The sequence below is a fragment of the Nelumbo lutea genome, chromosome 1 (genome assembly GCF_056320005.1).
Source record: "Nelumbo lutea isolate HS-2025 chromosome 1, American lotus-T2T, whole genome shotgun sequence".
Taxonomy (NCBI): domain Eukaryota; kingdom Viridiplantae; phylum Streptophyta; class Magnoliopsida; order Proteales; family Nelumbonaceae; genus Nelumbo; species Nelumbo lutea.
In genome coordinates this window covers 185,135,549-185,207,637 of record NC_142684.1, presented here as the reverse complement: position 1 = coordinate 185,207,637, position 72,089 = coordinate 185,135,549, and the positions used below count along the sequence as shown (strand labels likewise).

Genomic DNA, 72,089 nt, shown 5'->3' with positions numbered 1-72,089 from the left:
CCACCATGAGTCGGTCTGCTGAACTTTGCAATCGAATAAACTTTTCTCCTTCCAGTATTTCATCTTAAGATGGTAGGCCCATAGGGTGCCACCTGAGCTTATAAGTTTCCAATTTTGTTTGGAGAATAGAGCTCTATTGAATGGTTCTATGAGCTTTAAGCCAAGTCCCCCCTCTTTCTTGGGTTTGCAGATTTGGCTCCATTTAATGTTGTGACCTCCTTTCTTTTCTTTGCTTCCATGCCACTAGAAATTCCTTTGAATTCGGTTAAGCTTTTTGCAGACTGTTGAAGGAAGGAGAATGTGCAACATTGTGTACATGGGTATGCTCTGAAAGACTGCCTTGAGGAGGGTTAGCCAGCCTACTTGAGATAGGAGTTTGGCTTGCCAAGAATCCAATTTCTTGCTGACCTTGTCTATTACTTCACTGTTTGTTGCAATTTTATTTTGACCTTTTGACGACTTTGCTCCTAAGTATTTTGAGTGGAAAGACATTAGCTTCATGCTTACCATCCAACTGAAGAGCTTCTGATGGACTCTGTGGGTATTTTTTCTTAATAAGATTATGGACTTGCCCTTGTTGAAGTATTGGCCTAATAGTCTTTTGAAGGTGATTAGGGTGCCCTTTATATTTAGGAGGGATTCTAGAGTAGCTTTGCTAAGAATGGGGTAGTCATCGGCAAACAGGAGATGAGAGGTTGGGGCTGAATCTTTAACAAGTTGGATTCCTCTGATACTTCCATCTTGCTCACCTTTATAGAGTAGGGCTGATAAGACCTACATTCCTATAATGAACAAATAAGGTGAGGGTGGGTCTCCCTATTAGAGACCCCTTTTTGTTACAAAGTGTTCATAAGTGCTACAATTGAGTTTAATGGAATAAGAAGTTATGGGGATGCATTGCCATGTCATTTCACACCACTCCATTGGGAATCCCATTTTTCTCATTACTTGAACAAGGAATTGCCAACCCATTCTATCAAAGGCTTTAGCCATGTCAATTTTGAGCACTACCCATTTCTTCTTGGCTTTTTGGGTTTTTAGTTTGTGGATGACTTCCTTGGCCAGAACAATGTTGTTTACTATGCTTCGACCCTCAATAAAGACAACTTGATTATCATTAATTAAGGCTTTTAGTATAGGTTTGAGCCTATTTTCCATTACTTTCGCAATGATTTTGTACATTGTGGTACATAGACTCATGGGTCTATAATGTTCTGCTATCTCCGGGCTAGCTCTTTTGGGGATAAAGGCAAGGAGAGTATGGTTTAATAGTTTTAGGAGTTTTCTACTATGAAAGAAGTTTTGTACCATAGTAGTGATGTCACTCCCTACAATGCTCCAATAATGCTGAAAGAAATAGGTTGTGGATCCATCTAAGCTTGGGGCTTTGTGTGGGTTCCTTTGGAAAAGAGCTGCTTTGACCTCTTCAGGAGTGGGTGTAGTGGTGAGAGAGATTTTATATTCTTCGGAGATCTCTTTTAATGGGAGTCCCTCAAGCCAAACTTGGTTGAATTCTTCATCTACTCCGCTTACATCCAGGATTTAGTTCTTGAGTGTATCTACAATTTGGTTGGGGTCTGAGATCCATTCTCCTTGCTTGCTCCAAATCCATTCCATCTACGCTTGTGATTTGTTTTTTGGTGGAAGAACTTGGTGTTACGATCCCCTTCTTGTATCTATATCTCCCTTGACTTTAGCCTCCAAAGCTACTCCTCATATTTCAACCAACTATTATACTGGGCCTCCAGTTCTTTGAGTCTGATGCCCAAATGTTTGCTTTCCTCTAACATGTCAGCTTCTAGTTTTTTCAGGGTAGTGGTGATATCTCTAAAGATCATTTTGTATTTTGTTCCAATGTTGCAACTCTTTTTTGACTACTTTTAGCTTAGATGCTATTTTGTACGTCCTTGATCCATTTATTTTTTTTTCTCCATTGCTCCTGAATGATTTGACTACAATCCTCATGTTCTGCCTACATTGGAAGGAAGTGAAAGGGTTTTTCCCTTTATAGCATGGGAGGGGAGGTACTAAATATGAGAGGGTTGTGATCTGAATTTAATGCTGGAAAGGCATGGAGCTTTGTGTCCTAGAACCATTCTAGCCATTATATACTTGCATAGGCTCTGTCTAGCCTTTCACAGACTCTTCTTCTCCCTACTTGGTTATTTGTCGATGTGAAGAATGGGCCAGAACAGCCTAAATGAAGGATGTTCTATAAAGTTCTATGGGGTTTGTGATGTGTGAACTCTATTGCTTGTACCCTCATTGTTCGAGTGCAGGTGATGCCATTGAAGTCTCCAATCACAATCCACATAGTGCTTAGGAGGTAAGTTTTATATGTGATTAGGGAGTTCTAGTAGTCCTCCCTATTTCCTCTACTAGGTTGGCCATAGAGAAGCAAGATAGTCCAACTGTGGTTTTGAGGGTTTGACTCAACACTCAGTTCTATATGTTTTTGAGAGGAATCAATGATCCTGATAGAGAGACCTTCTTTCCAACCACAAAGCAGCCCACCACTAAGGCCCTTAGCTCCAATACTTCTTGAGTTGTAGGAGTGAAGCTTTCTACAAAGGGTCTCAAAGCCTTGCTCATTCATTTTAGTTTCAGAAAGAAAAAATATGTCCAGGTTCCAAGCGGAAATCCAGTTTCTTAGGGTTCTTTGGGTTTCTTTTCCTTCCCCCCCCCCCCCCTTATATTCCAGGCTAGGATTTTCATAATGTAACTTGAGAGAACAAAGTGCACACCATTCCAATATAATTAAAATGGATAGTAGCAATGCATAAAAGGTGTCAAGTACCTTGACTAGTATAGTTGTAATAGAGTAGCTTGCTGCTACTACTTGCTTTAGGCAGGGTCCCAATTCTCAATCCACGTGGCATCTTCCAACACATGTAACTGTGTTCAAGGCTTGGTGAAGACTACACTGCTCGAGAAACAGTTAGGGAGAGAAATTAAAGCCCTTCGATCAGATCAAGGTGGCGAGTATCTCTCTGACGAATTTAGGGACTACTTAAAGGACAATGGGATAGTATCACAGTTGACTCCTCCTACTACACTACAAATTAACGGTGTTTCAAGGAAGAGGAATATGACCTTATTGGATATGGTCTAGTCACTTCTCATACACTCAGAGTTACCCACATCCTTTTGGGGTTACGCATTAGAGACTACAACTTATTTGCTGAATCGGGTTCCAACCAAATCGGTTATGAACACTCCATATGAACTTTGGACCGGAAAGAAACTAAGTGTTAGACGCTTGAAGATTTGGGGTTGTCCCGCACACGTTAGAAGAACGAGTGCAAACAAGTGGAATCCAATACCAGTCGTTGCCTATTTGTAGGCTACCCGAAAGGCTCTGTGGGTTACCTATTCTATGACCCAGGTGAGCAGAAAGTCTTCTGCAGCCGGAATGCACAATTCTTGGAAATTGATTACATCCTGGACACCCATCATTAGGAAGTAGTTCTTGACGAAGAGAGCTTAGGAGCAGTGGGAAATGTCCCATAAGTTCTAGGTAGTGACCAACCTAGAAAATCCACTCGGGTATCTAGGCCACCAGTCCATTATGGTTATGACTAGGATAATTACCTGGTGGAAACCTTGACTAGTGAAGAGGATCCCGTGACTTACGCGGAAGTTATGTTGGACATAGATTCTCAGAAGTGGGTGAAGGCCATGAGAGCTGAGATGGACTCAATGGAGACCAATAGAGTCTGGACTCTAGCAGATCCACCCTCCGGAGTAAAAGCAATTGGTTGCAAATGGATCTATAAGAGGAAAAGGGCCCCGATGATAGGGTTAAGACCTATAAAGCTCGTCTGGTGGCGAAAAGGTACACTCAGAAAGAGGGCATCGATTATGAGGAAACCTTTTCGCTTGTGGCCATGCTCAAAATCCATTAGGATCCTACTAACTGTAACAGCATACCATGACTACGAGATTTGGCAAATGGATGTCAAAACTGCGTTCCTGAATGGAGATCTTACTGAACATATCTATGTGCAGCAGCCGCAAGGCTTCATTGCTGCTGGTCAGGAACACATGGTATGTAAACTTAACAAATCCATTTATGGACTTAAGCAAGCTTCTAGAAGTTGGAACATCCATTTTGACTCTGCTGTCAAATTGTTTGACTTCAAACAGAATTCAGATGAGCCTTGTGTTTACAAGAAATCCAGTAACGATAAAGTTACTTTCTTGGTTTTGTATGTAGATGACATTCTACTCATTGGGAACGATGTAGGAATGTTAACTACGGTGAAAGTATGGTTTTTACAGCAATTCTCCATGAAAGATCTTGGAGAAGCCTCCTATGTACTGAGTTTTCGACTCTATAGAGATAGATCGAAGCGGATAATAGGATTATCCCAATTTGATTACATTGACAAAATAGTCAAAAGATACAACATGGAGAACTCCAAGAAAAGAAATGTTCCTTTCAGGCACGGAGTCACTCTCTCTAAGAAATGTCTCCCAAGACTTCTAAGGAGATTGAGGGCATGAAAGACATTCCCTATGCCTCTACCGTAGGGAGCATCATGTATGTCATGCTGTGCACTCGCCCTGACATTGCTCAGGCAGTGAGTGTGGTAAGCAGATTTCAAACAACACAGGGCAGGAGCACTGGACCGCTGTGAAAAATATACTAAAATACCTACAAAGGACAAAAGAGTTTTGCCTGGTATTCGATGGTAGTTAACTACAGATCCAAGGGTATACTGATGTTGATTTCCAGTCGGATTCAGATGATAGAAAGTCTACACCTGGATATGTTTTCACGATAGGATCGTGTGTTGTTTTCTAGAAAAACAGCAAACAAGGGTCTACCGCAGACTCCACAACCGAAGCCGAATACATTGCCGCAAGTGAGGCTGCCAAAGAAGGAGTTTGGATGAAGAATTTTGTTCACAAGTTGGGAATAGTTCCATCCAACACATCACCCATCCCGTTGTTGTGTGACAACAATGGAGCAATTGCTCAGGCTAAGGAGCCACGAGCCCACTCAAAGTCCAAGCACATCAAGAGGAAGTACCACATACTACAGGAGATTGTTGGTAGATGGGATGTCTTGATTCAGAATGTAGCATCAACGAAAAATGTAATAGACCCATTGACGAAGCCACTATCACAGAAAGTGTTTGAGAAACATGTGGAAAGCATGAGACTCCGGCTTATACCAGATTAGACCTAAGTGCAAGTGGGAGCTGTTAGACAGTCTTTGTATGCCCTTACTTCAATCAGAATGATGTACTTTTGACGTTTATTGTAAATGAATAAAGTGCATATTTGATTCATGTTCTTGTGATTTGTTTCTGTGTTATACCCTTAAACTGGACACTTAATGAGACTTGTGTTAGTTTAGAATGTTCACAGCCGGTGGGTTGGTCTGGGGAGACCTATCTTGATAAGGCTAACACTGATGTGCCACCAAGTTGGTTGGGGTGGCCTGTCTTAGCCGCCAGGCTAAGATCCAAGGCACATGCAGTGTATGATTAATTGAATCTTTGAACCGGACTAAATTTTTAGTATTGCCCTGGACCTTGGAGATTAATGGGCAAAACTGGAAAGTTACACCTGACCCCTAGACTCGATTATGATACTGCACTAGGTGTCGGATTGGGCTGTCTTTGATGTACCAATCAGTGAAATCCTTAGCGGGGGTCAAAACCTGGGTATGTTGGGACAGTCTGAGAATTCATCTGAGTGGGTGATCATAGTGATAGGATTAGCCCATTTGTCGGACAAAGGTAATGATCGGGGTTACACTCTCTCTGATGGAAATCAAGACTGCCGGCAGCCGATTTCAATCGTTGAGATTTGTTTTGCAAAATATATTTTATAGTAGATATAAACATATATATATATATATGGTTTCTAAAATGTTTGCAAAATGTTTTAATTCCTGATATCCATATAAGCAGAGAGTGCAACACTGTTCCTTGCAGCCGAAGGAGAGGTCCTCTCTTGTTGGGCAGTATTTAATCATTGCGGGCTGAGAGGTTAAGTGTAAGGCCACTGAGGGTAATACCTGATGGGCTAATCGTGCATCTGCCCACAGTCCCTAGGTTTTTATAAGGTGGTTTGGCTCAGGGACCACTTAATGTAAGTGTTGGGCCCAATAGAAGCCCATGTGATGGGTTTTAGGGGGTGCACTGTCCACAACAGTGTATTCGGCCAGGCCTTGTAACAAAGGCTGAGCCGAACCCATGTGGCTGATGTGTAGATCATGCTTGGGTCCCACGCCATACAAAGAAGCACAACTGGGCAATAGTTTGAGCATATAGACTTATTAGGCCTAAAGCCCATTTCGAACTAGCCTGTTTTAATTAGTTAAATAGAGGGGGTGGATATGGGACTAAATCAGTTGATAGGATAGAGTTCTACCCTATCCACTCAGAGATACCAGATCTGAATTCAGATCTGGAAACCTCCTGATAAGATCAGGAGAATGTTGATCTAATCTGCAAATAAGATAAGGGTCTTATCATTATCTGAATTAGGAAACTCCTAATAGGATCAGGAGCTGATCTTTTTAAGCCTACAATAGGAGGGGGCGAACCATCAATATGATCCTAGAAATTCCAGAGATACTAGATCTCGAATTACAAAGAGAAGAATACACATTGTGACTGCGTCTTCTCCCTGTGATCCCTTCCTGCCACCGCCATACTGCCAGTTTGTTCTCCAACATTGTAGGAGTGGTCAAGATTGGATCTTGATATCAATCTTTGCTGAAAGGCTGATAGGAAGTTGTGTTCACTGCCTCCATTGGATTCTTGCTAAAGAATTTAGTTCGTGGGACGGACCCTACTGATTCTGCTCCTCCTTCCACTGTGTCATCTTCAGTGGGAGCAGTTTTTGGTGATCTTCTTTGGGCGTGAACACCTCCATTGAGAGGTATTATTTCTCTGTATCAGGTATATCCCTCTCCAATTGTTTCGTTTTAAATCTAGTTCGGTTTATGGTTCAAGATTGATCATTGAAAATATGATTTTTCTAAAATAGGGAATACGATACCCAGTTGAAGGGAGATAAAATTTTGAAATTCACCCACCCTATTCCGCAACTTTTGGGCATCTATGTGATAGATCTCACATCCCTTCAGATAGAGCCTGACAAAGTTGCATGCTGAGCTAGTTTTTCGCTTAGCTCAACAATTTGTATGTCCATTAATGCTGACGATGGTTCCATTATCAGTGTTTTTGTATGGCTTTGCGTCTTTGCCCTTAATGAAGCAGCAGGGTGCTCTAATGGGAGGGGAAAAACTTTGGCTGGAAAGAGGATGAAGGTGAATGGGATATTTTGGGTTAGGAAGGAAGAGAGTCAAATATGCCTTATTGAGCCTGTGGGATTGAGACTATGAACCTCTTCGCCGCAACAGTAGCTTGCTTGGATCAACAGCGGTGTGTGAGTTTCTATTATGAGCTAGATGTGTTAGAAACCAGTCAGTTATGTGCTCTTGAGAGAGAGTTAGGAGAGAAGTTTTCTCTGATTCTTTTCACAATTCTTCTTGATTGGTCTTGTCGAGCTTTTGTATTTGCCCACTTGGTTGGCAATCCCTACCAAACATCTTCGCTCACTCGGTCACCATTTTCTCCCAACATTCTCGTCATTATACATCACATGCTCTAAACAGAAAGTCAGAAATAACTACCTTACCCTATAGCAGTGGTGACAACGCACATTAGCAATGGGCATGGGAAAAATACAGAAAGAAAGAAAGAATAGAGACAAACATCCATAAAACCCGGTTAATAGCAAATGTTTTCTTTCCATGGGTCATTACCAGAACCACTTCCATTTATTCTCTGAAAAAAGGTAAGGGTCACTCATGTTTTAAGAAACCACAAAAGAAGAACCGATACCAGAGTAATATTTTGCTGGAATTACCCTTAAATTAGTCAAAGTTTTACTTTATTAAACAAAATATTCTAAATTGGTTGGAAATCTCACGTCAACCCTATCATTCTATCAGTCTATTCATCTATTCAGGAAAGAACAAATCATCCCTCGCCTTATCTGCCAAATTGCCATTTTCATAATTTTTTTGATAATTTTGAGTTAAAAATGGAAGATATTTCTGTAAAAAAATAGTAGAAACTAAAAAAATTGTAATACTGCTAAAATCGGGATTTATCAAGAAAGAATGCACCTGCGAGATAAAAGAGTTAAGACCTAGAAAAGAATTTACCTTTTCAAGGGCGCCGAGACACTTTACGGCTGTTGTAGGTGTTGTATTCCAGTAGGAAGTAACATTAAACGTAGTGGGGCAGTTTAGTGAACTGATTTGGTGGAGTCGAATTCCACAAAAACAGAGAATCGTGTCGCATGTGGAATTCAACAGAGGAATGTAAATGTTATGACTTGGAGCGAGCTCTAGAGTGAGTTGATGCATTTTTGTGAATTGTTTGGCATCATTGGACCATCTAACGACGTCGACAAGGCTCTTGAAACCTAAAGTGCTGACCTAGAATGCGCTGCAAAGGTCCAAGTTGTGAGAACCAGACAATAGTGGCTACAATCGAGGTTGTGATCGCATGCTTCATTGACGCCACCAAAGAGCTTGTCAAAGAGATCAAGGTGGCATATTTGTGATTGTGTTTGGACAGGAAAGGCGGGAATAGTGTTTGTAGTGGAGGAGTCACTAGGTTTCAGAGGTTGTTGGGGACCACAGCGCTCAGAATCCAACGGGGTTATAGCGATGGATTTAGAAAGAAGATTAGTTAGAATGATAAAACAAGGGTATTTTAGTAAAAATATATGTAAATTAATTTTAAAAAGGGTAAAATGAGTATTTGAAAAAATAATGCTTCATTCTAATTCTTTAAAATTCCAAGGGAGATTTTTGTTAAAGTAAAACTATAGGAGAGTTTTTTATGATTGTCAGAAACTTCATTGAAGGCTTTTGTATTTTACCTTTTCCTTTTTGCTCTGTGTGTGGAATTACAGGGATTGAAAGTGAAAATTGAATCGGGTTAGGTTGGGTTGAGGTCACCCCTAACCCAACCCAATCTGTTGAACTCTCAACCCAAATCGTATTTGGGTTGATTTGAGATTGGGCTGGGTTAGTGTTGAGCTGGGATCCTGTTTATGTCAAATGTTCAAATTTTCCACACAAATGAGAGGTCAATTTATTATATATAAAATGGCCCAATTATCATGCATTGGAAAAAAATTATCTTTAAATTTGCATTATGCATAATTATGTATATGTGTGTATTGGGATATGGATCGGGTTTGGTTGCCTAAGGACACACCCTTAACCCTAACCCTAACCTTAACCTAATCCAAAATTAAGTCAGGTTCATACTTTTTAACCTTAACATTAACCAAAGCTTCAACCTAGTCCAATCTTTTTGAATTGCCTTTGGTCTAACCCAACCCAAGTTTCATCTTGATCCAATTGGACTAAAAATTCATGAAGTTTTTAATGGTATGGACCCAAACCATAACCCCCATTTTTTTAAACCTTAACTCAAGTATGATGCAATTGAAACTCTTTAAGGGGGTGTTCATTTTAAGGTAAATGGGGGCAAATAATTTGGTGGATCCCACGAAAAAAAGGGGAAGAAACTCATATTCATGTTTCGATATTAGTGGGTCTCATGGAAAAAAACAATTTCAAGCAACTCATTTACCTAGGTAAGTAATACCATCCTAAGACTTTGGTAAATAACTTTCATGTCTATACAAAAAAAAATGATGGGACAACATTGACCCTTCAATAACAATCATTTTATGAATAAAATAATCATTATATAACTTTACCTAAGAACACATATAAGTACACTTATCTAGATAAGTATTTTCCAAGAAACATTTGCCAAGTAAATGACTTACTGAAAAAACAAATGAGGTCTAAATGAGACAATCTGACTTGCAACCCTAGATAGAACACATGAATGGGGAGTATAGGGATAGCATAGTATGTGACAATGGTCCAAGTGTATCATTTATGCTAATGTTCATGTCACTTCATAAGCTTTATGATTAGCAAAACAATTATTACTCATGCCCATATTAGAAAACATAGGATGTTGTAGCCACAACATGTAACAAGTGCAATACATTTATTGCTATGTTGTGGTTGCATAGATAATGTAGTAGGTTGGTTGACAGTAGTGTTGTATGCCCTAGGGTGGATTCCAATATATTGATCTACCCAAATGAAGGAACCTTTATGACCACCCCTAACGGGGCAACGACCCACCATCCATAGTTAGAATCAGTTCTTGCCATGTGCAGTGTTATCTCCCTTTTGCCACAGGAATAAGTTGGTATGAACATTTCATCAGTCATTTTTGCTTGAAGAATTTAATATAATAAACATTCAAAGTTGGCAATTATGATTAATACCATAATAAAGTATTGTATTCATCAAGGAATAATACAAGTCCATAAACATGTAAAAACTAAATTGAAGTATGTAAATGGTAAAATTAAAATCCACATAAACCCCATATATTAACACAAACACATTGCACTTGCTTCCATAACTCTGGGAAAAAAAAACATACAACCATCAATTATGAGAGGTGTCGATTAGACCTTTGGTGTCTTTCCCATAGAGTAGTAGCAATCTAATCTCTAATTGTGTTCATAACCATACAAGAACCTAATGCAACATTAAAAAGCTCTTCAGGATCACCAGTCGAGTCATCATCATCATGATCAACATCATCATGGTCATCATCGTCATTAACACCTTCTTCACTTCGAGTAATGTGTTGATCCTCACGTGCCTCTTTTTTTTTATGAAGCTATATTTTAAAAAACATGCCAGAACAAGAAGTTGTTGGAAATCCAAGTCATAACACGACAATTTTTTTAATATGGGAAATTTTCCCTTCAAGGTGTCAAAACAACATTCAATCACATTGCATAGTGAAGAATGGGTGCAGTAGAATAGGTCCTCCTTTGATCTAAAGCTACCGGATTGATGTTTGAACTCACTTAAATGATACCATTCTCTAGAATAAGGAGAGTCAATAAGGTAGGTATTTACTTGCATGGAGCTCTAGCGGTGAGGACAAAAATGGAAGAGATACAAGAGGATTGGATTGTAAACTGAATTGCCCAATTCACCTGGAGGTGGTAAAAGGAAGCCAACATTTGGTCAAGCAATGGCTTCTGCTAAGATTCTCAAATCACGTGTTGATCCTTCCCATCCCATGTATACAGATGTGAATAACATATCAAAGCCACAAATGGCTAAAACATTTGACATACACACTTTTTCCCTTATATAGTATTTGTTCAGCAACTAGGACACTAGTTGAAACATGGGTACCATCTATGGCTCCCATACAATCCTAATCAAAACATTAACACCGTAAAAATCTCTTATATGGAAAGGATTTACTCTATTATAGAGTAACTATTCTAATTACCTTGAAGAACGGGTAATATCTCTCAGGCCTTCTAATAAATGGTTGGAGTTCTGTGAATGAAGGTGGTTATATGAGATCTTTCCCTATTTTGCAAATTGCATATACAACCTTCATTACATGTGTATTGATGGTACATGAGGAATGTTGGAATTGCTCACCAATAATTCTTCCCATGCACCTTGTTAAATTTCTCTTGGATGTATTTCCACCTTTATTATTGAAGGTGGATGTGGGCATGTTGTTTGCTTTAAACTGATCCACAATTAATCTAATAGACGTTTCCTCTTCGGCATCAGACAATTTTGCTAAATCAACTATTGCCTTGCCACTTTCCTCAATTTCTACTTTTGATGCCATCCTGCTTGCAGTTCATGTCAACTCAAAAAAAAAAAAAAAGAAATCTTACATTTATGTAAGAAAAGATGAACCATAATATGCTTGGATCTGAATTTTCAATGACCATTTTACTTTTACACTTCCTGATAAGCTATATAGCCGATAATTGATATGTTCAGTTTGAAGTTGTTTGTCTATTTCTTTTTTTAGCTTTGATAGGCCTAGTGTTACGGTTAAATAGTGTTTTGCTCGATGTTAGTTTATGAGATCAAATTGTCATATAGTAACCATTATCAATCAAAATCAGAACAAGGAGACACTTGTATGCAATATAAAAGAATATCAGTTCAACCAGTAATTTAATAGAATACATATTAGCATTTCATTAGTTGTTTAGAAATCTAAAGCATGAAGGATTTTTTTTTTTTTTGAATTTTTGAACTTGTATGCAAAATTTGGTGTCTTGACATCAAAGCTTTTCATTTTGATTAGCTAATTCGGGTGGATAAATCTAGAGGGGTGACATATTAAAATTAAGTTTTGCCTATGTAAATCTAGCTAATTCAAGTGGATAAATCTAGAGGGATGATATATTAAAAATAAAATAATTTGGTGTCTTCACGTAAAAAACATGAAGCTTTTCTTTTGAACACATACATGCATTCTACAGTTTATACTACTATTAGAATGTTATAAGTTATATGCAAAGCTTTCATGCTTTTCACATGGAGTCTTCAATCTGTTGGAGTTGAGTTTTAAAGACATTTTCATATATTTGCTTATGAGATTGGAAAAAAAAGATTTTGAAATGGATCATACATAGACAAACAGAGATTTAAAACAACTAATCAATCAACCAAGATATTCAAATGGGTCATACATAGACCAACTAGTGGAATTGCGACACGTGGCGCCTCGTGCCAATTAAGTATGGCTTCTAGGCAACTCGCCATAGGCAGCTTGTCATAGACAGTTCGCCATAGGCAGCTCGCCATAGGCATAGGCAGCAGCTCGCCACAGGCATAGGCAGCTTGCCACAGGCATAGGCAACAGCTCGCCACAGGCAGCTCGCCATGGTCAGCTTGCCATAGGCATAGGTAGCAGCTCGCCATAGGCAGCTCGCTATAGTCAGTTTGCCACAGGTATAGGTAGCTCGCCATGGGCAGCTCGCCACAGGCAGCTCGTCACTTGTAGAGAAGCTCGGTACAGGAGTAGTTTGGCGTATCGCAGGAAGATCTCCTGCCTGACGACCTGGCCCAGACACTAACCCGCCAACTGACACGGGCGCCGACCTGACAACCTGCCCCAGACACCAACCGGCTGACCGACGCAGGCGCCGCCCTGACAACCTGGCCCAAGCGCCAACCTGGCCGCCTGACACAAGCGCCAGCCTGACGGTTCTGATGGGATGTGACGAGTCTTACCATTTGAAAGTTTTTCACCCACCTAACTCGCGAGGACTCCGGTATATAAAGACCTCAGCCCCCAAAGGAGAGGGGAGGGGAGGGTAGGGGGGAAAATGTGGAGGTAATCCTTGCTCTCTAGCTCTCTCGTTCCTCCAATATTATCTTCAAATCTCTCTACAATTAGAGTGCTAACTTAAGCGTCGGAGAGCCCCCGTCGGGAAAATACCCTTGGGTCCTCTGATTCAGCTCTCGCAGGTCCTTCAGCTCCCGCCGCCTATAAAGAGGAGGAAAAGATGGAGTTCTCGCAGGTCCCTCAGCTCCCGCAACCTACAAAGAGGAGGAAAAGATGGAGTTCTCACAGGTCCCTCAGCTCCCGCCACCTACAAAGAGGAGTCTAAGATGGAATTCTCGCAGGTCCCTCAGCTCCCGCCACCTACAAAGAGGAGTCTAAGATGGAATTCTCGCAGGTCCCTCAGCTCCCACTGCCTACAAAGGAAAGAAAACCACCTCATGCTGAGGGCAGTCGGGTTGCGCTGCACCAGGGAGCTCCACCATTCTCTAAGTCACAGGTCGCCTAGTAGGGAGTTCGCCACCAGGTAGCTCACCACCAGGCAGTTCGCCACCAGGGAGCTCACCACGAGGCAGTTTGTCACCAGGGAGCTCACCACCAGGCAGTTCGCCACCAGGGAGCTCGCCACCAGGCAACTTGCCACTAGGGAGCTCGCACCAGGTAGTTCGCCACCAGACAGTTCGCCACCAGGCAGTTCGTCCCCGGGCAATTCTCCACCAGGCAGTTCGCCACTAGGTAGTTCGTCACCAAGTAGCTCATCACTAAGGCACGTCACCACCGAGTCAAATAATGAGGTACTTAGCCAAAAAATTTTTACATCACAAAACATTGGTACGTGGCCAAAAACAGTTACATCAAAAGGCAAAAACCATTAGAGGAGAAAGGGAAACGATGGGAAGCCCTACTGAACCTCGGAATGGCAGTGCCGATGATGATAGGAACTCGGAATGACTGCGACGATAGGAATGGCAGCGCCAGTGATGAGAGAACTGTCGAATGGCAGTGCCGATGACGAGAGGTGGAGAAGCAATAGTGTGTGGGAATGGCAGCAACAGTTCAAGGGAGGGCGAAGAAAGAGTAACATTACAGTTTAGTGCATATTCCTTTCATACACTGTGAAGCATCATAATGCTTTTTTATGCAAGCCACATCATCTGATCCACATAGGATCCATGTCATTATGTCGTTGGAAGCAACGCATGGGCATTGTGGGAAGCGGTATTTTTTTTATTCCCATATCGGCGTGTGTAACGTAAATTGAGGCATTCTCGTATTCCAGGAGTTTTGTGATAAGCGATACCAAACAACTCCCGTTTATCATAAATAAACGAAAATGCCTTGCTGGCACCTACGTGGCACTACTTTTTTTGATAAAAGGAAACCATACCAAATACTGCAGTAATCGGCTACATAACCACGTACACATGGTGGTATGAGTAGCCAATTAGGACTTGATACCAAATAACTGGGATTGTAATTGGATTGGATCCGGTCGCATCTGCATCCACAACCATCATATTGTGTTTGAAATGGCCAAAATATAAAATAATTAATTATTTTTAGTTTATATGTATAACAAATGCATTTAAATATAAAAATATTAAACTTATAATTAAATTATAAACTTTATAATTGATTATATTATATATATAATTAGTGTATACATAAATAATAAATTTTTACTACTATCAGATTTTAATATGATTCGATGGGATTAAATTTATATCCGATCCAATTATTAATCACATCCAAGTTCCAAAATCCAACTTCAAAATAATAAAATCTTAGGTTAGAGTCCATTTTCTGCACTACAAATAACCATAGCTTTGAACTACCAAAAAACACACATATAAGTGTGTGTGTGTCGTATGTGTATTATCGAATTCATTTGCAGGAGAGCTCTTTTTATTTCATACAAGATAATGATACAATGCAATTACACAGCATGTATTTAACAAAATTAAGCACACATTATTTGCCTTCAAATGTTGTTCAAATAACATAATACCCAACTACCAATGGATTCCACCAAGCACCAAAGCCACAATATTAAAAGGATCATAAAGTCTAGAATCGTGCAAACGGCTTTGGCGGCACAACATACCAATTCATAAGCAATTCAATGTGGTCACCATCTGCTACAATGCTCAATCTCGACTCTGTGATCTTATCTATGGCCATGTCGTTCACACCATCGCTCTTCAACAACAACTATATAAATGCAGGCATGGGTCCTTGCTAACTTGAGTAATTTTTCTTTAGATTAAAACTAATTGGGACCTTTACGACCCACAAGATGCATGGGATTTGTCAAATATATTTAAGGTATGAGTCTTATGATATTCCTACTTAGGTCAAGCTAAACAAAATTCACCCCGAGGTCTTTATTTTTTTGGATACAAGAGGCAAAAGGCTCTAACATAAGCAAGGGGTATAGCAATCCCCAATGATCAAGGACAGAGGTAGGGTGACCCAGGGGAACCCTAATTCCCACTTATACAACCCCTCTCCCTCCACCATCACCCAATGATTAGACCCCTAAAGACCTGTGCATGTTTATATACCCCCGTCTTTATCAATTTAATTAGGTTTTTAGTCTCTGTAGAAAAAAAAAATTATGGTTCCTCTCCTACCAAATATCTTTGAGCTTAGTTATTTCAATGGAAAATTAGTCACATATTTTGTTTAATTACCACTAAACCCATTATTTTGTAAAATATAATTGATTTTGGTCAATGGACCTCAATCATTGAACGGTTTGAAGTGGATAATCATTCACAGATTGATAACTTTTTTTTTTTTTTTAATTCGTGATGAATATCATGGTTTTTGAATCGTGTTGACCTGAATGTTTAGATAACTTGAAAACTATTGAGGCAATTAGGGCTGAGCATTCGGTTTTTTCGATTCAAAACTGAACCAAAAGAACCAAAATTTTGAAAACCGGTTTAATTATATGGTAGACTGAACCGAAACCGAAATATGTGAAAACCGAATAAACTGAACCAAAATTTTTTTTGGTTATTTCGGAAATTTCAATTAAAATCGAAATTATTTAACCTGAAAGATGCAACGCAACACAGGAAGATGCAGGTGGCCAACGACACTCGGCAACGAATCAACGCCATTCGTTTTCGGAGCATGCAGAGCAGGAAGAAGAACAGGACCGAAGCTTGGAGCCAGGAGGAATTGAGGAAGATGCAGCGTGCGCAGCCACGACACTCGGCAACGAGTCAATGCCATTCGTGACTCTGTGTTCGGTGTTCCTACTGGTTCTGGGTGAGCCAGTGACGTATGGCAGCTGCGGTAGTCAAAGAGATGAACTGAACTGACATCCGGCAGCCGCGGCAGTCAAAGAGACGAACTGAGGAAGATGCACCCCAGTAGCCGTGGCACTCGGCAACAAGTCAACGCCGTTCATGACTTCATGTTCGGTGTTCCTATTGGTGCTGGGTGAGTTGGTGTTGTCCAGTAGCCGCGGCTGCCGAAGAGATGAGACTCTAGAGACTCCAGACTCTGGTCTGGAGCTGGAAGACGATTAGACGAGAGTCCCGACATGGCAAGTCGAAAGAGATAGGAATAGAGAGAAAGGAGAAAGGGTCTTAGTCTCTGATAGAGTGACAGTCTAACTCCTAGATGCCCACGTGACAAGAAAGTTTCTTGTCTAAGACGTTTTGCAGTCTGCATATTTTGGAATTTGTCAAATAGCCAAATATGCTTCTTAATTTATTAAAAATTAATATAAAATTAAATTATAAATTATAATATTAAATTGGTTTTTTTCTATTAACCGATTTATCAAGTCTGATAACTGAAATCCGAAATACAAAAAACTGAAAAAGAAAACTGAACCCGACCAAAAAACTGATTAAGCCGGACCAATTAAACCAAAACCAAATTTTCGGTTTGGTTTTTCGGTTTGAACCGAATTATGCTCACCCCTAGAGGCAATCGGTTTCGTTTCACCCTTAACCCATATCTTGGCCAAAAACCATTGGCTTGGTCAGCGACTCATTGATTCGAATAGTCGAACCAGCAACCCATTCAACCCGGACAATGGTTTTTGGTCATTTTTAATTTTAATTATTTTTAAAATTTTTATTTTTATTTTTCTATTTGGATAGTTCATCCATTCGAACAATATGGTTGAACTGCTAACCCTAAAATTAGTGGCCAAAGCGGTTCTAGTTCTAAATTGTTTTGTAAAACATTGATGATATCACAAGTGTATCCATTTCAAACCCAATGGTTGGACCACTAACCGAAAACCTAGAGGCAAAAAATGGTCCCATTTTCAATTTGACAATTAAAACATTGGGTTAAGGTTAACTTCATTAATTAGGTTATGTAGGTTAATTGGGGTAACTTAATTTAGAATTGATTAATTATGTTACTTAATTTAAGCTTATTTAAATTAATTAAATGAACTAATTAGGATAGTTGTGTTACTCAATTTAATTAGGTAATACTTTAATTAACTAATCAAATAAATTATTTATTACTCAATTTTCATGCCTCTTTTTAGAAGATTATACTAGAGGGGATCTACTTAGGCCTGAAGATTATACTAGAGGGGATCTACTTAGGCCTATAAACAGTATTCGAAAATCCGATATTTGACATAATCGAATCGAATTCGGATAGTTCAAATCGGATATTCTATTGAATTTGAATATCATTTTTTTACCGATCAAATTATCGGATTGAATTCGGATATGCATTGATCCGATCCGATAAATATCTGAATCAATTATATATAATTTGTATATATTATATTATATTATTATATAATATAAAGATTAAAAAAATAAAAAATAACCAATGACTTAATGAATAATGAGTTCAAAAATCTCAAAATCGAACTCTTTCATTCGAACAAACATGAACCTCCTTACCACCTCTCTCTCATCTTCTCAAAACCCTAAAGTAAAAGTGTAAAACCCTAACCCTCTGACCTTTGTCACTCCCTTCGTCATCGTCGGCGCCGCCCGAGCAACCATCGTCGGTTTGTCACTGGTCATCGCCCTTCCTCGTCGTCATTGCTCATCTTATCACCTCTATCTCTCTTTTCTCAGTCTCAGTCTAAATGAGACAGTGTATCAATGACAGTGAGACAGTAAATCATTGCCAGCATCACCTTCTTGTGTTGCAACCCACAATTACCATCGGGAACCCATCATCTTCGTTTCTTAGTCTCAGTGTGAATCGCTAGCATCACCTTCTTTTCTCAATCTCAGTGTGAATCGCCAACATCACCTTCTTTTGCTGCAACCCACGCCTGTCGCCGAGAACCCACGCCTGCTGCCGTCCCCTGTCTCTTTTCCCAAGGTAATTTTCAGATCACAAATTTATGATAGTGATTTAGATAATGATTTACTAGTTTTTTTTTTGTTTTTTGGTTATGATGTAGATTCATTCACACTTTCTTTGCAAAATGTATACATTGTTTATTTGAATGGAATCGGATTTGAATTCACATTCAAAAAGTCAATTGGTCGAATTCGAATCGAATCGGATATTTGATTTGATAATTGAAATCGAATTCAAACTCAAAGATTTGATATCCGTCAGATATTTAATCAAATTCGAATATTAGTGTTCATAATCGGTTTTGAATTCGAATATAGCCTGATCCGATTCGAATTCGATCCGTTTACTGACCTAGGTTTACTTGCAACTATGTCAAAGAGTTAAGGGGATGTGAATGCAGTTACCAAACTTTAGTATAGGTTTTTTAGCAACCAAAAACTTTATGGGAGGTTTCAACAATTTATCTAGAGTTTAAAATTGAATTAAGTTATTAGGTTAATGAAACTTAATTAAGATAATTAATTTTAAATATATTAATTAAATTAGCTCTATTTAGGGTAGCTTAAATCAATTATGTAATTTTACATGTAGCGTATGTAACCACTGATTAAAGGCAATAATTATGTTTAATGGGTCATGTTTTTGTAACATTGTTTTAAAAATGGGTTATTCACCATTGTGATGAGAAGAAAGAGTAAGAGGAATATGTTGAGAGTAGCCCTGTTCATGGGCCAATGAGCCCAATAGCCTGGCTCGTTATTTTTCAGGCTTGGACAAAACTTTAGGCCTGCAGGCTCGGGCTTAGGCTTTAAATACTAGGCCCGGTCATTTTTTGAGTTGAGCTTGGGCTTTCTTAAATAAGTTTGACCCGGCCCGAGCCGATACTATTACATATAATAAAAAAACATTTATGTTGTATATAATAAATAAATATATAATATATTTATTTTTTAAATTATTAATAAATATTAATATACTATTAGGAAATACAAATTAGTTTATTATTTTATTAAATTATTACTAAATAATACAATATTTGTTTTTATAAAAGTACATTGAAAATAAGACATATTGTGTATAGGTCGGGCTTTGGGCTCAGGCTCGAGCTTCAAACTTTATATAAAGGCCAGACTCGGGCTCAAGATCTAGGTCCGATGGTTGATTCGGGCTCAGGCTCGGGCCTACACATTTTTTGTTGATAAAGAGGTAAAGCCCGGCTCGACCCATGAATAGGTCTAGTTGAGAGGAGGAAGAAGAAAATAGAAAGATGATAAATACGGTAAGAGGTTGATAAAAAAAGATAAGGAAGGTGGATTAAGGGTAGCATGAAAGTTGGAGAAGTTTCCTAATGTGTTGGAGAGGTTTTAGGGGTGTAGAGAGAGAGAGAAAGAGATTTTAGGAAGATTTTTTAGATAATTAGGAAGTGAGAATTAATAAAAGTAAACAAATTTGAGACAACACATTTCCATTAGGGGTGGGAAAGGGAGAGGGGGCATGTTGAGGTGGCAACTCTAGGGACTTGGTAAGGGAATAATGTATCCCCTCTAGAATTGGAGGGTTGGGGTAATGGAGCAAGTGGAACCCCACTTATAATTTTCAAGTGAGACACACCAATTTATTTTTTGTTTAAATGATATAATTTCAAGTGGAACCCACCTATATAAATGGTTTTTATTTTATTCAATGGAACCCATTTGCAATTTTCACTTTTTTAAAGTTTAATAGTGCTACACCAATATTTCTATTATTTTGTTAATTATTTAAAAGATTGTGAAATACGTCACTAACGCCCTGCATTTTGGGTATAACATTTGCCTTTTCTTTGAAGTCTAAGATTTAAATTAGCCTCTCAGATTATAAAAGGGCAAAAGTGTTTTTTTTTCGCAAAGTATATGAGTTGTTAGAGTTGAAAATCCCTTTTTTAGCAACCTCATGTGAGCCATGGCTTAAAATGGGACAATTGCAATGGAGCTGTTATCTAATGGCAGGGGTGCAACTTGGGTTGGCCCAACCCAAGATCTTGCACGGATTGGGCTTGAATTTTCAGGCTTTGGGTTGGGCCTAAGTTGAAAAACTCAGGCCTGACATGAACTCGGTTTGGGCTTGGGTTGAGGTCTGTATAGCTCGAGTTCAACTTGAGCTTACTTGAAGAAATACAGACATAAAGCATTTTTTATCTACATAAAAGTACTATTTCTCATTATATATATATGCATGTATTAATAACATTTATGCATATTTTTAGTCCATTCTACTTTTAAATGGGATTTAAAGTCGAATAAAATATGATTATATAAAAATATAATCATAAAATCTTTTAAAATTCACCAATCTGCCCAGGCTCAACCTTTACCTCACCCAATTTGAATCTGAATCTAATCCGAATTGTATTGGGCTTAAATTAATAAACTCGGGCTTTAACCTTGGATTGACAAAGTCAGAAATGAGATCGGGTTGAGACAGACCCGAACCCGAAGTTTGTATCCTAGGGCTGGGCACGGATTGATCCCGAACGCGACCCAACCCATCTGATAATTGTTGGTTAGGTGTGTCTGCAGCACTTAAATACGTGGGCCCTCCTCCTAAAGAGGTACCAAGATTAGATAGTTATTTTTTTTTTCGAAAAAAGGAAAAAAATGATTCAGAGCGTCAGACAGTTATGCGCCCCAAGTTACCAATCCGTGACAACAGTGTCCAATCATCTGACATCTAAACTTGTTCCAATTGCCCTACCAAAGCAAAAGGTTGCTCAAAGATTCACGGTTAGATTGATGGATATGATAAAGAGATTGTGGTTACTTGGCTGTTGATTTAACTCCTAAGTCTTATCCGCCTAATTTCGATGTTCGAATATTTGGTGGATTAGCGAAGTGGACATCTTCACTAGCCCACAAAAACACATGGGATAGATCACGCTGACGGAAAACTTGCCGGAATATTCGTTCGAGGCTGGATTTCTCGGGCAAGAGTACGCCTTTCCCGAAAAGTATAAATACTTCTCAATTTTCCCCATTTCATGCCCTAACACCAATTTCTTCTCTACCGCGCGCCTCCACCGGCCATAAGCCCGTAACATGCTGTTTGTAGCGAAAATAAGTTGCGAGGAACCACAGGAACATTGTTTTTCTCAATTATTTTCTGTAAATCCGATTGAGATCAATGGATTTAGTGTTTTTGGGGGACAAAGAGCTCCGGGAAAGTGTGAAAAGGGTGTCTTTCCTTTTGCTTTTGATCCTCTAAAACGTGTAACAGATCTTTGGTTCTCTTGATTTTGCTCTTGTTTTTTTCTTTAATTTTATATTCGGGTCTTGTTCACCGTTGGGATGGATGCGGTGGAGTTGCCCCTTCCGGCGGCTGTTGCTATGTCGAAGCTTTTGACTGGCGAGGGTGTTGGTAGAACGAAGGCTACGATGGAGGAAGAGGAGATTCGGGAACCTGACCGTGTTTCCATCCTTGGAAGCCCTTCGAGTACTGGCTGCAGCTCTTCTACCGGTCGTAAAGGTCCGTTTCTCAGTTCTCTTTTTTGCTTGGTGGTGCTTTTCTTTGCTAGTCTTATGTTCCTTTCTAGTTAGTTGTTATTATTTATTATTTTTCATTTCGGTAGTAATGCAGTTTAGCGTTTAGCCTACTTCTTCTTGTTCTTCTATGTTTTTATATTTTAGTTTTTATTTTTTTAGCGTGGAGATGTGCTACGTAGAAGTAATTTTAATTTATTACTGTGAGAAACCTAATTCCTTCAGTGGGAGCTAACTCCCAGAACAAAGTATCTGCACGTTTAATTTGTGACTTTTAATGGGAGTTCACTGCATGGCAATCCAAGATACACATGTCCTCTAAACCACACGCCTGCACACTTGGTTCACAGAAAAAAAAATTATCTAGATAAAAGAAAAAAATTCAATTCACTACAACATATATCTAGATAAAAAATTGGCCCTTTTTGATGTCCCTATCCATCTTAAGCTTTATGTTTCCTGGTTCTTAATTTTGTTTTCTGACATTTTCATATTGTACGAGGAAAATAAACTCACAAATGAAAATTGCTCTATCAGGGGCTTGTTGAATAGTTCTGGTGTAGGAGATACAGTCATAGGTGTACTGCATTTGGATTCATGTTAATGGTTGCAAGCTTAACCTTTATATACATAAAACATGAATAGTGAATCCTTGTACTATGGATAGAAAAAGAGAATTTATTCCTTAATAAGATGTGATCATTTTGTTAGAATCGCATGAATTTTTGTTGAATTGGATGGCTGAAGTTGTAGAAGAGAAGAAGAACTATAAAAGTAGTAGGTGGTTAGATGCTTCGCTTCCACAGTTTGATCTAATTCATTCCTTTTGTTAGGATTGAAGGGTTTTATGTATTTGATGGTTCGGTTGATAAGTGTTCTTATTAGTCTGTATTTATGTTTTAAGTTGTTTTGTACTGGGCTGTGTTTATGGGCCTAAGTTTATTTGCTGTTTTAAGTAGTGTGGGTGTCCCATCACTAATCAGGGGCATTCCAGACATTTCCTGTAACATTGTACTGTAATATAATATAAATGACAGTACTGTCGACTAGACAGAACTGTTCGACATTCTCAGCACCTCAAGGTCTCCTTCTCTCTTCTACTACTTCGACTACAACATTTCAGCTTTCATGGTATCAGAGCATTGAGCACTTTCCTGGTTGCAACCGACGCCATCTCTTCTCTCTTGCTGTCTTTCTTTCTTTGTTTTATCTTGGTTGTTGCGGTGAAACCCTAGGGTTGCAGGAGAACACTACAAGGTTCGAACCTAGGGTTTCCCTTGGTTGTAGGGCGCAAGGGAAGTAAGACCTAGAAGTGGATGTCCTACTAGACTGTTTCTAGTAGTTAGTAGCCATTCGGCTGCTAAGAGAGGTCTGTATAGGATAGACCTAGTTTGAGGACTGATTTTAGCAGTCCAAGTATTGGCCGTAGGGGGAGGAATACTCTCTACAGTTGAGGTAATCGAAGCCCAAAGAGAAGTCAGCATAGTGCAGTGGTGTAAGCTCTCAATTTCAGGTCGGTTTCCACCTCACAGTACACCCTATTTGCTGCTAAGAGAGGTCTGTATAGGACAGACCTAGTTTGAGGACTGATTTTAGCAGTCCTAGTATTGGCCGTAGGGGGAGGAATACTCTCTACAGTTGAGGTAATCGAAGCCCAAAGAGAAGTCAGCATAGTGCAGTGGTGTAAGCTCTCAATTTCAGGTCGGTTTCCACCTCACAGTACACCCTATTTGCTGCTGTAACCAAGTTAGCATAGTGCAGTTTCGACTACTTCAGGGCTGTGTCAGTCTCGACAAGTCTGAAGCAGTATTGTGGGCTGTCACAACCTTCTTCAATACTGCAACTAGTCTCTTTTCAGCATTATTATCACTTTGGCTAGCCTCAAACAGTATTATCTACACGGTGTTCACAGCCAAGATGTCTTCAATATCTGGAGAAGTCTCTTGTAGAGATAACAGACCTGGTGGGAGGTCTTCAAATCTGGAAAATCCGAATCTGCACAGCTTGCAGATTACAAGTGTGCTGTTGGATGAATACAACTTCAGGGAGTGGTCAGTTTTTGCAATGCTTTTTATTACTTCCTATGATTTCACATGCTACTTAGATGGGAGTAAGAAGGAACCGGAAGTTAGCAGTACGGAGTATGCAGTGTGGCGCAATGAGAATGCCACAGTTATGTCCTGGTTGCTTGCCTCTATGACTCCACGAGTTGACAGGACTATTCAACACTTTCCCACAGCAACCAAGATTTGGGAAAATGTGGCTAGAACTTATGGACTAAAGAAAAATAATGCTAGAATCTACAGATTTAATCAAGACATTGCTGCCTTAAGGCAAGGGGATATGACAGTTGCAACATACTTTGCAACTCCGGAAGGACGTTGGGAAGAACTTGACCAGGACTTGATCTTGGATTGGGAAAATGCTAGGGACAAGGAGAGACATGATAAGCAAGTTGAAGAGAGCAGAGCCTTTAAGTTCTTGGCTGGCCTGGACCTAGTGTATGAAGGCATAAGGTCACAAATTCTAGGGAGAGATGAACTGCCCGAGTTACACCATGTTTATTATCTGGTAAGAAATGAAGAAGTGAGGCGAAAGGAGATGCAAGTTGACTCTCAGATTCAACTTGCTGAACAACTTGGAGATCATTCGGCCCTGATTTCTACTAAGGGCAACAAACATCCAGAAAAGAAGCATCTTAAGTGCACTCATTGTGGGGGTGAGAGACATGTAAAAGAAAAGTGTTGGGTTCTGTATCTACACCTGAAGCCAGCTGTATTGAGAAAGGACAAGAAGCAATAGTAGGGTCATGCGGCAAGTGGAAACCTTGTCACTAGTAACAATGGTGATAACTCACAGAGTATACCAACAGTGGCTTCTTCTCCCTTGGGGTAGGTTGTTGATTCTTCTGGAGCCGGTGCCTTGGGCTTCACTGCTAGTGAGGTAGAGGTCCTTAGACGGGCTAAAGTGAGGTAGAGGTCCTTAGCCGGGCTTTAGCCCGTCTAAGGAGTAGTTCTTTTGCTTCTTCCTCTCTTGCCAAATCAGGTACAATCTCTGCCTTTAGTGCAACTAGTTCTATTGACTCTACTTCTTGGGTTATTGATTCCGGTGCAACTGACCACATGACACATATGTCCTCCTTATTCTTTTTATATCAACTGTTGTCTGGTTAGGATAAGATGAGAGTTGCTGATGGGTCTTTCTCTACCATCTCTGGAAAAGGGGTGGTTGACCTATGCAAGGACCTCTTTCTTAAATCAGTCCTACATGTTCCCAGCCTCATCTCAAATGTTTTGTTTGTTTCAAAACTTACAAAAAATTTGAACTGTAGTATAACCTTTTTTCCTATTCATTGTGTCTTTCAGGACAAATTGACGAGGAGAACGATTGGGAGCAGTCATGAGTATAGAGGCCTCTACTATTTTGATGCAGACATCCGTTCAGCTTTACAAGCATCTGTTGCTAGTAGTCCGGAGAGTGTGGAGTCAATAGCTAGGTTGCATCTGTGGCATGCTAGGCTAGGTCATTTACCTTTCTCTTCATTAGAAATGTTGTTTCCCGAATTGTTTAAGGGCATTTCAAGTTAGAGTTTAGTCTGTGATGTATGTCAGATGTCAAAACAATGTAGATTTGTTTATCCAATTTCCAGTAATGAAATTCGAGCTCCTTTTGATTTGGTTCGTTTTGATGTTTGGGGCTCTTCACCTATTATTTCTATTGATGGCTTTTGTTACTTTATCAGTTTTATTGACCACTACTTTTGATGCGCATGGATCTATTTGTTAAAAGGACGAGATGAAGTGCCATGGATGACTATGGCATTTTGCAAAATGATTGAAACACAATTTGATAAGAAGATTAAGCAATTCCGGTCAGATAATGCTGCTGAATATTTTGAAAAATCCTTGAACTCATTGATGGAGGATGTTGGCATGTTACATCAATCATCTTGTGTTAATACCCCTCTGCAGAATGGGGTTGCTGAGCGCAAGAATAGACATCTATTGGAGACAGCTCGAGCCCTACTATTCCAGCACAAGGTTCCCAAGCAATATTGGTCTCAAGCTGTACTTACTGCATCATATCTGATAAATCGGATGCCATCTAAGGTGTTGGGTATGAAAACCCCTTTCTCTGTTTTGTGTCCTACTCTTCCAGACTTCTCTCTTCCTCCACGGGTCTTTGGCTGTATATGTTTCATACATGTGAAGGATCCAAAGAAGACCAAGCTGGATCTTCGGGCTACAAAAGGAATATTTTTGGGGTATTCTCCTACACAAAAGGGTTACAAGTGTTATGATCCTGTATCCAAGAGAAAGTATGTCACCAGAGATGTGGTATTCTTTGAGTCTCAACCCTATTTTCAGTCTTCTTTGAATCCTCTTCAGGGGGAGACTAGTGGGATGGAAGAGGATTCTCATTCCCCCTCTTTTTTTGTTCCCCTATCTGCCTCGGGCCTTCCATCCTCATCCTCTACTCCTAGTTGTGGCATCCCGAGTCAACCTAGTGAGGCTGAGGCTCCCATTGTGCCGGTTACCTCTCCTGATACTGCAGATGTCTCTGAAGGCTCCAGTAGGCATCAAAAAGAGATACGAATCACCTATAACTGAAGGAAAAAGGGCCCTCAAACTCATGATAGCAACCAGTTGGATCTGGATCAATCTGTCTCTGCAATCCAAGGCAATTCCAACACTCATACTTCTGATTTGGATCTTCCTATTGCTCTCCGTAAACCTATCCGTTCTTGTACCATTCTGCATCCCATTGTTGATTTTGTTTCTTACTCACATTTATCTCCAGCCTATCACTCATTTGTGTCTGCTCTTTCCTCTGTACATGTTCCTTCTAGGTACTCAGAGGCCGTGTCTGATCCAAGGTGGAAAGAAGCTATGAATGAAGAAATGAAAGCCCTAATGAAAGCAAGAACTTAGAGTTAGCGGATCTACCGGAGGGGAAGAGTACTGTTGGGTGCAAATGGGTGTTTACTGTAAAGCATAAGGAGGATAGGTCCATTGAAAGGTATAAGGCCAGGCTTATGGCAAAGGGGTTTACTCAGAAAGAAGGGATTGACTACAAAGAAACCTTTGCCCCAGTAGCAAAACTTAACTCAATTCGTGTTTTATTGTCATTGGTAGCAAAATTTTCATGGGAACTTCATCAACTGGATGTGAAGAATGCCTTCCTAAATGGTGACCTTCATGAAGAGGTATTTATGGAACCTCCACCAGGCTATGACTTTGATGGAAGTTGTGTAAACTGAGGAAAGCCTTATATGGTTTGAAGCAGTCTCCTCGTGCATGGTTTGAGAGGCTTTGTGGGGCCATGAAGAAAGTAGGGTACACTCAGAATGGTGTAGACCATACCTTATTCATAAGGAGACATGATAACAATCTTACAACACATTGTTTATGTGGATGATATGGTGATTACTGGGAATGACTTGGATGAGATCAAAAGACTGAAGGAGTTTTTAGCTCATGAATTTGAGATCAAAGACTTGGGCCATTCAAGGTATTTTCTTGGGATTGAAGTTGCTAGGTCAAGAGAGGAGATCTACATATGTCAGCGGAAGTATGTTCTTGACTTCCTTGAGGAGACATGCATGATAGGGTGTAGACTAGCAGATACTCCGATAGAACAAAATCATGGCCTACAGGAATCAGTAGGGGAGGACTACTGTGATAGAGAGAGATACCAAAAGTTGGTAGGGAAGTTGATATATTTATTTCTCACTCGACCAGATATTGCCTATGCTGTGCATGTTGTCTATAAGTTCATGCACTATCCAAAGATCCCTCATATGAAAGCAGTTGAAATGATTCTCAGGTACTTGAAGACTTGCCCAGGAAAGGGAATTCTATTCAAGAAAAACAATAAAATTAAAATTGAAACTTATACTGATGCAGATTGGGTTGGTTCTATTGGGGACAGAAAATCAACCTCAGGGTATTGTACACTTGTGGGAGGGAACCTGGTTACATGGCGCAGTAAGAAGCAGAATATTGTTGCTAGATCAAGTGCAGAAGCTGAATATCGAGCTATGGCTCACGGGGTTGCTGAACTCCTATGGGTCAGTACTCTTCTAAATGAGCTTGGCATTAAAACTGAGGGTCCTCTCAGACTGTATTGTGACAACAAGGCGGCCATCAACATTGCAAATAACCCTGTGCAACATGACAGGGCAAAACAATTTGAGATTGATCGACATTTTGTTAGGGAGAGAATAGTCTCTCGGGAGAACTCTGCATTCCTTATACTCCATCTGAGATGCAAATTGCAGATGTACTGACTAAAGGGCTAGCTGCAGCAAAATTTAAGGACCATCTTGGCAAGCTAAACATGATGGACATCCATGCTTAGCTTGAGGGGGAGTGTTAGGATTGAAGGGTTTTATGTATTGATGGTTCGACTGATGAGGGTTCTTGTTAGTCTGTATTTATGTTTTAAGTTGTTTTGTACTGGGCCTGTGTTTATGGGCCTAAGTTTATTTGCTGTTTTAAGTAGTTTGGGTGTCGCATCACTAATCAGGGGCATTCCAGACATTTCCTGTAACATTGTACTGCAATATAATATAAATAACAATACTGTCAACTGGACAGAACAGTTCGACATTCTCAGCACCTCTTGGTCTCCTTCTCTCTTCTACTACTTCGGCTACAGCTTTTCAGCTTTCACCTTTCATGTTCATTTCTCAAATGTCAAAACCAGTTTCTGATATGGTGGTTAAAACTTGAAGTATGGTTTTGGATCCTATCCCACTCAGAATTTTATTATGTTCAAATAATCTGCTTTAAATGCTCATAGTATGTAGGTTGTAAGATCATCCTATGCTTGATTGAAAGATATCACTTGCTGTAGTCATGTTCTAGTGTTGCTAGGATGGTTCCGAGGCCATTACTTGGTACAGATCCCTAGCATAAAAAACTGCACCAAAATTTTGAACCTCCACACTTTTTTGGATGGTTTGGATGTCAGGAAATGGGATGAAATGATGGTTCTCATGGCTGACCTGACACCTTTCATAATGTTTATGCTTACTACAAGCTTCTTAAACTGATGTTCTGTGAATTGTGTTCACTGCAGAGGTAAATTCTGTTTCTAGGCACAAAAAGACTGATGCAGAAATTTTAAAGCAAGAGAGTAAGTTTCCAGATCATCACAGTGAAAATATTTCAGGACATTGTAGGGATTCAAATAATTTATTATTGCACAAGTGTGAGAGCAAACAATTACACCGAAAAGGAGGAAAAGTTCCAAGAAGTAGTAGTCCGTGTTCTAAGAGACCACGAACAGAGCAACCAGAGAATCCCATGACTCAAGATGGAATCGTAATATCTGAGAAACTAGCATCTGGGGTTACAAAATGCACATCTACTGGTACTCTCTCTCTCTCTCTCTCCTCTACATGGGTTTCAACTGTGCAACATGTGGCAAGGTAATTGGTATAGATTTGACTTATCATGATAGATGAGCTCTAGTCAAATTATGGATGACATGAATAAGCGGGGCAGTCAAAGGGCTTTTAAATTTAACAGCTTTTGAGTGGGTGGGTTAGGTTTGGTGTGCGGTGAATTGGGTTGGAACCATATATGTAATACTTAAACGAGTTGCTAATGAGTGTAGGTTATTTTTTGTTTGATTCTATTCAACCCCCACCCAACCCTACCTAACCCGCCCAATTGTCATCCCTCGCGAGTCATTTCAAACTCTGTATCTTGCCTATAGCATCTGTTGCTGATTTCAACAATTACTGTTTTTATTGAATCTTATTTGAGCTGTTTGGATGCTGTATTGATGGTATCAACTTCATCTTACTTATTCATCTCAGAAAAATTTCGGGTTATCAAACAAAAGCAGAGCCTAGATGGGAAACGAGGAGACAGAAGAAATTCTAAAGCAGCTATGAAGGCTAAATTTGACTCTTTCTTTTCAAAGGCTGGTTTTATTGGCTCTAATTCAGCTGCAGGAGGGAATAATCTTCTTGGTACACCATTATACACATGAGAGTTTCTTGTATTGTTATGTTTGATTATTCTTGTGTGCATTTTTTCTAGTTGATCTTGTTAGCTACATTTCTTGCTATTGAAAATTGGTGGCCTTTCAATATATTTTATCTTGTTCTAGTTGAATGAAGCCCTGAAATGTTTTTGAAGTTCTCTTAATATGTTCATAATATGTGAAAGAATAAACAAGAATTGATTTGTTGCTTGAAATCTAATTGGAGTACTGGATTCTGAAAGTGTAGACTTTTTAAAATTGTCACAGTATGCTTGTTCTCAATGTTGCCTTGAATTTTTAAATTGTGGTTTCTTCTCATGTTGTTTAAGTGTTTGTGGCTACATATACACATGTTGCAAATTCAATACTACAGGAAGGACGGAGGGGATGTATGTGGCTGATGGACATGTGAGAGTTTATCAGCAGCGAGGATGTTCTATTTACAATCAACCTCATCTTAAAGTATTCTTGAAAAATAGATGTGCATGTTTACCAAACCCTGTTTTAACACAAACAAATATACTCGTAGATACACATGTATCTATAGTTATGCAGATCTATAAAATATTTCTAGAATATCAGGTAGACTATGACATACAAGTCAAGAGGTGCTTTCAAGCTTTTATTGTTTACTTCCATTTGTTGGACAATTTTGGCAAGCACTCTTTTCCTCCAACTTCATGGAGCTTACGTGGAATTGGAACTTCATCCCTTTGGTGAAAGGAGAAGAACATTGTGTGGGAAGGAAGAAATTTGGGGATTTTCAAGGACCTGAGCTAATTTTGTCCCTAAGAAGATGCTATTTCTTTTTGAATGACTATTATTGATTTACAAAGATGCATTCGATCAAAAAAAGATGCATTCTGATTAACATCTAGAGATTGATATCTTCTTGCCTATACCTGCCTACTCCACTTGGAGATCTGTTTTTGTTCCCCGCTTCCCCCAACAAAAGACAGGGTCAAGCTTCATAGAGTTGATTGTCAATGGATGTCCCATTTCAAATTTGGAGCTGCCAGGCATTGGTGGCATTTTGAATGATTATCAAGGAGTTGCCAATTACTTGGGAGCTTGATTGGGAGTGCATTAATACCTGTGGCATGATTGGAAGAAGGAGAAAGGTTCTCTTTTTCTTTCTCCCCATATTTGTGTATGTTTATGAAGGATGGTGAATTGATTAATCACCTGCTAATTAATTGTGAGGTGGCTCATTCTCTGTGGCAATTCTTCTTTGATCTTGTGTATGGTTGCAGTTTCTGTTGGATTCCTCCCAATAGTGTTGCAAGCTTCTTCAATCAGTGGCCTTCTTATAGTTTGGGTTCTAGAGGCAAAATCTTTTGGAGGGATCTAACTCATGCAGTTATGAGGTGTATCTGGGAGGAAAGAAACAAAAGAGCTTTTGATAATAAGATTGCAAGGATGGAAGCTCTTAGAGGAAGAATATTTTCCTGCATTATCTCCTGGTTCCTCTCCTCCAATCAGTTTGGCTTCAGGTATGCTGACCTTGAAAGGAACTTGGTAGAGATTCTGCACTCCTCTCATGTTGATAGTCAGCCCAGTCACCCTGTTATTCCCAGACCAGAGCTGGATTTCGTCCTGATGTTTGATGGAATATGTAGATCAATCTCAGGCCTACCTCCTAAGACTGGCATTGGGGGTCTTACTCTTGTCATCGAGGGGGTCTCTAGGAATGCTATTGATTGAGCCACCCACTCGGATAAGGGTCCATGGAGGTTGGGTCATTTCCTCAATGAGATTGCTGAGATAACCTTTTCTCTGTCTTGCATTTTTAGATGGTTTCCAAGGGAGCTGAAACTGCTGATCTTTTGGTCAAATCTGGGGTGGATAGAAATTGTGTACACTTTGCTTTTGTAATTTGGGTGGTTCATAGGTGGTGCTTTGTTCTGTTTGTGTTGTTTGTACATCTTCTCATTCTCAAAAGAAAAGGGTCTTACCATTTACTTCCACTGTGGTCCAGTCCTATATGTGTGGTCTGCTTTTGTAGACTGAGATCCTCTCCACTCTTTGATGTCTTTGGTGGTAGTCATTAGGTTTCAAGCTGCTGACCATACGGAGCAAGGTTTAGCTGAACGCTTTAGCTGTTCAGCGGGCTGTGGAATGGGCCCTGCATCTTTTACAGTGGGGCCCATGAGTTTATTACTGGCATGGAACCTCATCATCGGTTCCACAGCCCGCTGAACAGATGATCCGAACTTGACTATAAGTGGTTTGAACACCTTGCTCTAGTGGAAGCCAAGGTTAGCCATTGACTTAAAAGATGTGTATGACTATGCAAAATGTGAACTATGAGACTATACTTGTGTTGCAGGCATCTCCTTTGTCACAAAATACCTTTTTATGCAACGGTTTGGGGTGCTTGTGGGTTGCCTTTCTTTTCCCTGTTTCTGGACTGCTGATGGCTCCCCTATTTTGTGTTTAGCTATGTACCTTTTTTTTCCTTTGCCTTTTAGGTTTATACAACTTGATTTATTTCAGGATTTTATTGATATTAAACCAAAACATGTATTTTTATTAAACTTTATATCGAGTATGTTTTCTCGTTTACCTTGAATGTTTTGAGTTTATTTTTTACTCAGACTATTTCACTTGAGTAGTAGAAATAGACATCTCTCTTTCTCACTCTCTATCTCTCTATCTCAATCTCTCCATTATAAGAGGTTGTCCAAGTGCAAAACTACCTTCTACTACCCCATGGTAAAAGTGCCAAATGCCTTTTATTTGGACATGCAGGAGTAGATTTTTATTCCTCCTGATGCGAGTATTCTGCACATCTCCATGTGAGTGGCTATTTAAGTAAATAATTTCCACTTTCCCATGTTAAAAGTACCAGTGCCCTCTAATTTCACATGTTTCAAACAGTGAATAGCAATATGACTTTATTCTCCTGACATGAATAAACTCTACATGCTTCAGATAAAAAAATAAACTAGTATTTCTAAATGAACATTGTAATTTTAAGCTGGAGTGAATGAGTTATCACACAATATACAGTAAGCCAGTGAGAAGGTGTATTTTGGTTGATGATTAAATGAGGTCATTAAAGGAACTTTTGCAATTCTATGCTTCCATCTGCTCCTGCATACTAACTGGTCTTTTCCCTCTTTTCTTCATTTTTTTTTTGTATTTTGGGTCTTGACTCAATACAATTCCAATCTATCTTGGACGATACTATTGTTAAATTGATCAATACACACACTTATACGTACATTGGCAAATTGATCAAAATTCTGTGTCAGCCTATGTGTCAAATACTGAGTATACCTAGATAATGTTCTTTCTTGTTACTATTATAGAGTATTTGAATGCTCGATCATGTATTACAAGAGGCATGGATAATTAATATTTCCTTGATATTATATGTAGACTTGTCTAGTGTGACTGTAGCATGTGAAAGGTGTTGATTGACAATTTGTAACTGCATCTTGAGTGCATTCAATGATATTATCAATGGTGCATTAGAAAGCCAAGACTTACATAATGGACTTTGCAAACTATTTGGGCTTCTTGGTAATTGGCTTGAAGCTGAGTAGCTTGGTGATATGTAATGCTCTCTTTTCTTGAGGAAGAGAAGTCATTTCTGCTGTTTCTTGTTGCAAAGTTAAGGGTTAAATTGCATAACTTGATCTTCATGGTCTGTTTTTGAGAAAGAAAATTCCTTTCCATTGCTTACTCTTCAAAGTTTAAAGGGTTGACCCATTTACAAAGGTAAATTTTAATTGCAAACAAAACCTGTCTAAGAACTATTGAGGTACATATCACCATATATTTTTATGGTTGATCTATCTTTCCCTATGAGGGTGGGTCTTAGTGCAACAGTTAGGTTGCTTCATTGCGACCTGGGTGACCACGGTTCAAATCTTGGAAACAGCCTCTCTGTATGTGCAAGGGTAAGGCTGCGTACATCTGTCTTCTCCAGATTCTGCATTGGCAGGAGCTTCGTGTACTGGGCTGCCCTTTTATGTATCTCTCCATATAGTAGATGTATTGTATTTTATATCTTTTGCAAAATGAATTAGAACTTTAATGTTTAGGCCTAGGGTTACTGAACCAACATAGCTCCATATGAAGACTTCAATGATATAGGTGTGCTCACTACCAGCAATTACTTCATGAACACTTACAACCATGATGAAACATAACTGTGGATAGAGAGAGCTCCAAACTTTTGCTACAGATAGATGAGAAGAAATGGGTACTTACTGTTATCTTTAGCACATAAATTGCATATTTGAGATGTAAGATATAATTAGTATTTGCATTTCAAAAATACACCAAGTCTTTTTCTTTACAATTGACTTATTGTACTATTTTTGTAATTTTACTATTTGTTGAAATGTTGCTTTCTAGGCCTCTATATTGAGATATGTTTGTTTTTGCATGAGGGTATTACAAATTCCAAGGCCTTAAGCCTTATGATGAAATCATGTTTTTGGCTTGGTTTGGGGCACAATCATTTTTTTTGTCAACTTATTATTTCTGATTGGTTTGAACTTCTATATATATGCAAAATTCTTGTGTCCTTACAGTTTGCATATGCCTGAAATCATGACACCTCAACTTCTAATTGTATTGATGGTTCTCTCTTTCAGTCCCCATCTATATTTTCTTTTAGTTTATTGATATTATGGAGAAAATATTCCATTTTTAGTTCTTGGTTTGGCCCTTCGTTCTGTTTTCTTCTTTACTGAATTTCACTTTTTTCTGATTTTGTTTATTTGAAATGACACTTACATGAAATTCATACTTGTGGTTGGGGCATTTTATCATCAGGAGTATATGGTCTCAAGTCAGATATTCATGATATTACAAAGCATGTTGATGAGCTGTCATTGAATGAACTCCTTGATGACAGTTACAAGTGTCCTAGTTTATGCCAAGACAAGGGGAAGAAAGCCACCGATACGAGTGAAAACATCTTATACTTGGTTAGAAAGGCTTGCTCCATTCTTCAGTTCCAGAGACACGCGCAATCCCAAAATGTTGTTGATATTGACAGTAACAACAGAAAAACTCCTTCATGGCCATTGAGCTCTGAGTCTTGTGTAAAAAACAGTGTTGACTGTGATAAAGGGAATAATTTCACAACAGATTTGGCTTCATCCAGTAAGGTAAGTTTAACAAAAAATGAAAGATATAGTAGGTTAGAACTTAGAACATGAAAGTGTCTACCAAAGGAGGGTGATACGTGTGACACAAGTTCCTGGAGGCCAAATCTAGAATTCCATGGGCACTTGGTTACATGCATTCATATACAGACCTCCCCGCTCCAAAAATGTAAAATAATATAAAATAAAAAGGATGAAAAAGATGAAAATGGCTTGTATTAAATAGCCATATTATCCGAGTTAGTATTTTATCTATTCTGCTATTTATTATTTTTTTATTTTTTACTTTTTATAGGAGTTATTGTGAAATAGACCTGACTTAATGGTGTCACTGGCCCTTTACATGTTCATTTCTACCATTGTAGATATGTCTATCAAATTTAGGTGAGATTTTTTGGAAATTTCAGCTGATATATTGGTTTTGGACCTTGTCCAAAACATTTTTCACATGCATTTGTAGTTGTACTTCGCACAATTTTTTTGGAAAATTGGGTTGGGCCATCTGGTTGAATCTGGAAAACTTGGAAGCACACCTACCCTGTTCAATGTTTGAAAGGGTTTTAGCAGTTATGCAGTTAAACCAATAAATCTGTAAATTAGATCTATTCCAATTTTCAAATAAGTGATTTCATAATTTTTGGGTGAGTTTGTGGTCAAAATGAGTGTGGAATTATGACAGAGAAACAAAATTTCTTTTTGGTAATATGCTGGAACACACAGTACATACACTCATGAACATTTATAAACATTAAAATTATAACTACTCCCAGCTCAACTAAAATCAGCTAAGCCTTGTCCTCAAGTCTGTTTCACTTGTTTCAGTGATGCCATTTGTGGCCATACTCCAAGTCGGTCCTTATCAATGTAGCAATGGTCTTTGTTGCACTTGGTTGAAGTATATCTTTTCAAATAAGTTTGCATTGCTCATTTTAATAGTTTACCATCATGTATATCTTTTATGAATTGTCAGTCCATGGCATTATTTGGATCATTTCATAAATGTGCTAACCAAAGTGAAAAGTTCATAAAATCAGATTAATTAGGAAGAGCTCCGGATCAAAGCATTGTCACATACCTAGTTATATTAGCAATTGTGTAATTATTAAAAATACTTATTAATTTCAAAATAACTCATTGCAACATAGTGTAGAGATATAGTGCAGTAGTTTTTTTTTGTGTGGTCCTACTTCATATTTATGCTTTATTTCATGTTATTTATGCTATTTCTTTCTCAAATAGGCGGTGGGGGTATTAGTGGAATTGTACATATGTTTTTATTTACAAACATACAAATAGATGAATGGGGCGGTAAGTCCACAGCTAACTGCACCCCTTTTTTCATTCTTTATTCTCCTCTTCTTCTTCTTCTTCTCTTCTGTTCTTTTTTTTTTTATTCTTCTTTTTCTTACTGAATTCTCATCAAAATATAAACTAGATACAAATCTTTTCAGCCAAGTTGGTTTCAGAGCCAGCCTAGGGTTGATTAGTGTTCTCATGTGGGCATGATCCAGTTGGCTGCATGAGAATTACCTAGGGCTGTAGGTTCAGCACATATCGCCTGATTCTTGGAGGTTCTTGGAGACTTCAGTAGCTGCCCAAGGGATTGACCTTTGGAGACTGCCCAGTGACCAGGAAGAATCAGAGAAACTAGGTAAGTTCAAGGATCAGGGTTTAAACCGAAGGTTGGAGGTGGCGGTCAGAGTTTTCTGGGTAGTTTTTTTTTTTCTTATTGAGATTGACTTTGGGTAGAAGGTGTTTAGACCCTTTTAGAAGGAGTGGTTGACAGAATTATTGTTCTCCAGAATTTTTTGTAGGGTTTCTCTAACCCCTTGATCAAATTTTTTGATTTCCAGCCCATTACTTTGGCTGTTAATTATTCCTGGGTGACTGTATAGACCTTTCCCACATAGAAGAGACTGTTGTTGGGGCTCCTCTCTTGAAATTGTGTTTTCTTAAGGGTTTATGTATAATGGAGACAGCTGGAAATGAGTCAAAGACTCAAGGGGAAGGACTTGTAGGTGCTGGAAACATGACTGAAAATTCTTTTTAGATCACTACTGTTAGGATGTGACTAGGAATACCCAATCAGCTATGGTGGCCATTTGAGGTAGAGGGAAATTAGGATGTCACTGGGGATACAAAGAATCCAGCCAAGGAACACCCATCTCACGCGAAATGGGTTCAATAGAACTATTCGGTGATGACCTGGCTGTGCAATTCTATGCAGCCTCACATTAGCCGAAAGTACTTCTGGGCAAAAACAGCTAAGGAGATTTGGGAAAACATGAATGTGGGGGTGGCAATTTTTGACCCAACCCACTTTACCCACCCAACCCACCCACTTGAAAACTCACCCATACTCACCCATATATCATGCGGGTCAAGTAACCCATTTGGGTCAGGAGAAAAGGGATGGGTTAGGGTGGGTTATGGTACCCATAGGGTCAATGCAGTGATGTTTAGGGTTTGAAAATAGGATAACTCTTTGCCTTCACCTTGACTCTCTACCCCTCTCTCATCTACTCAAGCCAATGATTCAAACCTGGCAATAGTGATGAAATCTCTATCTTTCTGTCTCTCTCTCCCTCCTGTCCCTCTAATCTATATAGGTAGTTGAAATAGGTGACAAATCTGTACAAGTTGAAGGAGAACACAAAGGATTGAAAGGAGTGAGGATTGTTGGAGGCTCAGATTTTAGAAACTCATATTGCGGAAGGGAGTGGTGACTCAGATCTATATAGGTTGAAGGGGAGAATGAAGGATAGGATTGTTAGAGGCTTGGATCATGGAAGAATTTTGACTTTAGATCTATGCAGAATATGCAGAATAGGATGGGTTTGTCAAGTTCTTGACAATGTCTCATCTAATAATACTAAAGAACTGGGCATTGGATATGTAGGTGGGGGAGAGAAAGTTGAAAACAATGTTTTGTGGATAATTGGATTGAGAAGAAGAGAAGGGAAGAATCTGTGGAAGAAAACTTCCGTAAAACGTACAACAAGGTTGCAAAGAGAGGATTAAATTAGTTGCTGACAATTTCAAACAATAGTGCTTATTGTGGAAAATTTGAGTAGGTTTAGAGAAGCTGAAACTCAGATCAATTGTTTTTTTGAAATTTTATAATTTTCTATGTATCTACAATATTTGCTATTTTTGGCTATAATATATAGCTTTTTATATTTTTATAAAAATTTGTGAAATTTATAATTATTTTGAATTGTTATCAATTATGTATTTTAAGCAATTTCTAACTTTTTCTTGAAGTATATATATACAATTTTATCATTTTCCTTATTTTTTCTTCAAATTTTGATTTTTTAGCTATATATATTAATCTTCTACCATTTTTGTGAAATTTTTGTTTTTTAGTTGAAGTATATATTTTTAAATTTTTTTATAATTTTATGTACTGCAGTTTTTGTGTACTTATATAAGTTTGGTGTTTTTTATAATTTTTGTTCTTTTTCTACAATTTATATTTTCTGAAATTATTAATATTTTTTTTTTGCAATTTCTGCAATTTTCTATATTTTTTACAATTTTCTTTATCTGAATTCTACGCTTTCAATTAATTTTATGTATTGCAAGTTTTATTTATTTTTATTCTCTTTGTTGGAATATCTTTTACATGAAATATATATTTTTATCATTTTTTTTGTGCTTTTATGTCTTTTTAGTTGAAATATACATGTGTGTATGTTTTACATTTTTCTGTAATTTTCTGCAACTTTTTGTATTCTCTACATTTCCTGGAATTTCTGAAGTTTTACATGAATATATATCTATATATATATATGTGTGTGTGTGTGTGTGTGTGTGTGTGTGTGTGTGTGTGTGTGTGTGTGTGTGTGCGCGTGCGCACAAACATGCACATACACCATTTTTTTGTGTTTTTATGTTTTTTTTTTATTTAATGATTTAAACTTTTTATGTTTTTAGTTGAAATATATAGTTCTATGTTTTTATGCAATTAGAATAGAGAAAAAAAAATCTAATTTGATGTAGAGGTTTAAATGTGTGGGTTAGGGTCAGAGTGGGCTGTGACCCACTAACATTGGTGGCAAATGGGTTAGTGGGTCAATATGGGTGGGTCAGTACTCAACCCACACCCACCCATTTGCCACCCCTACATGAAAGAAACCTACTCTCAGCCCCTTAATGTTGTTAGAGCCTATGAGCTGAAGTGTGATGTAAATAATCTCAAGCAAGGGGAGATGCTAGTCTTAAGCCCTATTTGGTGGTACTTCGTGCTTTATACTTTCAATAACACCAAAGTACAAAGTATGTGGTATATTTTTGATTTTGTACTTATACTTCAAAAATTGTTTGGATGGAAATTTTTAAAAACATGTTTTTCAAAGTAAAAGTTAATGATGGTGTTTGGATACAATAAAATGTATTATACGTACGCATGCCATGCCACATGGCATTTCAATGCAAGTCAGTAATATGTGAATGTTACATGACATTTAAATGTAAGTCAATAATATGTGGATGCCACGTTGTCACGGGGGTAGTTCTACAGCAGAAGAAACCCGTGCGGCGTCCTGGCCAAGGCAGGCCAGGACAAGCCTTTATACGCATAGAGGCTAGGAGTTGCCCGAAGGGATGGCTCCAAAAAGTTAGTAGCACTGAATCATGACCTCAAGTCCAATGGCCGGGGCACTCTCCTGGCTCAGACCGGACCATGAGAGGCGTCACTTACGTGCTAAAGGGGGACAACCATAATGCAAGGCAACCATGCGCCGATGAGGTGACTTGGCACCGATGTGATGGGTCTCCTGTATGCCGATGATGACAGGCACCTGTGTGCCATGATGATAGGCAACCGCTTGGGCCGGAACACACCCGTGTGCTAGAGGCAACGGGGTAGTTCACTCAGCTTGGGCAAGGGGCTGGCGTGGTGAAGGGTCATGCTTGAGCCAGGCCCGCATGCCAAGCCTCCCTTGAGTATCGGTAGCACAGTGCTGGTCCAACACTGTCCCCATGAGCAAGTGTGCGCCCATGAGGAACCCTGGTAACCATGCTAGCTGTTAACCAGGGCCGCCCCGCAAGGGGATGAAGGTCTAGGAGTGCCAAGGTTAGGCACCCAAGGAGGTCGACCACCCCCTCTCAAAGAGTACGTTAAGCCTTTGGTGGTCTGCCTGAAGATGACATCAGTTCTCCCAAAAATCTTACAGGGGAAAATAATGGTCATGTCCCTGACGTAAGCCTGCCAAGTGTAGGCAAAGCTAAGCTTGTGTCAGACCGTCACAACGTGGCATTTGGAAGTAAGTCAATGATATTACATGCCGTGTGACAATATAGATGAATGCCACATGGCATATAATTGTCACAAATTGTGTTCAGATGACACGTAGCATCCATGTGTGCCACATAAAATCGTTTGGATGGAAATTTGTTAAAAACATGTTTTTCAAAGTAAAAGTAAATGATGGTGTTTGGATACAATAAAATGTATTATACGTACGCATGCCATGCCACATGACATTTCAATGCAAGTCAGTAATATGTGAATGCTACATGACATTTAAATGTAAGTCAATAATATGTGGATGCCACGTGGCATTTGGAAGTAAGTCAATGATATTACATGCCGTGTGACAATATAGATGAATGCCACGTGGCATATAATTGTCACAAATTGTGTTCAGATGACACGTGGCATCCATGTGTGCCACATGGCATGATGGCAGCATATATGGATGCCATGTGGCATTTGAATGTTGGATCAATGACATGTAAATGCCACATGGCAGCATAGATGAATGCCACATTGCATCTAAAGGTAAATCAATGATATTATATGCCATGTCACATGCCATTGAATATATTAATGTGTTTGTACTTCCACATGGCATTCATATATGCTATCACGTGGTGGGGTGTATAAGTATCATACATATGGTTGATACACGTTTTAGAAAGTATAATGTATGTCAGAGGGCCAAAAAGCACGAAGTATCAAAAGCTAGCTTCAACACTATTCTTGCAACCAACTTAGGTCTAGATGTGTAGCACAAACAAAGAACTAATAGAGAAAGAAGAGAAGAGAAAGGGATGAAAATAAGATGAAAACCCTAGGCATCACACCTAAGGGTGAGAGCAATCACACCCCCAACTTGTCAACCACACCAAGTTTTGTAGATAAACTTTCTTTGCTCATTAGCCAGAATTGTTCTTTAAATGAATCTTACAAGCTTAATAAGAAAGAAGCTTCCAAAGGAAGAAACCTGCCCCCCCAAGTTAGCTTGCCCAACAAGCCACTTACAAAAAGAAGCTAGATTGGACTAAACCTGCCCCAAACAATTACAAACATAAAGCCAAACAAGGGGAGATTACTAAACTAAGACTTGTCCCCAAACATAATCCCTAAACAAGCAAAACTACAAAAATACCCTTGTTGTCCAGAAATGTAAGACAGTCAAATAAGTCTTGTCCAGCAGCAAACTTAACCACACAAAGAGCATCTTAACGTAGGATGAAGATTCTAAGGTCTTCATGTAGAGAGATTGGGCCGAATGGGCCCTAGTATTTGTTTTATCTTTAAGCACTTTTCCATTTATTTTATGTGTTAATGGGCCTGTTAACTTCTTTTTAATTTCTTTTAAGTTATTGCTTAGCTGGCCACCCACTTAAGGGCATACATGTAATTAGCCTAATTAATTCAGATTAATAAAAGATTTGTGAAGGGAGAGAAACCCATCGAACTCTCTTCTCCTTTCTCAGTTCAGATTAATAAAAGATTAGTGAAGCGAGAGAGAAACCCATCGAACTCTCTTCTCCTTTCTCTTCTTCAATTATGCTGAAATCTTCTTTTCTCTCTCTTTATTTTTTGCTATAATTAGTGATTTAAAAGGTGCGCCTAGGCGCACAGGCGAGGCGCATTTTGGGGTATGCGCCTCGAGGGGTGAGCTACAAAGGCGACTCATGGAATCAAGAATGCAATATGTATTACATCACATTAACTACTTGAAGCAATGCAATTAAGAAAAAAAAAGAGGTTGTGGGTTTTACATGCTTAAAAATGCTTTATATGTTTGCTTTTATTTTTAAATTTTCATTTGAATACACTTTACATGTTATGTTTATGTATTTTAAATTTAGATAGTAGGTTTTTTAAATCATTTATTTTAAAATTTAAGTTTATATTTTTTATTAACATTATGTTTAATATTTTTTGAAATCTTTGACTTTTTAAAAAAAATTTATTAACATCACATTTTGACTTTTTTTTTGTATTTTTTTTTAAAAATTGGCATTTTGTTGAATTCTTTGACTTTTTTTTTTGTAATTTTGCGCCTTTCTTAAAAAGGTGCGTGCCTTGCCTTGCACCTCAAGCACAAATTGGCCCTTGCGCTTTTTTTGCACCTTGTGCTTTTGAAACATTGGCTATAATCAGTATTTTTTATCATACTTGAAGGACATATTTACATCTTGGTATTAGAGCAGTTCTTTCTTTCTTTTTTTTTTTCCTTTTTTTTCCCCATACACCCTTCAATTAGAAGTGTGTATGGAGAGATAAGTTCCTGATCAATTACAGGACTGTTTGCCTAGTTGGTAAAGTGTTTGGAGAGTTAGAGTCTGGCTGAAGATTGCCAAGAAGTGAAGCTGTTATTTATCTGCCCAAAACCCTAGCCAATTAGAGAGTTTTGAAGTTTTAAGGAGAAGGATTGGGTGATGCTCAAGGCTTGAGAGGTTTATTTTGATCCTCAAAAGTGTGCGGTTGAGATTTGAAGAAGGTTGGAAAGCTTTGGTAGGAGTGGCTACCTCTTCTTTCTTTCTCCCCGATAGTTAGGTGTGTAGTGAAATCTAGTTTTTGAATCTTCTTTCTTTAGGAGCGGGCTACCTTTGCTCTGGTTCGTTCGCGAACCCCTTGTTTACTAATGTTGTTCATTCATTCATTCCAATAAAATATCTTCTTAAAAGGCAATTGAAGTTATAAAATCATTATTTTTTATGTGAGAAATAAGGATTTAAGACCCTAGCATGGAATTCTTCGGGCTTGCCTCGAGGGATGTGGCACAAAGGCGACTCATAAAATCAAGAATGCGATATGTTTTATATCACATTAGCTACTTGGAGTAATGCAATTGAGGGAAAAAGAGATTGTGGATTTTACATGCTTGAAAATGCTTTATATGTTTGCTTTTTATTTTTAAATTTTCATGAATATGCTTTACATGTTATGTTTATGTATTTTAATTTTAGATAATAGGTTTTTTAAAATATTTATTTTAAAATTTAAGTTTATATTTTTTATTAACATTATGTTTAATATTTTTTGTTTTTGTTTTGCATTTTGTGGCATTTTTTTTAGCATTTTTGTAACTTTGCACTTTGCTTCAAAAAGGCGTGCACCTTGCCTAGGGTTGATAAGGAGAAGGATATGAAGTAAGATAAGAGGGAGATATTTTGTGATTATTGTTAAGAAGCTGAAGCATACTAGGAATACTTGTTGGAAGTTGTATCCACACTTTATTCTAACAAGACTTAGAAATAAGAAGGGACATGCCGATGCAATTGTTACTATTACTATTACTACTGATGGTGCATCCTCTTTTAACAAGGGGTGAACACTATTTGGTTAAAACCGAAAAATCGAATTGAAAATTTTGGTTTCGGTTTTTTTTGGTTCAGTTTTTGGTTAAATTGGTTCGGTTAATTTGGTTTTTGATTTTTAGAATTAGAAATTCGATTAACTGAATTAGCTGGACTTTTTATTATTATATATAATATATAATATGTAAGATAAAATATATAATATGTTATATTATATATTATATATTAATATATAATAATATGTAATAATATATATATATTATATATTATATATAATATTATATATTAATATATTAATATGTAATAAAATGAAATTTGATTTCATAATTCATAATATATATTTTATAATATGATTTAAAAGGCCTGCCTAGGCGGACAAGCGAGGCGCATTTTGGGGTATGCACCTCACCTAGGTCCTAGGTGCACCCCTTTTAGGGCGTGTGCCTAATACATCTTGCGCCTCAGCCTAGGCATGCACTTTTTAAAATTTTGCGCTTTTTATGTTGTTTATTCATTCATTGCAATAAAATATCTTCTTAAAAGGCAATGAAAGTTATAAAGTCATTATTTTTATGTGAGAAATAAGAATTGCAAACCCTAAGATAGACTTGTTCAGGCTTGCCTCGAGGGGTGTGGTACAGAGGCGATTCATAGAATCAGGAATGCAATATGTTTTACATCACATTAGCTACTTGAAGCAATTCAATTAAGGAGAAAAAGAGATTGTGGGTTTTACATGCTTGAAAATGCTTTATATGTTGGCTTTTATTTTTAAATTTTCATTTGAATATGGCTTATATGTTATGTTTATGTATTTTAATTTTAGATAATAGTTTTTTTAATGAAGGGATGGGAGATCCATCATATGGATGGCCGAACCCTGCATGAAGGTTGGGTGGAATCTCAAAAATTTCCTTTTCTCCCATCTGAGAATCGCATTCCCTATTCTAGAAAACTGCATTTTCAAGGATCAATCTTGAACCTAAAACTATGTCAGATCTGAAACCAAAAGGGAGGAGAGGGATATACCTGATATGAAGTAGCAGTAACTCACAATGAAGGTGTTCACGCCCAAGGAGAACAAAACCCGCTTCTACTGAATATGGCATAGTGTGTGATGAAGCAGGATCAACAGGACAACTCTTCAGCAAGAACCAAGATTCTTCAGCTAGAATCGAATAAGGGCTGGTGAGCACGACTTCAGATTATTTCTTCAACCAAGAAACAATATCAATAACCTTTCTTGATCAATTCCACAAGAGGAGATTGAACTGGATAGGGATGGCAAGAATATGAGAGAATTTTCAGGTTGTGGTGTGTTAAAACTGAGGAATTCACCCCTATTTATAGTCTTCTTTGGATCAGCCTCCTTATCTAATTAGGAGAGAGTTTCTTGATTCAAATATGATATTTGGATTTGGACTCTGGACAAGACTTATCTTATCCTTTTAGCTAATCCTAATCAGATTGTAAATCAGATCTTGCCTCCTTTTAATTAACTAATTTAAGCCCAGCTCGAATTGGGCTTTAGGCCCATTAAGCCCATGTGCTCATTTACTCCTTAACCTCCTGTCCAGTTGGCTCTCTTTGTATGGCATGGGATCCAAACATTGATCTACACATCAGCCACATGGGTTCAGTCCAGCCTTTATTACAAGGCCTGGCCGAATTCACTATAGGAGACAGTGAACCCCTGAGTCCATTACCATGGGCTCTTAATGGGCCCAACATTTACATTAAATGGTCATTGGGTCCAACCACCTTATGAAAACCCAAGGATTGTGGGCAGATGCAAAATTAGCCCATCAGGTATTATCCTCGATGGTCTTATACTTAATCTTTCAGCCCATAATGATCAAACACTACTCGACAAGAGAGGACCTCTCTCTCAATTGGAAGGAACAATGCTGCACTCTCTACTCACATGGATCCTGAGAATTAAAACATTTTGCAAACATTTTGAAATCATAATATATATATACATATATATATATATATATATATATGTATATCTCTATATAAATATATTTTGCAAAACAATTCTCAACGTTTGAAATCAACTGTCGGCAATTTAGGTTTTCATCAAAGAGAGTGCATTCCCCGATCATTCACTTTGTCCGACAAAGGGGCTGATCCTATCACTATGATTACCCACTCACTATGATCACCCATCCCAACATACCCAGGTTTTGACCTCCTCTAAGGATCTAACTGATTGGTATATCAAAGACAACCTAATCCGACACATAGTGTAGTACCATAATTGAGTCTAAGGGTTAGGTGTAACATTCTAGTTTTGACCATTTATCTCCAAGGTCCAGGGCAATATTGGAATTTGGTCCGGTTCAGGGTTTCAATAAAACTCACTGCATGTACCTTAGGTCTCACCCTAGTAGTTGAGACAAGCCACCCCAACCAACTTGGCGATACATCAATGTCAGCATTGGCAAGATAAATCTCCTCAGATCTATCCAACGACTGTAAATATTCTAAACTAACACGAGTCTCATAAGTGTCCAGTTTAAGGGTATTACACAGAAACACACCACAATGACACAAATCAATTATGTACTTTATTCATTTACAATAAATGTCAAAAGATACATCAATCTGATTGGAGCTAAGGGCATCACTGTCTAACAACTCCCACTTGCACTTAGGTCCAATCGAGTACAAGCCAGAGTCCCATACTTTCCACATGTTTCTCAAACATTCTGTGTAAGTGGCTTAGTCAATGGGTCTATTACATTCTCCGCTGACGTTACTTTCTGAATCAGGACGTTCCCTTTACCAATTATCTCCCGCAGTACATGTACTTCCTCTCGATGTGCTTCGACTTCGAGTGGGCTCGTGGCTCCTTAGCCTGAGCTATAGCTCCATTGTTATCACACAACAGTGGAATGGGTGATGTGCTGGACGAAACTACTCCTAATTCCTGAATAAACTTCTTCGTCCATACGGTTTCTTTAGCAGCTTCACTTGCGGCAATGTATTCAACTTCGGCTATGGAATCTACGGTGGAACCTTGTTTGCTGCTTTCCAGCTAACTGCGCAGGCCCCCATCGTAAAGATGTACCCAGATGTAGACTTTCTATCATCTGGATCTGTTTGGAAATCGACATCAGTATACCATTGGATCTATAGTGAACTACCATCCAATACCAGACAAAACTCTTTTGTCCTTTGAAGGTATTTCAGTATGTATTTCACAGCTGTCCAGCGTTCCTGTCCTAGGTTAGACGGGTATCTATTTACTACACTCACTGCCTGAGCAATGTCAGGACGAGTGCATAGCATGACATACATGATGCTTCCTACGACTGAGGCATAGGGAATCTCCTTCATGCCCTCAATCTCGGGAGTTTTGGGAGACATACCCTTGGAGAGTGACTCCGTGCCTGAAAGGAACATTTCCTTTCTTGGAGTTCTCCATACTGTATATCTCTTGACAATTTTGTCAATGTAAGTAGACAGAGATAATCCTATTATCTTCTTCGATTTATCTCTATAGAGTAGAAGTCTGAAGATATTGGTGGCTTCTCCAAGATCTTTCATGGAGAATTGCTATGAAAGCCACACTTTTACCATAGTTAACATTCCTACATCATTCCCAATGAATAGAATGTCATCTACATACAAAACCAAGAACGTAACGTTATCTCCACTGGTCTTCCTGTAAACATAGGGTTTATCCGGATTTTGCTCAAAGTCAAACTGTTTGACAGTAGAGTCAAACCGGATGTTCCAACTCCTAGAAGCCTGTTTCAGTCCATATATGGATCGGTTAAGTTTGCATTACCATGTGTTCCTGACCTGGAACAATGAATCATTGCAGTTGTTGCATATAGGTATTTTCAGTAAGATCTCCATTCAGGAACGTGGTTTTGACATCCATTTGCCAAATCTCGTAGTTATGGTATACTACTACAGTTAGCAAGATCCTAATAAACTTTAGCATAGTCATCGATGAAAGGTCTCCTCATAGTCGATTCCCTATTTCTGAGTGTACCCTTTCGCCACAAGACAAGCTTTATAGGTCTCAATGTTACCATCTGGGCCCTTATTCCTCTTGTAAATCCACTTGCAACCAATTGCTTTCACCCAAGAGGTGGGTTCACAAGAGTCTAGACCTTATTGGTCTCCATCGAGTCCATCTCGACTTTCATGGCATCTACCTAATTTAGGGAATCTATGTCCAACATAACTTCCACATAAGTCGTGGGTTCCTCCTCACTTGTCGTGGCTTCCACCAAGTAACTTTCTTGGTCGTAGCCGTAACGAACCGGAGGCCTGGATACTCGAGTAGACCTTCTAGGTTGAGTATTTGGAGCTTGTGGGACATCTCCCATTACTCCTGGGCTCTCCTTATCAAGAACAACTTCTTGCTGAAGATTCTCCAGGGTGTAATATTCTTCTAAGAAACAGACATTTCGACTTCCAAACACCTTTTGTTCTTTCGGATCATAGAACAGGTAACCTACAAATAGGCAACGGTTGGTTTTTGATTCCAATTTGTCAGCACTAGTTCTTTTAACATGTGCCGGACAAACCAAAATCTTCAAGTATTTCACACTTGGTTTCTTACCGGTCCAAAGCTCATAGGGAGTCTTCGGAACGGATTTGGTTGGAACCTGGTTCAGTACGTAAACTGTAGTCTCCAATGCGTATCCCCAAAAGGATGTAGGTAATTCTGAGTGGACAAGAAGTGATCGTACCATATCCAATAGGGTCTGGTTCCTCCTCTTTGACACACTATTTAACTGTGGTGTAGCGGGAGTGGCTAATTGTGATCCTATCCCATTATCCTTTAAGTAGTCTCTGAATTCGTCAGAGAGAGACTTACCACCTCGATCTGATCGAACGACTTTAATTTCTCTCCCTAACTGTTTCTCGATTTCTTGTCTGAACTCCTTGAACTTTTCAAAGGATTCAGACTTATGTCTCATTAGGTACATGTAACCATACCGAGAATAATCACCGACAAGGGTTATGAAATAAACGTGCTGATTACGTGTCCTAACATTTAGGGGACCACATACATCAGTATGTATCTGGTCAAGTGTGCCTGTAGATCTTTCAGGCTTATCGTTAAATGGCTGCTTCGTCATTTTACCCTGAAGGCAAGGTTCACAGGTTGGAAGATTTTCTACGGTTAGAAAATCTAAAGGACCATTCTTTACCAACCTTGTAATACGATCTATGTTAATGTGGTCTAGTCGGTAATGCCACAGGCACATGGGACTAACTGTGTCATGTATTTTTTTTCTTGAGGATTATTTCCGACGTAGTTTCGGTAATGTTTGTTTCCAGAGAGGGATGGAGAACATAGAGGCCATTCTCAAGTTCCCCATATGCCAGGAATTTGTTATTTTGTTTAATAGTATTCACATTACTAAACAAAGTAGAATAACCATCCACGCACAATTTTGAGACAAAAATCAAATTTCTTCTTAAATTAGGTACGAGAAGACAATCTTTCAGTACAATAATTCATTTTATGAAAACTAATTCTATGGTGCCTATGGCCATAGCGGCAACAGTTGCAAAAGTCCTCAAGTAAAGTGTCACTTTTCCATCACTTAGTCTTCTGCTTGTCTTGAACCCCTGTAGTGAGTTACACGCATGAGTCGAAGGCCCAGAGTCAATACACCAGGAAGTATAAGTGACCAACAATTCCTCTTCCAGTGGCCGGTTTGCTTGCAAAAGTGACAGGCATCCGATGGTCATGAACCTTTCTTCTGAGCCTTCCTTTTAGCCTTCCGCTTTTTCTTGTCTGATTTTCCATTTTCAACAAGCATGGCTATCGGCTTATCCTTCTTAATCAGTTCTTTAGCCCTCTACAACATATTGCTGAGTTCCTGAAGGCTAACGTTTAGCTTATTCATGTTGTAATTCATAATAAACTGATTGAAGGACGGAGGCAAGGAATTGAGGACAACATCAATTTTGGCGTCATGATCTAGCCTTGACCCGAGAGCCTCCAGTTTATTGATATAACCCATCATCTTTAGACAATGGTCATGAACCTGTTGATTCTCGGTCATCTGTGCGGTCATAAACAAATTTAAGACCTTTTGTCAAGTACAACAGTTCTGCTCTTCATACATAGTCTTCAAACTATCCAATATATCCTTGGACACTTCGATCTTATCGAGTTGTTGCTGTATCGGATTGTCTAAAGAGGCTATAATATAACACTGGACAAGAGAAATTTTCTCTTCCCATTCTTGATACTCTCTCTTAGGGTCTCAGAAGCCTTGTCACCCGGACGATCCGAAACTGGGTTCTTAGCAATTTTGTCCAATTTCTCGGATGTTAGAACTAGCATAAGGTTTTAGAACCAATCAATATAATTAGGGCCCTTAAGTTTGTTATCATCCAACAACTTTGTGAAGTTTCCGTTTGCCATTTTTGTTTAAGGCAAAGCAGATTTATAAGTCCACAACCTAATTGATTCATGTCATCACAGGGCTTTTAAGCTATGTTCCATTTCCATTTTGGGCATCTCTGAGATTCCCTCCAATCTCAGTGGCGGAGACAATTGTGTCTTTGGAAATGTGGGAAACCACATGGGGTGCATGGAGCCAACTATTTCAACTGCAAAACCCCACCACCTTTTGTGAAGGATCTCATCCACTCATTTTATGGGCTTTCCCTTTGGCCTCTGTCAGATAAGGTTCATAGCCATTTTAGGTTAAACCTTTCTGTCCTGTAAGTGCTCACCCATCATGTTCGTCAACGCTAAGGTATCGTGAGAGTCTTCCATTTTAGGATAGGCCCCTCCCACATTGGTCTATAATGCCCCTATCATCTTATGAAGCAATCCAGCCAACTGCATTAACAGATGGATAGCCCAATTTTATGGTGCATCTCCACCCACCAATACATTCAACCTTCATACTAATGATGGAATGCCTTTAGAGAGTTCATCATATGAAATTCCCTATCACATGCACTTATATTTAATGGAAGGAACGAAAACCCCTAGATTTGATTTAGGTCAAACTAAAGTGGCTCTCACAGACTTTCATAAAGCCATATTCAAAGTGGGCCCGAAACGGCTAGGCTTCCGGGGTGTTCCTCTTGCGGAGAAACTAAAGTGGTCCTCACTGAGAAAGGGAGATCATCCAATGATCTTTAGGGCACCATGTCAATGATGTGCATTCGGCCATGGTGTTTGAAAGAGCCACTATCGAATTAACATGGGCCAAGCACTAATGGCCCATGTACGCAGTACATCACATCACATACATCACATGCAAGAAATCCATAATTGATCCAATCAATTAAATAACTGTAAAACCCATAATTAAAATTTAAAAACTTTTCCAACCCATTTAAAGCCCATAATATTATCAAATAATATATGGGTTGAAAGTTTGGCCCATATAGCATTTATGCTGAATTTGGCTAAAGTAGTTTTAACAAATCAAAACGAAGTTTTACAGATGTGGGCCAAATTGCATCTTGCAATTAACCATCAACCCCTCGGCTCATGACGGAAATTTTAGGGCTGAGAACAGCCCCATCGAACCATAGATTCGGTCCAATCTGATTTGAATGGGTCTAGGGCTTGATATTTTATTCAAGATCCAATTCAAGAAACACGATCTGAAAATAAAGAAAATGATACATGATAATCAAGAATCAGTGAATAATAGCAAGAGGGCTGTTCGTAAGGCTGCAACATTGCAAAACAAAATTTAGTTCACAGTTTGCAGTTTCTAAAACTAAAACTCGCAGATTGTTGAACCCAAATCTTCAAAAATTTCTCCTTCGCGCTTCTAGCTTCGTTTTCAAATGAAATAAAATAGAAAACCTAATTTTTCTATTAATATTACATCAGAATCGAATTCCTATACATTTCGTCTAAAATTAAAAAAAAAAATAATTACAAACCAAGAATGAATAGAAAAAACGTAGATGCGCAGATTTCTTGTGCTGCAAAAAAATTTTGATCTCCTCCATACGAACAACCCAAAATTCAAGAAATATAAATAGAACTATTCTAAATATATAATAGAATAATAAAGATTTAAGTTTGGGTGAAATTTCACAAATTTCGTTTTCTCCCATCCGGGAATCGCATTTCCTATTTTAAAAAACTGCATTTTCAAGGATCAATCTTGAATCCAAAACCAGACCAGGTCTGAAACCAAAAGGGAGGAGAGGGATATACTTGATACAAAGTAGCAGTAACTTCCAATGAAGGTGTTCACGTCCAAGGAGAAGACCAAAACTCGCTTCCATTGAAGATGACAGTGTGTGATGAAGCAGGATCAGCAGGACGACTCTTCAGCAAGAATCAGGATTCTTCAACAAGAATCGAAGAAAACCCAAGGTCCATCTATCTCCAAGGTGTAAGATTCTAGTTTTGCCCATCTATCTCCAAGGTGTAAGATTCCAGTTTTGCCCATCTATCTCCAAGGTCCAGGGCAATACTGGAATTTGGTCCAGTTCAGGGTTTCATGAAAACCCACACTTCATCTACCTCAGGTCTCACCCTGGTAGTTGAGACAAGCCACTCCAACCAACTTGGTGGCACTTCAGTGTCAGCCTTGGCAGGATAAATCTCCCTAGATCTATCCAACGACTGTGAAGATTCTAAACTAACACGAGTCTCATAAGTGTCCAGTTTAAGGGTGTTACATAGAAACACACCACAGTGACATGAATCAATTGTGTGCTTTTTTCATTTACAATAAATGTCAAAAGATATATCAATTTGATTGGAGCTAAGGGCATCACCGTCTAACATTTAAAACAGTTATTTTAAAATTTAAGTTATATTTTTTATTAACATTATGTTTAATATTTGTTGCATTTTTTTATTTTTCTATTATTTTTTGAATTTTTTGAATTTTTTTTTTGTAATTTTGCGCCTTGCTTAAAAAGGCGTGTGCCTTGTCTTGCGTCTTGCTCCTCAGGCGCAAATTGGCCCTTGTGCTTTTAAAACAATGGTTATAATATATAATAGAGTATATATTATTAAAATTCGGTTTTAACTGAAATAACCAAAATTCGAACTGAAAATTTTGGTTTTTCTATAATTTAGTTTCAGTTTCAGTTTTTATTTTTTTTGTTCAGTTTTTTTTTAAATTCGGTTTTTTCGGTTCGGTTTTTAATCGAATAAATCGAATGCTCACGCTTGCTTCTAACACAAGTTCCACATTCCTAAATACTTTAGTTGCTGTTAGCATTGCCTTGACTTAATTGGAAAGTAAACTTGCAAAGCATTGTAGATCAACTTATCCATTAAGTAATAAAATAAGCATTATTCCTTTTGAAATTGTGCATATTGATATTTGGGGATCATATCACATTAATTCTGTGGAGGGATATAAATATTTCCTATTGCTTGTTGATAATTATACTTGTTTCTCATGGTTTTATCTTATGCATTTTTGAGACGAGGTCCCTACTTTGACTCGGGCTCTCCACCAGATGGTTTTGACCCAATTTGGAATTAGAATCAAAATTCTTAGATTTGATAATGCTAATGAGTATTTTGCAAAACCTTTGGCTTCATATTTCCTTGACTATGAAGTTATATCCATTAGAGCACTTGTCCTTGTACACCTTAGCAAAATAGAGCTGTTGAGAGAAAGACCAAGCACATCTTGGAGGTAGATAGAAGCATCATGCTAATATCTAATGTTCCCATACATTTCTGGGAGATGCTATCTATACAGTTGTGAATCTCATCAATAAGGTACCTTCACAGGTTTTAGGCATAACCTACTATATCCAGATAAAGACTTTGTTTGCTATTCCCCTTAAAAACTTTTGGGTATACTTGTTTTTTCCAAATTCTTGGACCTTATCACTCCAAATTTGATCCTAAAGCTACCATGTGTATCTTCCTTGGCTATGCACAAAATCAAAATGGGTATTGCTGCTATGATCTTGTTTTTGGAAGTTGTTTTGCGTATACGGATGCTACTTTCTTTGAGGATGTACCCTACTATCATAGGGTTTCTTCTTAAGCTGAGAGTGGTGAGAAGGGTATTTTTTCTCTATAAGTTCTGTTACCTTTGTTAATTATTGAAGGAGACTGTGGTGAAGAGGGTCGTCAGAAGTGTAGGGAGTTGATGGTGTTTCAAAGGCAGTGGAGGCGGGTTGATTTTGGTCATCAATAGTCCAGGGTAGTTCTAGTCTCCTTTGTAGCTCTAGATCCAGGTACCACAACTTCTTTACTTACTACTGCAGATGACATACTTGCCACTATTGAGTCTCAACCTCCTCAGCCTCTTTCAGATGACTTTGATCTACCAATTGCAGTTCGCAAAGGGGAGCACCGTTGTACCTCATATACTGCTCATTGTATCTCCTAGTTCCTTTCTTATGACCACCTTTCACCGTCATATAAATCCTTTTTGGCATTTATTTCTGCTATACCTATTCCTAGAACAGTACAAGAAGCCTTGTTGGTGCTTGAGTGGAAGGATGCAATGAAGGTAGAGATGGATGCCCTCATTGAAAACAATACATGGGAGTTGGTTGATCAGACTGAAGGGAAGAAACTACTTGGGTGTTTACAGTAAAGTACAATGTCAATGGCTTCATTGAAAAATATAAAGCCAAACTAGTTGCAAAGGGATTCACATAGACTAATGACATAAATTATTTGGAAAATTTTGCACTAGTTGTCAAGATGAACACCATTGGAGTCTTATTTGTCTATTGTTGCAAATTTCTCATGGCAATATGTTGGAGGAGTCTTATTGTCTATTGTTCTAGATGGATGTTAACAATGCCTTCCTTAATGGTGATTTGTAGGAGGAGGTATACATGGAGTTACCCCTTTATGATACTGAATCAGGAAAGAAAGTTTGCCGGATGAAGAATGTTTTATATGGGCTAAAACAATATCCAAGAGCTTGGTTTGATAGATTTAGAATTTCTTTGGAAAAGTTTGGCTATGTGTAGGGTCAATAAGATCACATCCTTTTTATTAAGAAAACAAACTATTCTTTGACTTTTTTTGCTGTATACGTAGATGATATTGTGGTGAAAGGGAGTGATACTAGTGAGATTTACTCTCTTAAGCAACTACACCAAGAGTTTAAAGTGAAAGACTTGGGAGAGTTACACCATTTTTATCTCCCAAAGGAAGCATGTTCTTGATATATTGGAAGAAACTAGGAAGTTAGGAGTTAGACCTACCCATGGTTTTCAAAACCGGACCGAACCGGACGGTTGGACTAGAAAAATCGGGAACCGGTTAGGTGACTAGCTCCGGTTTTCCCCAAAACCAGATTTTCCATAAAAACCGTTGGTTTTGGTCAGCAAAGTGCTCACCTGGGCGGTTAACCGTTCAAACGGTTTTGACTGGTTTTCATTCTTTTTTAGTTTTTTTATTTTTTTGTCAGAATTTGACCCAATAACCGGACCCTTGACCGGTTTGGTCTCTGGGTTGGTTTTAAAAACCATGGACCTACCAACACACCTATTGAGCAGAATCATATGGTAAGTGCAGAAGGTGGTGACCCTCTTGAAGATAGTGATGTTTCAACGGTTGGTTTTGAAACTTCTTTATCATTGTCTAACACGACTAGACATTTCTTGTGCCATTAGTGTTGTTGGTATATGCATTCTCCTAAAACTACTCATCTTGTAGTTGAGAGGATCTTTGCTTACTTGAAGAGATGCCTAGACAGAGGCATACTCTTCAAAAAGAATGGTACATGAAAGTGGAGGTATGCATAATGCTGATTGGGCTTGGTGTGTTGATGATAGGAGATCTACTTCTAGGTATTGTGCTTTTGTAGGAGAAAGTCTTGTTTCTTGGAGAAATAAGAAAAACATATTGTTGCTCGTTCTAATGCTAAGGTAGAATATAGGTCCATGGCTAATGGTGTGGCTAAAGTGTTATGGTTGAGATCCCTACTTGAGGAGTTAGGCATTGAATATGAAAGGCCCTTGATGCTGTATTCCGACAATCAGATTACCATTAATACTGCTCATAATCTGATACAACATGATAGAACCAAACATATTGAAGTGGGCTGACATTTTATTAGAGAGGGAGAGAGTTGCTTCTCTAGAAGTGTGTCTTCCCTATATCACTTCTGATACACAATTTGCTGATCTCTTCACTAAAGTAGTCACGAAGATCAAGTTGGAGACAGATTTACACAAGTTGGGAATGACTGATATCTATTCCCAACTTGGGGAGTGTAGAGATATAGTGTAATAGTTTTTCTGTGCAGTCCCACTTCATATTTATGCTTTATTTCATGTTATTTATATTGTTTCTTTATGTTTTTCTTTCTCATATAGGTGGTAGGGGTATTAGTGGAAGTGTACTTATGGCTCAGTTTGGAAGGAGTACAAATACAAATACGTAGAGTGCAAAACCTTATATTTTGTATTATTTTGTATGTATTTGCACTGTTCATATTTGTATTTGTACTCTTTCCAAACTGAGCCTACGTTTTATATACAAACAAATAAATAGATGAATGGGGTGGCAAGTTCACAACTAACTGCTCCCCTTTTCTCATTCTCTCTTCTCCTCTCTTCTTCTCTTCTGTTCTTTACTTTTATTCTTCTTTTTCTTACTGAATTCTCATCAAAACATAAACCAGATACAATCTTTTCAGCCAAGTCATAGGATGGTTTTAAAGCATAACGCTAAATGATTCTTTATCTATTTTTAGCTGTTGTTGGATTTACCATTTGTGTGTTCTATTCTATATGACTTTTGATGGTGCTATTTCAGAAGCCAGTGTATCATATATGAATATCTTTAAAGTTTCACGGGTTTTCATTTTGTGCTTTCCCTAATATTCCTCAAAATGGAAAATATAATTCCATTTCAAATTTTCTTCCAAATTTCCCATTGTTGAATCTTTATTGTAAATGGCCAACTGGGCTCTAGTTTTGGGTTACCCCGGCTCCCCCTTTCTTTGGTTTTATATGCATCTTTCTTTTTTCTTAAAACGTAACTCTTGGAGACTTTTTGGTTTTCTGTTTTTTTCCTTTTTTTTTATGGATGCAACTATTGGAGACTTGGTTAACTGATTTGATCTGCTTTATCTTTTATTCTTAAATATTAAGGATTCTATTAAGGCAGGAGCTCCCATCAATGCAAATAGTTCTCAACTTTATGAACTTAAAGATATGCTGGGCCGCTTAGCTCTTCCACCAGCCAAGGACTTGGATTCTCTCTTGTTGGATACAGTCAAATCTGCAGTATCTTCAAGGAACATTTCAGATCTACGTTCAGGCAAGCCAACATCTAACAGGTCTAGTTTGCCGTCTTTTTCTTGGTCACATTCATTAAGTGGGTCCTGTAGAACCAATATCGATCCAGGCAAGATGTCAACAAACAGGAGCACATGCCAAAGTAGATGGGTAAGAATGGGGAATGCTGCCAGCTCTCCTGGGGTTGCTCTTGCCTTTGCAGATTTGGACTCACTGCCCTATGATGATAGTCTAGTTCCTTCAGGAGGAAAAGAGTTCGTTCATGAAAGTGAAAAATCTCTTTCCGTACATGTTAATTCATCTTTGTGTGAGCCGTTGTCATCTACTGTGGCATGTCATCTTCCAGGTAAGACCATCATAAAGTTGTAAGTTGCTATGCATGGTTACCCTTATTTCTATCAAATCCATATCGACTTTAACAAGGGCAATTTTCTTAAAAACACCAGAAGCTGAAGGCGATCTCAAGTGTCAAGGAAACTGTGCAGTTTTGATGGGTTCCCCAGTTAATGCTATGCCAGTTCAAGAGACTGAAGTTGATTTTGTTGAGGAGCAGTCAGAAAGAACTGATGGTAACTCCTGTTCTCCATTTACATGTGTTGTTGGTGGATCTGTTCAACTTGTGTGGCATTTAATTACACCCGATGACTTAAAACAGGGTAGTTTTACTTGTAGAGGATAAAGTAATTTATTCCTTCTCATTTTTGATTTTAACCTATCCACTCAACCCCTCTCCTCCCATACACTTACACACAAAGGAAAAGAAATTATAGTTTTCCCTGATGGAAAATTGAATTCTTTATTCATTGTTAATGCAGAAATAAGGTACAAATGAAGTAGCTTCTTTTGCATAAAATCATCTGACACAGTAAATGACAGAAACTCCTCATTCTCCTAAAATTGTATATAGTGAAGATTTTCTGTTTATTTGTTAGACTAAAGGTGATAAAATTGGGTCTGATATTATCAGGGTTATGCTTTGTCCATGATGCTGCCACATATTGAATGATATGAAATTCAAGTTTGTGGGGAATCTGTAAGATATTTCCTCATTTTTTAATGCTTGTGATTATTAGTCCTTGTATGATTCAGATTCTTTACTTCTACGGCGAGCAATATGCTAGCATGGCACGCAGGGGCATCTTGTATACATATTTAGCATATGGTGTGTAGGATCTGCCTGGACCAACAAATAAGTGACCCACTTGGACTTGTAAGATGTTCCTAATCTGTATTGTCTGATGCAGTTGTATCTCGTACAAGAAAAATAACCTTGTGACACCATGATTCATCTTTCCCTTTTGTAAATTGGTAGTATTTGTTACTGATGGAATTGTAAAGAAGCTCGAGTGGCTTCCCACTCGAGCCTTTTGCTAGATACATTTATGAGAACAACAATACAGGAGAGACACTTTTATCAATAGAAGTGTATGCTTTTCTGTCCTTTTTCTTACGTCATTGAGTTGGGTTGGATACATCCCATGGAATTGTGGTAATGCTCAAGGGGTCCCTGTTAACCGTTTTTTTTTTCTCACTTTCTGGTTGTGGTTCAAGTTTTCATCAGATATTTGTTGTTTTTTGTTAATTAACAGCTGGGCATTCTCCAAGGGTAATCTCTGCTGCTCAAACTCTCTATGAAATTGCAACCCATTCCTGGAAGCAGAAAGAAGGCAAAGAAGGTGATGGAAAGGTTAGATGGCCGAAGAGACCTTCAACAAAAGCCATGAAAGCCCCAAAGCCAGGGGCTTCAACAGGAAAAACTGAAAGTGTGTCTGTCACCGCAAAACCAGAAACTGGACATGGCTGTATCGCTGACCAGACGACAACTTCCAAGAGACCGAGATTGCACACAAAGGATGAGAGAAAGGATGTCAGTCCAAAAAAGGGCCTTGCAAGAGGAATGATTAAGTGGTCTACCCCTACATCAAGCAAATCGTCGTTGAACAAATTTGAACAAGAATCGGTTACTGATACCAAGCTGTTGAACTCTGATCCTATTAGGCTATTGGGTACATTGCCTTCCCCTGCAAGAATGTTGGAAAAGGCATACAACGGTCAGCAGAAGTCAAGGATGACATTGGCAATGGATTGGGGTAGAGGAAAGAGCAAGAAGGAATGATGGTTACTGTTCCATGTTGATGGGCAATGGTCGTTAACATTGTTGATATTGGGGTTATTTTTCTCTCAATGGAGGGCAGTTTGTATATTAACCTGCCGGGTTAAAAGGGGGTTCCTTTTTTTAGTTAAAATAGATTTGCATTTTCTGAGAAAAAAGGGGTTCTTTGGCAGGATGAATTATGTTGATGTTGTAAAAGTAAATTGAAGGATAGGTGTTGTAGAATGGGGAATTGGTTGGGACGACATAATTTGTAATTGTTTGTTGCCTTTCTGTAGAGCATTGGATGAGGCAATAGAAATCAACTTCTCTCTCTCTCTCTGTCTCTCATATAAACACACGAAGTAGATATGATTTTAAGTTTCTACAGTTGCTGTGAATACTACTATACCAATTCTCGAACGTTTGGACTTATCTACAAGATGCGTGTGTCAGGACAGAGATGGAAACATGGAGGTACCGGACAAAAGAGATTTGCCTTTTTTTTTTTTTTTTATTTGTTTGGTGAGGAACAAGTAGGGAGAAAAAAAAAAACAATCAAAATGTGATTTGATGAAAATATGTTATGATGGGAATGTAGCTAAGATGGTAGAGCAGTCACTTGACATGCGAGAGGTGCAGGGGTCGATACTCTATCTCCGGTTTTTTGATTCCCGACCCTGTGCGAGTTCAAACATTGAATGTTTCTCTTTTCTTTTAATTAATTCTTTGATTTTTTTTCCCGGGTGTCTGTCTAGTAAACGAAAACGAATCAGGAGAACATTTGGTCAAGAAGTAAAACGAGAGACATTGCAAGACCAGGGTTGAATTCGGATCGTACGATCAAAAGAAAGACATCGACACCGAAGGAGATTCCTCCTCTTCCTCCTTGCGACATGGCTTCCTTTCTCTTAATCTCTGCCATCACCTTCCTCGACTCATCGAGCACTTGGCACGATCTTAGGCAGTAGGAGCCTTCAATCACGTAAAGGAATCTGGTGTTGGATGAAGAAGATCCTGTAAACACATGAGCTAACACACTCGAATTAGAGTTCAGAAGATTCATGTGTTTCCTTACGCAGAAGATTGGTGTTGGCTTCTTCTTCGCCGATTTGCTTCTGCACTCTTCCTCACTTCCTTCGCCTTCGAATATAAGCCAATTCTCTACAAATGTCATAAGCTTCTGCTAAACAACAAGAGAACTGGGATCAATTCTTTTATTAATAAAACTATGAATTCAGAGAGAGAGAGAGAGAGAGAGAGAGACCTTGCGACGCATAGTGAGGAGGGGGTTGCCTGAACCGTCCATGAGGAGGATCTCTTCCCTATGACCGTCCATGTAATTGTCGACCCTAAAAACCAACTTCCCATCAGAATCGATCACTGTAAACCCATTACAACTGAACAAGAGTGACTTTCTCCACACAGTTAGAGATTTACACACACCCTCCCGCTCGAACTTTCCATCACCTCCACCATCCATATTTCTTACTTCCACGGCCTTTGATGTATGACATCTCGACAGAACAATCATCTCTCTCTATAGAACAATAAGCAAATTTTAAAGCGTTAAAGAGAGCTCGTCGCAACATTTATAAACCTCCGAAATATCAAATATCTTCCTTGAATCCTGCGGAAAGCTTGACGTGGGCTGGTAATTAGACAGAAAGCAAAACAAGTAATTGCAAGAGAGAAGACAAAAGTCTTCTGAAAAACGTACGTGGCAGTAGTGGGTACGTTTATAGAGCGAATACTGGAAATGTATGGATGACGCTGGCGCATTCTTGTTTTGAAAATTTAAGGGATCGATCAAATCATCTTCCTATTCAATTCAATGTTTTTCATGGCTCATGGGGGCGTGAACTGTGAAATGTTCGTTTCGACGCTTCATGGGTTGTGATTTTTGGAATTTAAAGAGTGATGCCACGTCAAGTTTAGAAGTTGTATCTGTAAAGTATGAGTTACTACCACAATATATGGTTGCATGTTAGCCAAGTGTTTGGCTCAACAAGCGATGTCTCTCTCCTGCTTTTGTCAAATATTCCTGCCTCTAGAATCAAATCATCCTTCCTAAATTCTAACTTCCTAGATATATACATGCTTCATTTCTACAGACATTCTTTGAGTTTCGGGTTTTCCGGTGGACTACTGTTCTGGGTTTTCAACCTGCGGTCGAACCGATCGGTTTGTCATTCAAGCCACATTCTGGGGAGATTGCATATCTCTGCCACAATCCAGAGACCCCTTCAATAAAATGCAAACAGGTTATTGTTAAAAAAATCAATTAATGGCAAATACGCCAGTGTTTAAAAGAAAAAAAAACACGTCAAATCAAAATCAAAATCAAAATCAAAATGGTGTTGGGTTAAAAATGTTGGTGTCTAAACGTTTCATTGGGTGTCTCGCATTCAACCACGGTCACATGAAATCTTTTCACATTTCTGGGTCCTTTCACTCTAACCATTAAACCCTAAAATACATTTGGTCCATCACTAGGAATGGCAACGGGGCGGGGATGGGGAGAGGCTCTCCATCCCCTTCCCCACTAAAATCCCCATCCCTATCCCCGTCACCCTCACGGGATCTTCATTCTCCGTGATTTTTTATAATGTTATTCATTTTGTATTTGCTTTTTATTTTATTTATAAATTAAAAATAAAATAATTAAAATTTACAATATTATTAAAAAGATTCAAGCATATTCAATCATATTTTAAAAATATTAATATGTAGATATATGTGTACATATATATATATATATATATATATATATATATATATATATATATTAGTGGGGATCCCACGGGGTAGGGATTGGGGTTCCCGCGGGGCGGGGAGTGCTGTCCTTGACCCTGTCCCATCCCTGCTAACGGGGATGAAAATTTCATCATCCTAGTCCCCGCGGAGGGAAAATCATCCCTATCCTTGCCTTATTTGGGGTGGATCCCCATGGGGAAATGGGGAAATTGCCATCCCTATCCATCAGTGACCCAGTGACCCAGCCAACTAAGGTGGTGTTTGACATCGATGCCGTTTTCTAAGAAAATGACACCACATCGGTGTCACATCAGAAAAATTGGTGCTTCAGAAAATGACTCTTATTTAGCATCGTTTTTTTAGAAAAAAATGTTGCTCTAGACCACACCTTGGAAATTGGGAAAGTGTGGTACAAAGAAACACCAAATTCAATGTGTTCTCAAACAACTTATTGTTGCCAATGGTGCAATGATGTGGCATCATTTTGGACATTGGATAATGTAAACCAATGCTGAAAAAAGTTAATTAGCATTGGTATCAAACAAAACCAGTGCTGTTTTCCCAAAAAAACAGCCTATGTGGCAACATCGATGCCAAAAAAGGAGTCATTTTCTGAGAAAATGGTGCAACAGGCCCTCATGCTTACAACACCATTTTCTCAGAAAACATCTCTGAAGCAACGACATCGATGCCAAACACCTACTAAATTATTGAATCATTTGACCTGGTCAGTTAGTCAGGGATTAGACATTTATATTTTCTGTTTTTTCTTGCGATTTTAATCATTTTCACCATTAATAATAATATTTCTCATTTACTACTTATTTTCTTTGAGACGATGAATATAATTTTTAAAATTTTTAATAAATTTTTTGTATTTCATTTGTTTTATATATATTTTTTGTTTAATTTATGATACCACAGATTGACCAATTTCACATAAATGATTTAACCACTGACCCGCCACCTAGACTAAAAAGGATTTATAGTTCTGGGTCAATTTTAAAACGTACCAATCCAGTACCTGAACTCCCCCAAAGTCTCAATTTAGTCCCTACTGTTAATAGTCCATTAGTTATCTGTACCACGTGATGACATGTGTAGCTTAAAACTTCTGAAAATGCAAAAATTATCCTTCGAAATAAGACACTGTTTATCATCTTTTTCCTCAAGAATCAAGATTGAACCAAAGAAATGATGAACAATTTGAAGCACATTTGGATTTAAGCATTTGGATGGTTGATAAAGAAAAATAGATGATACCCAAAAGACGTTTATGTCATTTTACATATCACTCAATGGCGATTAATGATTTTGAATTAATTTGGGACATTTTGAGAGTTGAGATATTGAATTTATATATTTTAAAATTCAGATCACTTCCTAAAATACACGATACTAATCTAAAATTTATCCTTTTAAAAACATAGCTCAGGACAAAGAAGTCTCATGCTTGCTTTATAACCACTCACCACTGACCCACTTATCCAAATAAGACTTGAAATATGTGATACCATAATTGTAAGGTACCAACTAGCTGGCTGATAAGGTATCATGGTTGTAATTTGTAATGGGATCGTCATATCCCGTCTGCGTCAGGGTTGAGGGCTTAAGGGTTTGGGTGCTGGGGCTACCCCACATTGGGTGGCTCCATGAGCAAAAAGAAAAAAAAAAGTGATACCCCATATGGTCGAAGAACCATATACAGGACGGCACTAGACTAGATGGGACCTGTCTTAAATTTAAACATTTTTCTAGTGTTGAAAAAGTTTATCTGCAGGACCAAATTCGAATTCAAATCCTAACCCGTTAAGAGTGAATCGAATTCGATCTATTTATTATTTGGATCATATATGCATCCACCTATATATCCAATCCGATTTGGTAATATATAATTAGAGTTAAAACATAAAATTAGAACAGAGTGAGAACGTAATCTGGACTCTACCTTATCCTATCATCACTTATTTCCTTCACCTTCTACGTAAATCATTCTTCTTCCTTTCTTTCATTCTCAGAACTAACTTAAACGAAATGACTAGAATGACAAGTATAAGAATTTTGTCATCAAACGTCTCTCTTTCAAACACAAAAACACAGAAGAGAAGATTAAAGGGGATGTTTAAAACTGTGGTCGTCTTTAAAAATATGGTGTCACATCGGATTTATATAGGTGTTTCAACAAATGCTCATGTCTCTTATTGTTTGGTTCAGCCGATTATTAAAAAATCGAACATGCCTAAAAAATCAGGACCCCACCGATGCACATGCATTGGTGAATTATTTCCCCCAACGGTTGATTGATATGTATTCTATGTGGTGCTTATCTGTCAGTATATACATGAAAAATGGTGATAAAAATCACCTTAGCAAATAGCATAGCGTTGCTCACTGCCTATGTAGCAGAAGTGTTTTTTCGTGAAAAATGAATATTTGAAGTACGAGAGTTTTTTCTTAAAAACTGGTTCTAAAAAACACCCATGCTTCCAAACACCATGAAAGAATTTATTAATGATTGTGAATGTAACCGACTAAGTTGATCTCTTGTTGATTGTCGACATATATAGGAAGCTTTCTGTTTCTTCTCTGTCTGTGTTCCCCCGCTTCCCCTTCAAGATGTCTCTCTTCCAGGTCAGTTACCAGTCTACCCAGAGGACCTGCTCAGCGAATAGGCTATTGCTTATGATCCATAAATGAACTCAGAAATTCAAACTTTGCAACTAGAACCAGTTGATAAAGGTCCACCACTTTCATTAATGTTTGTTTCAATTTTGAACAATGAAGGGAAAACATGTGGCTCTACCAAAACTTCAAAGAATGTCGCAATCTCCCTCTAGAGACCAGAGATGGGAAGATATTTCTGGTCAGACCAATTAAAACCTGACAAACCCTTGTTCAAGCTAGTTGAGATCGACCCTAATAAGGCCATGGCAGAAGATTATGCTGGGGTGGGCATATCCCTATCCATCCAGCCATGGACACGTGTTTTGTTTTTTGTTGTGAGGAGAAGATTAAGCAGAGTCCAACCACGTGGTGCTGGTATTGGTGAATGGGTGATTTAACTGGTGAAGAAACAGAGGATATAGAAGGGTCCAACCAATGGGATCACGGCTAGATTTGACAACAGATCTAATCGATCCTGACCCATTGAATGGAACAAATCAACAAAACAACAGATCTATCGATCATGACCACTTGAATAAAATACAAGCCGACCAACGTTTCTTTCTGAGCTTACACGTGTAAAGGGATATTTGTCACAAATAGAAGAAACGTAAAAAAAAATGCAGAGAAATATGGACAAACCCAATGCAGATTTCTGATTTTCACTGTAAAATTATAAATATTCAAAATGTTAAAAACCTTATCTACACACCAATGTCCGCCCATGATTAGGCATCAATTCTGAACCGGCACCCACCCCAACTGTAGTTTGGGCCCAAAAATTCTAATCCTGGCCTGAACCATCATTCTCCTAAAAAATGTAGGATCGTTATCAACCTATGCGCCAGAATGTCAAAAAGTTCATGTAAGGGTTGGCACCGAAGAAACTTCTTTTTCATGGTGGGCCAGACAGCTTGGGCTGTAACAAAATTTGGGTTGGACTTGGGTTAAAACCTCGTATAAATAATGAACTTGACCAGAGTTCGTCCCAAATATAGGCATTTTATAGATAGCCCAGGGTATCTTGTACTTTGGGTTTGGGGTAGTCAGTAGCCTAAACTTCCATAAGTAGACACCCAGGCAGTGTACATTATTCCATCAGTTATACACTCCAAAATCTCAAAATTACTTTTCATGTTTAAATCATTTATGACACTTGAGTACCCTATATTTTGGGATAGTGACAGATATGTATCTTTAACTTTTAAATGTTGATATTTGAGAAACCTAAGGCCATATTTGATTCATTGGGATGGACCTCATTCTCTTAATTCTTGCTCATTTTAAGAAAGAATGAATAACATTAGTGTTTGGTTACAAAATTATTGCCAAGGGCTACATTCTTTTTAGAATGAAAAATCAGCTACATAACACAAAATATTGAGTAGCTTGCACCATGAAAAATAATCATACCCCATCTTGTTCATTTCATTCTTTGAGGAAACTCTGCCTACAAAACTGTTACCACAAGTGTTTACTTTTGCGAAAACACTTTTATAAAAGTACTTTTATACGAAATCACTTTTATGGATCAACTTTTACGAAAGCACTTTTATGAAAGTACTTTTACATGAAAGCACTTTTACGAAAGTACTTTTATGAAAGCACTTTTTATGGAAGTACTTATACAGAAGTACTTATATAAAAGCACTTTTACGTAAGTACTTTATAAAAGCACTTTTATGTACTTTTATAAAGGCACTTTTACGAAAGTACTTTTATAAAAACACTTTTACGAAAGTACTTTTATAAAATTACTTTACTATAGCACTTTTATGAAAGTGCTTTTATAAAAACATTTTTATGGACACCTTTATAAAAGCACTTTTAAGAAAATACTTATATAAAAGCACTTTTATGGAAGTACTTTTATAAATGCACTTTTACAAACACTTACAAAAGTGCTTTTACGAAAGTGCTTTTATAAAACTTTTATGAATACTTTTATAAAAGGGCTTTTATGAAAGTACTTTTATAAAAGTACTTTTACGAAAGCACTTTTATGGAAGCACTTTTATGAAAATATATTTATGAAAGCAATTTTACGTAAGTACTTTTATAGAAGCACTTTTAGGAAAATACTTTTATAAAAGCACTTTTACAAAAGTACTTTTATGAAAGTACTTATATAAAAGGACTTTATAAAAACACTTTTACGAAAGCATTTTTATGGAAGCACTTCTTTTATGTTAAAGCACTTTCATGGAAGTACTTTGACAAAAGCACTTTTAGGAAAGTACTTTTATAAAAGCACTTTTACAAAAGTACTTTTATTAAAACACTTGCGAAAGTAGTTTTACAAAACATTTATGCCAAGTGGTAAACATTGACTATTGGAGACCTAGGCTGGCGGTTTGTGAATACTGGCATGATTTTTTCTTTTGAAGAATGAAAATGAGCAATATAGGACATTTGTCAGTATGACAAGAATTCATTTTTAGGAAAAAAGTGTTTGGTTCATAGTAATATTTTCTCATTCTGCCTATTTTTACCAATTCTTTTCCATTTTAGAATTTCATCATCTTGGATAGGAATGAGAAAGAATGAGAATTGAACCAAACATGGCCTAAACTTCCAGAAATAGATACCTTGTTTAATTTGAAGACCTTATTTTTCTTCTCATATTTTATTCTCAAGCATTACAACAATTGTGAATCAATCAACAACTAAGAGAAGGCCAAAAAGGGTTTCATTCTTAGGTGTGATTTTTCTTGTTTTTGAAATCATATTGCCCTTTCTCTTTGTAGGTAAGGTGGTGGCTAGGATAGGGAGGGGAATCAATTCAGAAGGTAGGGCACGAAGGGAGAGTGGCAGAATGGGAGATCAGTGATGATGATACTCGATGATTGAATGGATTTCATTATGGGAAGGATTTCTATTTATGGGGGAGATCCCAAGATCCTAAAAGGAAGGAGTTAGGGGTGTTCGTTTTCTAATAGGAAAGGGAATATTGGATTCGTCTTCAATCATTAAGGGCATTGTTGGGGTTTCGCACATGTCTCTATGGGGATCTTTCTAAGGATTGACTTTCCTTTCACTCGAAGATCCTCATAGCACACATGTGCTATTACCCTTTTGCACCTTACTTAACTGACGTGGTGCTAGTGACGTCACTGCTTGGCGGGTGTCAGTTTATTAGACCTACGTGGCGCCTTGTCACACTCGTCACTTCGACATTACGCGTGCAGCTAATACCCGAGACTGGTTCTTAATGAATCGGGGTTCTATGGCGATTTGGAGTTGTTCGTGGGGCCAAACATGTGTAAAACCTCATTGCGGGTTCAACTTGAGTTTGTGTTGGGCTTGCGCTAAGCATGGGTTCATCGCAACGTGTGGTAAACCTTGGGTTTATCGCAGACCTACAATGTGCTATAAGTTCATCGTAGAGGAAAGGTGAGTTGTAGGCTGATCGCAAGCGTTTACGTGGCATCAATCTGGTGCTTTCTGTGCTCTGAGGTACTGAGTGAGCACTATGTACCTACACTCCTCTATGAAACTATAGTTTTGAGATCTTCATTCTCAGATTCTTATGTTTGAAATTCTTATTTTTCTTCTCAGATTTCAGTTTTAGGTTTTGTTATTAGGTTTGATTGTTTAAGTTCATTTCAGGGAGTTCAGAGTACTCAAGTGTTGCATTTGAAAGTTTAGGATACCTATCTATCACTACCCTTAAAGTACAAGGTGCCTATTCTAAATTTACCCTAATATATATATATATATATAATTATATGGATACTTCTCGAATTGCCTCTAAGAATAAAAGCTTGCTGATTAATTATAAATTACAATACAACCGATCATCCATCCATTTGGCTATGAAGATGCTAAGTGATGATGATCGAAAGTCTTGGAAGAACTTAGAATCAGCTTGGGAGAAGGCAGAGGTACTTGTAAGAAAGAGGATAGGTAGAGGGCCCAAAGTGATATCCTGAACTTGAGCTGTGAGCAAGTTAGCAAGGGTTGAGCTGTCCAAGGTGTATCATGTGGTAATAAATGCAAGAAAAAAGTGTCTAATAAATGTGAAAATTACTTAATTACCTTTATATAGATTAGGGATGCTTGTGCCAATCTGCACATGGCGAAGATGAGCAGGACACCTGGAGGTAAGGTGGGACATGTTCAGGTGACTCATATGCCAAGTTTAACCATGTGTGGAAGAAGCCCGAGGCCTACTGGTTGAAAGGATGGGCAGGTGGTTGTCTTTGTGTACACGTATTGGAGCTTAGGTGTGTTTCTTCTGAATCAACTTGTCTTGTCAAAGTATGCTTCCTTATGCAAATCAACTTGTAAGTCGAATTGTCTTTTGTCACTTCTAACAGGGTAGTTTGGATAGGATAAGTGTCAGATGGTTCGAGGTGAATGTTGATTGTTTGAGGTGAGCATGGATCCACTAAAGTTGCCATGTGTCTTGATCTTATTGGGTTACTTCCACTCATCACTAAGTATCCATTTTTAGCATCTCTTAATTGTCGGGGGAAGGAGACCTTAATTTCCTGAAAGTTTTGAAAAATTTTCATGGTCTTGTATGGTGACCGACATAGCTTGGTGACCTTCCTTGGAAGCTATGTGCTTAAGAGACATGCGAATAGAACTACTGTTAAATGTTTTTTCTCCACATAGCCCCTATAATAGAACCAATAATGAAAAAAAGGTTTTAACAATAGAAACCATAAAATAAATGTGATATTAGAATATGATGATGGTTGAAATCGACACATCGACCACCTAGTGCCACGTCACCTTGGAGACCACGGGACTTGAATGGGTGACCTCAGAAAGCATTTGCCATCAGGACGGGTCCGTGTATTCTCAGGTGACCTCGGTAGATCATCCACAACGGTTAAATCAAAGCTGCCCAAGACATCGATTCCACCTCAGGCTCCTCAGGATAACAGGCAACCCAGGCACAGATTGATGTTTCGGTAGAATAACCCTGACCTACCACATCAGCATGGGGGACGCATTTCTAACCAGTTAACATCTCTGAGATCCTCGGGAACATGTTGAGCAACCTTCAAAAATGGCAAGTGGCTCATCCGGAGAATGCTCCCATGAACCCCTAAGAATCCGCACACCAAGATCCATTACTTCTGAGAATCTTGGGAGTGCATTGATCATCCCCCAACTCTATAAAAGGGGGAGCCTTCACCTTCATGGGGTATACTCTTTGATAAGGTATTCTAGCTCTCTTTGCTCAGAACTATCGTTCGATCCATCTAACTCGGCACTAACTTGACTGTCGGAGCCTCCTCGCTTGGGCTAACAACCCAGACTCTCTGGCATCCTCTCTTTTGTAGGGTTGGGCCACTCACTGCTCTCACTCGAAGCTCTCCGAGCAAATTGAGCTCCATCAATTGGCTTCGTCTTTGGGAACAATTGAAAAACCATCCTCATCTCTCATTGCTTTCAGTACCAATCCCCTTACTAATCAACATGGCTACACACAATAGAAAAGACGCTCAGACCAGCACAGTTGGGGCTACACCTGTTGACCCCTTGACAATACCAGTAGGTATTGAACCCTTGAATTACATACAGGGCATCGACCTTCAGATGCAAACATGGGAACAACGTATTGCTCTACTATGCAACAACCCTACATGCAAGCCCTGACACAGACCCTTCTACTGAACACCACCAATAGGCTGAACCCCAAAAGCAAGGACCAGCCTTAGAATCGGGATAAACAAGTTGCTGACGCGAGGAACCCTGGTGAGCAGGTAGCCTTGAATGATGACCGCCAACCTTCTCGAGCTCATTCCCTGACAAGCCATACCCAGACAGTGACGTTGAGGCAGCATGGCCCCATGCATGTCACTGACAGTGTGGACAACAAGACCTCCGCCTTGCTTAAAATCGAGGCATCCCACTCTATGGCCGGTTTACGACGCGACGGACCTAAGAGACATCCACACTGCACCTCAACACTTGATCGTCTAGGACCTCGCATGGAACCACATGTCACCGCTACTCAGCTGGCAAGCCATGCAGAAACCTTTGACGTCCTTGAACTTGCTCGCCCCTCTCCTTTGTTTGTTGATATCATCGTAGAGCCATGCCCAAAGGACTTCAAGACATCGAACTTTGAAACTTACGATGACATGACAGATCCTGTGGATCACATTGAAAGCTTCTAGGCCCTCATGCTTCTTTAGGGGGCCTTAGAGGCTAATATGTGTCTGGCCTTCTCCACCACATTCCACTAGACAACTTGGATGTGGTATTTCAGGCTCGCTCCAATTTCCATCACAAGTTGGAAATAGTTCTCCGATTTGTTCATTTCTCACTTTGCCACTACTGGAGATATACTAAGATCGCGGCAAGCTTGACGTATAGAACATGAAGGCCAGAGTGTTATGTGGTGGCCTTAAACGGTAAGGGCAAATAACCCTCGACTGTGGATGTCAACCTCGACCTACTTGAACAGCCCAAGGAAAAGCATGGCAAGTCCGTGGGAGAGACGGTCTCAGTTCCTCTTTTTGAGACTGAGCCAGAGAAGAAAGTGCAGGTCGGATCGCTCCTTGAGGGGCCCCAACCCACTGAACTAGTAAGTTCCCAGCCTTAAACTCTGATGTTTTCGCTTGGTCGGTTGCCAATATGCCCGACATAGACCCCTCTGTGATAACCCATAAACTGAATGTGAACCCTTTGGTCAGACCCGTGAAGCAGAGGAAAAGGAACTTTGACGCTAATCGGTGGAAGACCATAGACAGGTCGGAAAGCTACTAGACATCGACTTCATTAAAGAAGTTGAGTACCTAGATTGAATTGGCAACGTGGTACTTGTAAAAAAGGCAAATGGAAAGTAGCATATGTGTGTAGATTACACCAACCTTAATGACCCATTTGGTTGCTAAGAAAGAGATGGGACGGGAAGCATCTTTAAGGAATACTATTTTTCTTAATGTTTGTTTTCAGAGAAATGATGGGATGAGAATGGAAAACAAGGGACATGAGATCCCAAAATGAAGGATGTCGGTGACACCATTTTGGTGAGACCCTGTTGAGAAGGCATTATTAAGAAAGTTTTGAGCCTTTCTAGAGAGATACAGACTCCCTCTTCGTTCTCCATCTACTTGCCTTCCAACGGCTACATCTCCGATGAACTTGAGCAACGGTTGAGTTCTTCCATCTCCGACGATCTTGAGCAATATTTTTGGTGACATCTCTAGTGATCTCGAGCAACATTTCCAGCAACATTTTCGGTGACATGTCTAGCAATTTCAAGTGACATCTCCGGTGATCTCAAGCAACATTTCTAGCTACATCTCCGACGACAGTTCTGTTTTCTCTGGCTCCATCTATCATCCTTTTGTGAATTTGATTTATTTTTGCACCATTTCCTCCTTTTTTGATTGAGTTTTTACCCTTTCCCATCTTAATGTCTTGCCCCTCTAGCCCTGGTCATCAGACCATATTTTTCATCGCCGACAAGTAGTGGAGTGGTCATCTCCTACGTATGTTGGTTGGATTCATGTCTTCAAGTATTGTTTTTTTTTTTTTTTTGAATTTTTCAGGTGGAAATAGAAAACAAATGGGATCCTCTAATCAATTCAGTCTGAGGTAACAAATCCCTTGTTGTGCATCATTGTACAGATTGGTTTACAGTTCCATTTCTCTTGTTGCCAACAAAGCAATGGTGTATTGGTTT

At 38.6% G+C, this 72,089-nt stretch overlaps 2 protein-coding genes and 1 pseudogene across 3 annotated transcripts; 1 reads left to right on the top strand and 2 right to left on the bottom strand.

Annotated features, from left to right (window-relative positions):
- Positions 1-7,987: 7,987 nt before the first annotated feature.
- LOC148879775 (putative GPI-anchored protein At4g28100) lies at positions 7,988-10,302 on the bottom strand (annotated as a pseudogene).
- An 11,231-nt stretch (positions 10,303-21,533) lies between these two features.
- Positions 21,534-59,353, top strand: LOC148879774 (uncharacterized). 2 transcript variants are annotated; one of them, XM_088961430.1, is made up of 7 exons: positions 21,534-22,016; positions 29,114-29,407; positions 29,859-30,014; positions 34,820-35,157; positions 56,779-57,271; positions 57,372-57,494; positions 58,515-59,353. In XM_088961430.1, the coding sequence occupies exons 1-7, from the start codon at positions 21,839-21,841 to the stop codon at positions 59,039-59,041; spliced, it is 2,109 nt and encodes a 702-aa protein (XP_088817556.1). In that variant the 5' UTR covers positions 21,534-21,838; the 3' UTR covers positions 59,042-59,353. The 2 variants fall into 2 exon arrangements, with proteins under 2 accessions (XP_088817556.1, XP_088817557.1); XM_088961431.1 differs by lacking the exon at positions 58,515-59,353 and adding an exon at positions 58,015-58,414.
- Positions 59,354-59,583: 230 nt separating this feature from the next.
- On the bottom strand, positions 59,584-60,668 carry LOC148879773 (protein LURP-one-related 8-like). Its single transcript, XM_088961432.1, has 2 exons — positions 60,285-60,668; positions 59,584-60,200 (listed from the first exon to the last, which is right to left on the bottom strand). The coding sequence occupies exons 1-2, from the start codon at positions 60,549-60,551 to the stop codon at positions 59,790-59,792; spliced, it is 678 nt and encodes a 225-aa protein (XP_088817558.1). The 5' UTR covers positions 60,552-60,668; the 3' UTR covers positions 59,584-59,789.
- Positions 60,669-72,089: the final 11,421 nt, after the last annotated feature.

Bases quoted from the DNA above. Each gene is read 5' to 3' on its own strand.
- LOC148879774 (XM_088961430.1), top strand. From the start codon at position 21,839: ATGGATGCGGTGGAGTTGCCCCTTCCGGCGGCTGTTGCTATGTCGAAG. The intron at 30,015-34,819 runs GTACACCATTAT...TTTTATCATCAG, and splicing joins AGGAGGGAATAATCTTCTTG to GAGTATATGGTCTCAAGTCA. The intron at 57,272-57,371 runs GTAAGACCATCA...TAAAAACACCAG, and splicing joins TGTGGCATGTCATCTTCCAG to AAGCTGAAGGCGATCTCAAG.
- LOC148879773 (XM_088961432.1), bottom strand. From the start codon at position 60,551: ATGATTGTTCTGTCGAGATGTCATACATCAAAGGCCGTGGAAGTAAGA. The intron at 60,201-60,284 runs GTCTCTCTCTCT...GTTGTTTAGCAG, and splicing joins TCCTCACTATGCGTCGCAAG to AAGCTTATGACATTTGTAGA.